This window comes from Rhea pennata, unplaced genomic scaffold, assembly GCF_028389875.1.
Source record: "Rhea pennata isolate bPtePen1 unplaced genomic scaffold, bPtePen1.pri scaffold_45, whole genome shotgun sequence".
Taxonomy (NCBI): Eukaryota; Metazoa; Chordata; class Aves; order Rheiformes; family Rheidae; genus Rhea; species Rhea pennata.
Window position 1 is genome coordinate 291,952 of NW_026907684.1, and position 72,089 is coordinate 364,040.

Consider the following 72,089-nt stretch of genomic DNA (forward strand, 5'->3'; position numbering starts at 1 on the left):
GGCCTCACGCAGCACTGACCTCACAGCTGCCAAGAGCAGCCAGGCAACCAGCACTGGCCTAGCACGCACTGCCTCACAAGTGACCTCACAACCACCACAGCCAACACCCTAGCACTGCCCGACAAGGCACAGAGGCACAAGTGACGTCACAATGCTGCCTCCAGCTCTGGCCTCGCACACCCTGGGCCACAAGGCACAGGCCACAGCACCAATGGCCACACCAAAAGGCACCTCCCAAGGACAAACAGCACCTTCCCACACTGACACATGCCTGCGACGGCCTCACGCAGCACTCACCTTACAGCTGCCAAGAGCAGCCAGGCAACCAGCACTGGCCTAGCACGCACTGCTTCACAAGTGACCTCACAACCACCACCACCAGCAGCCAACACCCTAGCACTGCCCGACAAGGCACAGAGGCACAAGTGACCTCACAATGCTGCCTCCAGCTCTGGCCTCCCACACCCTGGGCCACAAGGCACCAGCCACAGCACCAATGGCCACACCAAAAGGCACCTCCCAAGGACAAAAAGCACCTTCCCACACTCACACATGCCTGCGACGGCCTCACGCAGCACTCACCTCACAGCTGCCAAGAGCAGCCAGGCAACCAGCACTGGCCTAGCACGCACTGCTTCACAAGTCACCTCACCACCAAAACAGCCAACACCCTAGCACTGCCCGACAAGGCACAGAGGCACAAGTGACCTCACAATGCTGCCTCTAGCGCCGGCCTCTCACACCCCGGGCCAGAAGGCACCAGCCAAAGCACCAATGGCCACAACAAAAGGCACCTCCCAAGGACAAAAAGCACCTTCCCACACTCACACATGCCTGCGACGGCCTCACGCAGCACTCACCTCACAGCTGCCAAGAGCAGACAGGCAACCAGCACTGGCCTAGCACGCACTGCCTCACAAGTCACCTCACAACCACCACCACCAGCAGCCAACACCCTAGCACTGCCCGCCAAGGCACAGAGGCACAAGTGACCTCACAATGCTGCCTCCAGCTCTGGCCTCGCACACCCTGGGCCACAAGGCACCAGCCACAGCACCAATGGCCACACCAAAAGGCACCTCCCAAGGACAAACAGCACCTTCCCACACTGACACATGCCTGCGACGGCCTCACGCAGCACTCACCTCTCAGCTGCCAAGAGCAGCCAGGCAACCAGCACTGGCCTAGCACGCACTGCCTCAGAAGTGACCACACCACCAAAACCACCAGCAGGCAACACCCTAGCACTGCCCGCCAAGGCACAGGGGCACAAGTGACCTCACAATGCTGCCTCCAGCTCCGCCCTCTCACACCCTGGGCCACAAGGCACCAGCCACAGCACCAATGGCCACACCAAAAGGCACCTCCCAAGGACAAAAAGCACCTTCCCACACTGACACATGCCTGCGACGGCCTCACGCAGCACTCACCTCACAGCTGCCAAGAGCAGCCAGGCAACCAGCACTGGCCTAGCACGCACTGCTTCACAAGTCACATCACCACCACCACCACCACAGCCAACACCCTAGCACTGCCCGACAAGGCACAGAGGCACAAGTAACCTCACAATGCTGCCTCCAGCTCTGGCCTCGCACACCCTGGGCCACAAGGCACCAGCCACAGCACCAATGGCCACACCAAAAGGCACCTCCCAAGGACAAAAAGCACCTTCCCACACTCACACATGCCTGCAACGGCCTCACGCAGCACTCACCTCACAGCTGCCAAGAGCAGCCAGGCAACCAGCACTGGCCTAGCACGCACTGCCTCACAAGTGACCTCACAACCACCACCACCAGCAGCCAACACCCTAGCACTGCCCAACAAGGCACAGAGGCACAAGTGACCTCACAATGCTGCCTCCAGCTCTGGCCTCGCACACCCTGGGCCACAAGGCACCAGCCACAGCACCAATGGCCACACCAAAAGGCACCTCCCAAGGACAAACAGCACCTTCCCACACTCACACATGCCTGCGATGGCCTCACGCAGCACTCACCTCACAGCTGCCAAGAGCAGCCAGGCAACCAGCACTGGCCTAGCACGCACTGTTTCACAAGTCACCTCACAACCACCACCACCAGCAGCCAACACCCTAGCACTGCCTGCGAAGGCACAGAGGCACAAGTGACCTCACAATGCTGCCCTCAGCTCTGGTCTCGCACACCCTGGGCCACAAGGCACCAGCCACAGCACCAATGCACACACCAAAAGGCACCTCCCAAGGACAAACAGCACCTTCCCACACTCACACATGCCTGCAACGGCCTCACGCAGCACTCACCTCACAGCTGCCAAGAGCAGCCAGGCAACCAGCACTGGCCTAGCACGCACTGTTTCACAAGTCACCTCACAACCACCACCACCAGCAGCCAACACCCTAGCACTGCCTGCGAAGGCACAGAGGCACAAGTGACCTCACAATGCTGCCCTCAGCTCTGGTCTCGCACACCCTGGGCCACAAGGCACCAGCCACAGCACCAATGGCCACACCAAAAGGCACCTCCCAAGGACAAACAGCACCTTCCCACACTCACACATGCCTGCGACGGCCTCACGCAGCACTCACCTCACAGCTGCCAAGAGCAGCCAGGCAACCAGCACTGGCCTAGCACGCACTGCCTCACAAGTCACCTCAAAATCACCACCACCAGCAGCCAACACCCTAGCACTGCCTGCCAAGGCACAGAGGCACAAGTGACCTCACAATGCTGCCTCCAGCTCTGGCCTCGCACACCCTGGGCCACAAGGCACCAGCCACAGCACCAATGGCCACACCAAAAGGCACCTCCCAAGGACAAACAGCACCTTCCCACACTCACACATGCCTGCGATGGCCTCACGCAGCACTCACCTCACAGCTGCCAAGAGCAGACAGGCAACCAGCACTGGCCTAGCACGCACTGCTTCACAAGTCACCTCACCACCAAAACAGCCAACACCCTAGCACTGCCCGCCAAGGCAAAGAGGCACAAGTGACCTCACAATGCTGCCTCTAGCGCCGGCCTCTCACACCCCGGGCCAGAAGGCACCAGCCACAGCACCAATGGCCACAACAAAAGGCACCTTCCAAGGACAAACAGCACCTTCCCACACTCACACATGCCTGCGATGGCCTCACGCAGCACTCACCTCACAGCTGCCAAGAGCAGCCAGGCAACCAGCACTGGCCTAGCACGCACTGCCTCACAAGTGACCTCACCACCACCACCACCAGCAGCCAACACCCTAGCACTGCCCGCCAAGGCACAGGGGCGCAAGTGACCTGACAATGATGCCTCCAGCTCTGGCCTCGCATACCCTGGGACACAAGGCACCACCCACAGCACCAATGGCCACACCAAAAGGCACCTCCCAAGGACAAACAGCACCTTCCCACACTCACACATGCCTGCGACGGCCTCACGCAGCACTCACCTCACAGCTGCCAAGAGTAGCCAGGCAACCAGCACTGGCCTAGCACGCACTGCTTCACAAGTCACCTCACAACCACCACCACCAGCAGCCAACACCCTAGCACTGCCTGCCAAGGTACAGAGGCACAAGTGACCTCACAATGCTGCCTCCAGCTCCGCCCTCTCACACCCTGGGCCACAAGGCACCAGCCACAGCACCAATGCACACACCAAAAGGCACCTCCCAAGGACAAACAGCACCTTCCCACACTGACACATGCCTGCGACGGCCTCACGCAGCACTCACCTCACAGCTGCCAAGAGCAGCCAGGCAACCAGCACTGGCCTAGCATGCACTGCCTCACAAGTGACCTCACAACCACCACCACCAGCAGCCAACACCATAGCACTGCCCGCCAAGGCACAGAGGCACAAGTGACCTCACAATGCTGCCTCCTGCTCTGGCCTCGCACACCCTGGGCCACAAGGCACCACCCACAGCACCAATGCACACACCAAAAGGCACCTCCCAAGGACAAACAGCACCTTCCCACACTGACACATGCCTGCGACGGCCTCACGCAGCACTCACCTCACAGCTGCCAAGAGCAGCCAGGCAACCAGCACTGGCCTAGCACGCACTGTTTCACAAGTCACCTCACAACCACCACCACCAGCAGCCAACACCCTAGCACTGCCCAACAAGGCACAGAGGCACAAGTGACCTCACAATGCTGCCTCCAGCTCTGCCCTCGCACACCCTGGGCCACAAGGCACCAGCCACAGCACCAATGGCCACACCAAAAGGCACCTCCCAAGGACAAACAGCACCTTCCCACACTAACACATGCCTGCGACGGCCTCACGCAGCACTCACCTCACAGCTGCCAAGAGCAGCCAGGCAACCAGCACTGGCCTAGCACGCACTGCTTCACAAGTCACATCACCACCACCACCACCACAGCCAACACCCTAGCACTGCCCGACAAGGCACAGAGGCACAAGTAACCTCACAATGCTGCCTCCAGCTCTGGCCTCGCACACCCTGGGCCACAAGGCACCAGCCACAGCACCAATGGCCACACCAAAAGGCACCTCCCAAGGACAAACAGCACCTTCCCACACTCACACATGCCTGCAACGGCCTCACGCAGCACTCACCTCACAGCTGCCAAGAGCAGCCAGGCAACCAGCACTGGCCTAGCACGCACTGCTTCACAAGTGACCTCACAACCACCACCACCAGCAGCCAACACCCTAGCACTGCCCACCAAGGCACAGAGGAACAAGTGACCTCACAATGCTGCCCCCAGCTCTGGCCTCTCACACCCTGGGCCACAAGGCACCAGCCACAGCACCAATGGCCACACCAAAAGGCACCTCCCAAGGACAAAAAGCACCTTCCCACACTCACACATGCCTGCAACGGCCTCACGCAGCACTCACCTCACAGCTGCCAAGAGCAGCCAGGCAACCAGCACTGGCCTAGCACGCACTGCCTCACAAGTGACCTCACAACCACCACCAATAGCAGCCAACACCCTAGCACTGCCCAACAAGGCACAGAGGCACAAGTGACCTCACAATGCTGCCTCCAGCTCTGGCCTCGCACACCCTGGGACACAAGGCACCAGCCACAGCACCAATGGCCACACCAAAAGGCACCTCCCAAGGACAAACAGCACCTTCCCACACTCACACATGCCTGCGACGGCCTCACGCAGCACTCACCTCACAGCTGCCAAGAGCAGACAGGCAACCAGCACTGGCCTAGCACGCACTGCCTCACAAGTCACCTCAAAATCACCACCACCAGCAGCCAACACCCTAGCACTGCCCGCCAAGGCACAGGGGCACAAGTGACCTCACAATGCTGCCTCCAGCTCTGGCCTCACACACCATGGGACACAAGGCACCAGCCACAGCACCAATGGCCACACCAAAAGGCACCTCCCAAGGACAAACAGCACATTCCCACACTGACACATGCCTGCGAGGGCCTCAGGCAGCACTCACCTCACAGCTGCCAAGAGCAGCCAGGCAACCAGGACATGTCCAGCACGCACTGCCTCACAAGTGACCTCACAACCACCACCACCAGCAGCCAACACCCTAGCACTGCCCACCAAGGCACAGAGGCACAAGTGACCTCACAATGCTGCCTCCAGCTCTGGCCTCGCACACCCTGGGCCACAAGGCACCAGCCACAGCACCAATGGCCACACCAAAAGGCACCTCCCAAGGACAAACAGCACCTTCCCACACTGACACATGCCTGCGACGGCCTCAAGCAGCACTCACCTCACAGCTGCCAAGAGCAGCCAGGCAACCAGCACTGGCCTAGCACGCACTGTTTCACAAGTCACCTCACAACCACCACCACCAGCAGCCAACACCCTAGCACTGCCCAACAAGGCACAGAGGCACAAGTGACCTCACAATGCTGCCTCCAGCTCTGCCCTCGCACACCCTGGGCCACAAGGCACCAGCCACAGCACCAATGGCCACACCAAAAGGCACCTCCCAAGGACAAACAGCACCTTCCCACACTCACACATGCCTGCAACGGCCTCACGCAGCACTCACCTCACAGCTGCCAAGAGCAGACAGGCAACCAGCACTGGCCTAGCACGCACTGCTTCACAAGTGACCTCACAACCACCACCACCAGCAGCCAACACCCTAGCACTGCCCACCAAGGCACAGAGGAACAAGTGACCTCACAATGCTGCCCCCAGCTCTGGCCTATCACACCCTGGGCCACAAGGCACCAGCCACAGCACCAATGGCCACACCAAAAGGCACCTCCCAAGGACAAAAAGCACCTTCCCACACTCACACATGCCTGCAACGGCCTCACGCAGCACTCACCTCACAGCTGCCAAGAGCAGCCAGGCAACCAGCACTGGCCTAGCACGCACTGCCTCACAAGTGACCTCACAACCACCACCACCAGCAGCCAACACCCTAGCACTGCCCAACAAGGCACAGAGGCACAAGTGACCTCACAATGCTGCCTCCAGCTCTGCCCTCGCACACCCTGGGACACAAGGCACCAGCCACAGCACCAATGCCCACACCAAAAGGCACCTCCCAAGGACAAACAGCACCTTCCCACACTGACACATGCCTGCGACGGCCTCACGCAGCACTCACCTCACAGCTGCCAAGAGCAGACAGGCAACCAGCACTGGCCTAGCACGCACTGCTTCACAAGTGACCTCACAACCACCACCACCAGCAGCCAACACCCTAGCACTGCCCGACAAGGCAAAGAGGCACAAGTGACCTCACAATGCTGCCTCCAGCTCTGGCCTCGCACACCCTGGGCCACAAGGCACCAGCCACAGCACCAATGGCCACACCAAAAGGCACCTCCCAAGGACAAACAGCACCTTCCCACACTCACACATGCCTGCAACGGCCTCACGCAGCACTCACCTCACAGCTGCCAAGAGCAGCCAGGCAACCAGCACTGGCCTAGCACGCACTGCTTCACAACTCACCTCACCACCACCACCACCACAGCCAACACCCTAGCACTGCCCACCAAGGCACAGAGGCACAAGTAACCTCACAATGCTGCCTCCAGCTCTGGCCTCGCACACCCTGGGACACAAGGCACCAGCCACAGCACCAATGGCCACACCAAAAGGCACCTCCCAAGCACAAACAGCACCTTCCCACACTCACACATGCCTGCGACGGCCTCACGCAGCACTCACCTCACAGCTGCCAAGAGCAGCCAGGCAACCAGCACTGGCCTAGCACGCACTGTTTCACAAGTCACCTCACCACCACCACCACCACAGCCAACACCCTAGCACTGCCCGACAAGGCACAGAGGCACAAGTAACCTCACAATGCTGCCTCCAGCTCTGGCCTCGCACACCCTGGGCCACAAGGCACCAGCCACAGCACCAATGGCCACACCAAAAGGCACCTCCCAAGGACAAAAAGCACCTTCCCACACTCACACATGCCTGCAACGGACTCACGCAGCACTCACCTCACAGCTGCCAAGAGCAGCCAGGCAACCAGCACTGGCCTAGCACGCACTGCTTCACAAGTGACCTCACAACCACCACCAATAGCAGCCAACACCCTAGCACTGCCCACCAAGGCACAGAGGCACAAGTGACCTCACAATGCTGCCCCCAGCTCTGGCCTCTCACACCCTGGGCCACAAGGCACCAGCCACAGCACCAATGGCCACACCAAAAGGCACCTCCCAAGGACAAAAAGCACCTTCCCACACTCACACATGCCTGCAACGGCCTCACGCAGCACTCACCTCACAGCTGCCAAGAGCAGCCAGGCAACCAGCACTGGCCTAGCACGCACTGCTTCACAAGTCACCTCACAACCACCACCACCACAGCCAACACCCTAGCACTGCCCGCCAAGGCACAGAGGCACAAGTGACCTCACAATGCTGCCTCCAGCTCCGGCCTCTCACACCCCGGGCCAGAAGGCACCAGCCACAGCACCAATGGCCACACCAAAAGGCACCTCCCAAGGACAAACAGCACCTTCCCACACTGACACATGCCTGCGACGGCCTCACGCAGCACTCACCTCACAGCTGCCAAGAGCAGCCAGGCAACCAGCACTGGCCTAGCACGCACTGCTTCACAAGTCACCTCACAACCACCACCACCAGCAGCCAACACCCTAGCACTGCCCACCAAGGCACAGAGGCACAAGTAACCTCACAATGCTGCCTCCAGCTCTGGCCTCGCACACCCTGGGCCACAAGGCACCAGCCACAGCACCAATGGCCACACCAAAAGGCACCTCCCAAGGACAAACAGCACCTTCCCACACTGACACATGCCTGCGACGGCCTCAGGCAGCACTCACCTCACAGCTGCCAAGAGCAGCCAGGCAACCAGCACTGGCCTAGCACGCACTGCTTCACAAGTCACCTCACCACCACCACCACCAGCAGCCAACACCCTAGCACTGCCCGCCAAGGCACAGAGGCACAAGTGACCTCACAATGCTGCCTCCAGCTCTGCCCTCGCACACCCTGGGACACAAGGCACCAGCCACAGCACCAATGGCCACACCAAAAGGCACCTCCCAAGGACAAACAGCACCTTCTCACACTGACACATGTCTGTGACGGCCTCACGCAGCACTCACCTCACACCTGCCAAGAGCAGCCAGGCAACCAGCACTGGCCTAGCACGCACTGCTTCACAAGTGACCTCACAACCACCACCACCAGCAGCCAACACCCTAGCACTGCCCGACAAGGCACAGAGGCACAAGTGACCTCACAATGCTTCCTCCAGCTCTGGCCTCGCACACCCTGGGACACAAGGCACCAGCCACAGCACCAATGGCCACACCAAAAGGCACCTTCAAGGACAAACAGCACCTTCCCACACTCACACATGCCTGCGACGGCCTCACGCAGCACTCACCTCACAGCTGCCAAGAGCAGCCAGGCAACCAGCACTGGCCTAGCACGCACTGCCTCACAAGTGACCTCAAAATCACCACCACCAGCAGCCAACACCCTAGCACTGCCCGACAAGGCAAAGAGGCACAAGTGACCTCACAATGCTGCCTCCAGCTCCGCCCTTGCACACCCTGGGACACAAGGCACCAGCCACACCACCAATGGCCACAACAAAAGGCACCTCCCAAGCACAAACAGCACCTTCCCACACTCACACATGCCTGTGATGACCTCACGCAGCACTCACCTCACAGCTGCCAAGAGCAGCCAGGCAACCAGCACTGGCCTAGCACGCACTGCCTCACAAGTCACCTTACAATCACAACAACCAGCAGCCAACACCCTAGCACTGCCCACCAAGGCACAGAGGCACAAGTGACCTCACAATGCTGCCCCCAGCTCTGGCCTATCACACCCTGGGCCACAAGGCACCAGCCACAGCACCAATGGCCACACCAAAAGGCACCTCCCAAGGACAAAAAGCACCTTCCCACACTCACACATGCCTGCAACGGCCTCACGCAGCACTCACCTCACAGCTGCCAAGAGCAGCCAGGCAACCAGCACTGGCCTAGCACGCACTGCTTCACAAGTCACCTCACCACCACCACCACCACAGCCAACACCCTAGCACTGCCCGCCAAGGCACAGAGGCACAAGTGACCTCACAATGCTGCCTCCAGCTCCGGCCTCTCACACCCCGGGCCAGAAGGCACCAGCCACAGCACCAATGGCCACACCAAAAGGCACCTCCCAAGGACAAACAGCACCTTCCCACACTGACACATGCCTGCGACGGCCTCACGCAGCACTCACCTCACAGCTGCCAAGAGCAGCCAGGCAACCAGCACTGGCCTAGCACGCACTGCTTCACAAGTACCTCACAACCACCACCACCAGCAGCCAACACCCTAGCACTGCCCACCAAGGCACAGAGGCACAAGTAACCTCACAATGCTGCCTCCAGCTCTGCCCTCGCACACCCTGGGCCACAAGGCACCAGCCACAGCACCAATGGCCACACCAAAAGGCACCTCCCAAGGACAAACAGCACCTTCCCACACTGACACATGCCTGCGACGGCCTCAGGCAGCACTCACCTCACAGCTGCCAAGAGCAGCCAGGCAACCAGCACTGGCCTAGCACGCACTGCTTCACAAGTCACCTCACCACCACCACCACCAGCAGCCAACACCCTAGCACTGCCCGCCAAGGCACAGAGGCACAAGTGACCTCACAATGCTGCCTCCAGCTCTGCCCTCGCACACCCTGGGACACAAGGCACCAGCCACAGCACCAATGGCCACACCAAAAGGCACCTCCCAAGGACAAACAGCACCTTCTCACACTGACACATGTCTGTGACGGCCTCACGCAGCACTCACCTCACACCTGCCAAGAGCAGCCAGGCAACCAGCACTGGCCTAGCACGCACTGCTTCACAAGTGACCTCACAACCACCACCACCAGCAGCCAACACCCTAGCACTGCCCGACAAGGCACAGAGGCACAAGTGACCTCACAATGCTTCCTCCAGCTCTGGCCTCGCACACCCTGGGACACAAGGCACCAGCCACAGCACCAATGGCCACACCAAAAGGCACCTTCAAGGACAAACAGCACCTTCCCACACTGACACATGCCTGCGACGGCCTCACGCAGCACTCACCTCACAGCTGCCAAGAGCAGCCAGGCAACCAGCACTGGCCTAGCACGCACTGCCTCACAAGTGACCTCAAAATCACCACCACCAGCAGCCAACACCCTAGCACTGCCCGACAAGGCAAAGAGGCACAAGTGACCTCACAATGCTGCCTCCAGCTCCGCCCTTGCACACCCTGGGACACAAGGCACCAGCCACACCACCAATGGCCACAACAAAAGGCACCTCCCAAGGACAAACAGCACCTTCCAACACTCACACATGCCTGTGATGACCTCACGCAGCACTCACCTCACAGCTGCCAAGAGCAGCCAGGCAACCAGCACTGGCCTAGCACGCACTGCCTCACAAGTCACCTTACAATCACAACAACCAGCAGCCAACACCCTAGCAATGCCCACCAAGGCACAGAGGCACAAGTGACCTCACAATGCTGCCTCAAGCTCTGGCCTCTCACACCCTGGGCCACAAGGCACCAGCCACAGCACCAATGGCCACACCAAAAGGCACCTCCCAAGGACAAACAGCACCTTCCCACACTCACACATGCCTGCGACGGCCTCACGCAGCACTCACCTCACAGCTGCCAAGAGCAGCCAGGCAACCAGCACTGGCCTAGCACGCACTGCCTCACAAGTCACCTCACCACCACCACCACCAGCAGCCAACACCCTAGCACTGCCCGACAAGGCACAGAGGCACAAGTGACCTCACAATGCTGCCTCCAGCTCTGGCCTCGCACACCCTGGGACACAAGGCACCAGCCACAGCACCAATGGCCACACCAAAAGGCACCTCCCAAGGACAAACAGCACCTTCCCACACTCACACATGCCTGCGACGGCCTCACGCAGCACTCACCTCACAGCTGCCAAGAGCAGCCAGGCAACCAGCACTGGCCTAGCACGCACTGCTTCACAAGTGACCTCACAACCACCACCACCAGCAGCCAACACCCTAGCACTGCCCAACAAGGCACAGAGGAACAAGTGACCTCACAATGCTGCCTCCAGCTCTGGCCTCGCACACCCTGGGCCACAAGGCACCAGCCACAGCACCAATGGCCACACCAAAAGGCACCTCCCAAGGACAAACAGCACCTTCCCACACTGATACATGCCTGCGACGGCCTCACGCAGCACTCACCTCACAGCTGCCAAGAGCAGCCAGGCAACCAGCACTGGCCTAGCACGCACTGCCTCACAAGTCACCTCAAAATCACCACCACCAGCAGCAAACACCCTAGCACTGCCCACCAAGGCACAGAGGCACAAGTGACCTCACAATGCTGCCTCCAGCTCTGGCCTCGCACACCCTGGGACACAAGGCACCACCCACAGCACCAATGCCCACACCAAAAGGCACCTACCAAGGACAAACAGCACCTTCCCACACTCACACATGCCTGCGACGGCCTCACGCAGCACTCACCTCACAGCTGCCAAGAGCAGACAGGCAACCAGCACTGGCCTAGCACGCACTGCCTCACAAGTCACCTCAAAATCACCACCACCAGCAGCAAACACCCTAGCACTGCCCACCAAGGCACAGAGGCACAAGTGACCTCACAATGCTGCCTCCAGCTCTGGCCTCTCACACCCTGGGCCACAAGGCACCAGCCACAGCACCAATGGCCACACCAAAAGGCACCTCCCAAGGACAAACAGCACCTTCCCACACTGACACATGCCTGCGACGGCCTCACGCAGCACTCACCTCACAGCTGCCAAGAGCAGCCAGGCAACCAGCACTGGCCTAGCACGCACTGCCTCACAAGTGACCTCACCACCACCACCACCAGCAGCCAACACCCTAGCACTGCCCGACAAGGCACAGAGGCACAAGTGACCTCACAATGCTGCCTCCAGCTCTGGCCTCGCACACCCTGGGACACAAGGCACCAGCCACAGCACCAATGGCCACACCAAAAGGCACCTCCCAAGGACAAACAGCACCTTCCCACACTCACACATGCCTGCGACGGCCTCACGCAGCACTCACCTCACAGCTGCCAAGAGCAGCCAGGCAACCAGCACTGGCCTAGCACGCACTGCTTCACAAGTCACCTCACAACCACCACCACCAGCAGCCAACACCCTAGCACTGCCCGCCAAGGCACAGAGGCACAAGTGACCTCACAATGCTGCCTCCAGCTCTGGCCTCTCACACCCCGGGCCAGAAGGCACCAGCCACAGCACCAATGGCCACACCAAAAGGCAACTCCCAAGGACAAACAGCACCTTCCCACACTCACACATGCCTGCGACGGCCTCACGCAGCACTCACCTCACAGCTGCCAAGAGCAGCCAGGCAACCAGCACTGGCCTAGCACGCACTGCTTCACAAGTGACCTCACAACCACCACCACCAGCAGCCAACACCCTAGCACTGCCCGACAAGGCACAGAGGCACAAGTGACCTCACAATGCTGCCTCCAGAACTGGCCTCTCACACCCTGGGACACAAGGCACCAGCCACAGCACCAATGGCCACACCAAAAGGCACCTCCCAAGGACAAACAGCACCTTCCCACACTCACACATGCCTGCGACGGCCTCAGGCAGCACTCACCTCACAGCTGCCAAGAGCAGCCAGGCAACCAGCACTCTCCTAGCACGCACTGCTTCACAAGTCACCTCACAACCACCACCACCAGCAGCCAACACCCTAGCACTGCCCGCCAAGGCACAGAGGCACAAGTGACCTCACAATGCTGCCTCCAGCTCTGCCCTCGCACACCCTGGGACACAAGGCACCAGCCACAGCACCAATGGCCACACCAAAAGGCACCTCCCAAGGACAAACAGCACCTTCTCACACTGACACATGTCTGTGACGGCCTCACGCAGCACTCACCTCACAGCTGCCAAGAGCAGCCAGGCAACCAGCACTGGCCTAGCACGCACTGCTTCACAAGTGACCTCACAACCACCACCACCAGCAGCCAACACCCTAGCACTGCCCGACAAGGCACAGAGGCACAAGTGACCTCACAATGCTTCCTCCAGCTCTGGCCTCGCACACCCTGGGCCACAAGGCACCAGCCACAGCACCAATGGCCACACCAAAAGGCACCTCCCAAGGACAAACAGCACCTTCCCACACTAACACATGCCTGCGAGGGCCTCATGCAGCACTCACCTCAGCTGCCAAGAGCAGCCAGGCAACCAGCACTGGCCTAGCACGCACTGCCTCACAAGTGACCTCACAACCACTACCACCAGCAGCCAACACCCTAGCACTGCCCGCCAAGGCAAAGAGGCACAAGTGACCTCACAATGCTGCCTCCAGCTCTGCCCTCGCACACCCTGGGACACAAGGCACCAGCCACACCACCAATGGCCACACCAAAAGGCACCTTCAAGGACAAACAGCACCTTCCCACACTGACACATGCCTGCGACGGCCTCACGCAGCACTCACCTCACAGCTGCAAAGAGCAGCCAGGCAACCAGCACTGGCCTAGCACGCACTGCCTCACAAGTGACCTCAAAATCACCACCACCAGCAGCCAACACCCTAGCACTGCCCGACAAGGCACAGAGGCACAAGTGACCTCACAATGCTGCCTCCAGCTCCGCCCTTGCACACCCTGGGACACAAGGCACCAGCCACAGCACCAATGGCCACACCAAAAGGCACCTCCCAAGGACAAACAGCACCTTCCCACACTGACACATGCCTGTGATGACCTCACGCAGCACTCACCTCACAGCTGCCAAGAGCAGCCAGGCAACCAGCACTGGCCTAGCACGCACTGCCTCACAAGTCACCTTACAATCACAACCACCAGCAGCCAACACCCTAGCAATGCCCACCAAGGCACAGAGGCACAAGTGACCTCACAATGCTGCCTCCAGCTCTGGCCTCGCACACCCTGGGCCACAAGGCACCAGCCACAGCACCAATGGCCACACCAAAAGGCACCTCCCAAGGACAAACAGCACCTTCCAACACTGACACATGCCTGCGACGGCCTCACGCAGCACTCACCTCACAGCTGCCAAGAGCAGCCAGGCAACCAGCACTGGCCTAGCACGCACTGCCTCACAAGTCACCTCAAAATCACCACCACCAGCAGCCAACACCCTAGCACTGCCCACCAAGGCACAGAGGCACAAGTGACCTCACAATGCTGCCTCCAGCTCTGGCCTCGCACACCCTGGGCCACAAGGCACCAGCCACAGCACCAATGGCCACACCAAAAGGCACCTCCCAAGGACAAACAGCACCTTCCCACACTGACACATGCCTGCGACGGCCTCACGCAGCACTCACCTCACAGCTGCCAAGAGCAGCCAGGCAACCAGCACTGGCCTAGCACGCACTGCTTCACAAGTCACCTCACAACCACCACCACCAGCAGCCAACACCCTAGCACTGCCCGCCAAGGCACAGAGGCACAAGTGACCTCACAATGCTGCCTCCAGCTCCGCCCTCGCACACCCTGGGACACAAGGCACCAGCCACAGCACCAATGGCCACACCAAAAGGCACCTCCCAAGGACAAACAGCACCTTCTCACACTGACACATGTCTGTGACGGCCTCACGCAGCACTCACCTCACAGCTGCCAAGAGCAGCCAGGCAACCAGCACTGGCCTAGCACGCACTGCTTCACAAGTCACCTCACAACCACCACCACCAGCAGCCAACACCCTAGCACTGCCCGACAAGGCACAGAGCCACAAGTGACCTTACAATGCTTCCTCCAGCTCTGGCCTCGCACACCCTGGGCCACAAGGCACCAGCCACAGCACCAATGGCCACACCAAAAGGCACCTCCCAAGGACAAACAGCACCTTCCCACACTAACACATGCCTGCGAGGGCCTCATGCAGCACTCACCTCACAGCTGCCAAGAGCAGCCAGGCAACCAGCACTGGCCTAGCACGCACTGCCTCACAAGTGACCTCACAACCACCACCACCAGCAGCCAACACCCTAGCACTGCCCGCCAAGGCAAAGAGGCACAAGTGACCTCACAATGCTGCCTCCAGCTCTGCCCTCGCACACCCTGGGACACAAGGCACCAGCCACAGCACCAATGGCCACACCAAAAGGCACCTTCAAGGACAAACAGCACCTTCCCACACTGACACATGCCTGCGACGGCCTCACGCAGCACTCACCTCACAGCTGCAAAGAGCAGCCAGGCAACCAGCACTGGCCTAGCACGCACTGCCTCACAAGTGACCTCAAAATCACCACCACCAGCAGCCAACACCCTAGCACTGCCCGACAAGGCACAGAGGCACAAGTGACCTCACAATGCTGCCTCCAGCTCCGCCCTTGCACACCCTGGGACACAAGGCACCAGCCACACCACCAATGGCCACACCAAAAGGCACCTCCCAAGGACAAACAGCACCTTCCCACACTGACACATGCCTGTGATGACCTCACGCAGCACTCACCTCACAGCTGCCAAGAGCAGCCAGGCAACCAGCACTGGCCTAGCACGCACTGCCTCACAAGTCACCTTACAATCACAACCACCAGCAGCCAACACCCTAGCAATGCCCACCAAGGCACAGAGGCACAAGTGACCTCACAATGCTGCCTCCAGCTCTGCCCTCGCACACCCTGGGCCACAAGGCACCAGCCACAGCACCAATGGCCACACCAAAAGGCACCTCCCAAGGACAAAAAGCACCTTCCAACACTGATACATGCCTGCGACGGCCTCACGCAGCACTCACCTCACAGCTGCCAAGAGCAGCCAGGCAACCAGCACTGGCCTAGCATGCACTGCCTCACAAGTCACCTCAAAATCACCACCACCAGCAGCCAACACCCTAGCACTGCCCACCAAGGCACAGAGGCACAAGTGACCTCACAATGCTGCCTCCAGCTCTGGCCTCGCACACCCTGGGCCACAAGGCACCAGCCACAGCACCAATGGCCACACCAAAAGGCACCTCCCAAGGACAAAAAGCACCTTCCCACACTCACACATGCCTGCGACGGCCTCACGCAGCACTCACCTCACAGCTGCCAAGAGCAGACAGGCAACCAGCACTGGCCTAGCACGCACTGCTTCACAAGTCACCTCAAAATCACCACCACCAGCAGCACACACCCTAGCACTGCCCACCAAGGCACAGAGGCACAAGTGACCTCACAATGCTGCCTCCAGCTCTGGCCTCGCACACCCTGGGACACAAGGCACCACCCACAGCACCAATGCCCACACCAAAAGGCACCTCCCAAGGACAAACAGCACCTTCCCACACTGACACATGCCTGCGACGGCCTCACGCAGCACTCACCTCACAGCTGCCAAGAGCAGCCAGGCAACCAGCACTGGCCTAGCACGCACTGCTTCACAAGTCACCTCACAACCAACACCACCAGCAGCCAACACCCTAGCACTGCCCACCAATGCACAGAGGCACAAGTGACCTCACAATGCTGCCTCCAGCTCTGCCCTCGCACACCCTGGGCCACAAGGCACCAGCCACAGCACCAATGGCCACACCAAAAGGCACCTCCCAAGGACAAAAAGCACCTTCCCACACTCACACATGCCTGCGAGGGCCTCACGCAGCACTCACCTCACAGCTGCCAAGAGCAGCCAGGCAACCAGCACTGGCCTAGCACGCACTGCTTCACAAGTCACCTCACCAACACCACCACCACAGCCAACACCCTAGCACTGCCCGACAAGGCACAGAGGCACAAGTAACCTCACAATGCTGCCTCCAGCTCCGCCCTCGCACACCCTGGGCCACAAGGCACCAGCCACAGCACCAAAGGCCACACCAAAAGGCACCTCCCAAGGACAAAAAGCACCTTCCCACACTCACACATGCCTGCGACGGCCTCACGCAGCACTCACCTCACAGCTGCCAAGAGCAGCCAGGCAACCAGCACTGGCCTAGCACGCACTGCTTCACAAGTGACCTCACAACCACCACCACCAGCAGCCAACACCCTAGCACTGCCCACCAAGGCACAGAGGAACAAGTGACCTCACAATGCTGCCCCCAGCTCTGGCCTCTCACACCCTGGGACACAAGGCACCAGCCACAGCACCAATGGCCACACCAAAAGGCACCTCCCAAGGACAAAAAGCACCTTCCCACACTCACACATGCCTGCAACGGCCTCACGCAGCACTCACCTCACAGCTGCCAAGAGCAGACAGGCAACCAGCACTGGCCTAGCACGCACTGCCTCACAAGTCACCTCACAACCACCACCACCAGCAGCCAACACCCTAGCACTGCCCAACAAGGCACAGAGGCACAAGTGACCTCACAATGCTGCCTCCAGCTCTGCCCTCGCACACCCTGGGCCACAAGGCACCAGCAACAGCACCAATGGCCACACCAAAAGGCACCTCCCAAGGACAAAAAGCACCTTCCCACACTGACACATGCCTGCGACGGCCTCACGCAGCACTCACCTCACAGCTGCCAAGAGCAGACCGGCATCCAGCACTGGCCTAGCACGCACTGCTTCACAAGTCACCTCACCACCACCACCACCAGCAGCCAACACCCTAGCACTGCCCGCCAAGGCACAGAGGCACAAGTGACCTCACAATGCTGCCTCCAGCTCCGGCCTCTCACACCCTGGACCACTAGGTACCAGCCACAGCACCAATGGCCACACCAAAAGGCACCTCCCAAGGACAAACAGCACCTTCCCACACTCACACATGCCTGCGACGGCCTCACGCAGCACTCACCTCACAGCTGCCAAGAGCAGCCAGGCAACCAGCACTGGCCTAGCACGCACTGCTTCACAAGTCACCTCACAACCACCACCACCAGCAGCCAACACCCTAGCACTGCCTGCGAAGGCACAGAGGCACAAGTGACCTCACAATGCTGCCCTCAGCTCTGGTCTCGCACACCCTGGGCCACAAGGCACAAGCCACAGCACCAATGCACACACCAAAAGGCACCTCCCAAGGACAAACAGCACCTTCCCACACTGACACATGCCTGCGACGGCCTCACGCAGCACTCACCTCACAGCTGCCAAGAGCAGCCAGGCAACCAGCACTGGCCTAGCACGCACTGCCTCACAAGTGACCTCACAACCACCACCACCAGCAGCCAACACCCTAGCACTGCCCACCAAGGCACAGAGGCACAAGTGACCTCACAATGCTGCCTCCTGCTCTGGCCTCGCACACCCTGGGCCACAAGGCACCAGCCACAGCACCAATGGCCACACCAAAAGGCACCTCCCAAGGACAAACAGCACCTTCCCACACTCACACATGCCTGCGACGGCCTCACGCAGCACTCACCTCACAGCTGCCAAGAGCAGCCAGGCAACCAGCACTGGCCTAGCACGCACTGCTTCACAAGTAACCTCACAACCAACACCACCAGCAGCCAACACCCTAGCACTGCCCACCAATGCACAGAGGCACAAGTGACCTCACAATGCTGCCTCCAGCTCTGCCCTCGCACACCCTGGGCCACAAGGCACCAGCCACAGCACCAATGGCCACACCAAAAGGCACCTCCCAAGGACAAACAGCACCTTCCCACACTCACACATGCCTGCGAGGGCCTCACGCAGCACTCACCTCACAGCTGCCAAGAGCAGCCAGGCAACCAGCACTGGCCTAGCACGCACTGCTTCACAAGTCACCTCACCACCACCACCACCACAGCCAACACCCTAGCACTGCCCGACAAGGCACAGAGGCACAAGTAACCTCACAATGCTGCCTCCAGCTCCGCCCTCGCACACCCTGGGCCACAAGGCACCAGCCACAGCACCAAAGGCCACACCAAAAGGCACCTCCCAAGGACAAAAAGCACTTTCCCACACTCACACATGCCTGCGACGGCCTCACGCAGCACTCACCTCACAGCTGCAAAGAGCAGCCAGGCAACCAGCACTGGCCTAGCACGCACTGCTTCACAAGTGACCTCACAACCACCACCACCAGCAGCCAACACCCTAGCACTGCCCACCAAGGCACAGAGGAACAAGTGACCTCACAATGCTGCCCCCAGCTCTGGCCTCTCACACCCTGGGCCACAAGGCACCAGCCACAGCACCAATGGCCACACCAAAAGGCACCTCCCAAGGACAAAAAGCACCTTCCCACACTCACACATGCCTGCAACGGCCTCACGCAGCACTCACCTCACAGCTGCCAAGAGCAGCCAGGCAACCAGCACTGGCCTAGCACGCACTGCCTCACAAGTGACCTCACAACCACCACCACCAGCAGCCAACACCCTAGCACTGCCCAACAAGGCACAGAGGCACAAGTGACCTCACAATGCTGCCTCCAGCTCTGCCCTCGCACACCCTGGGCCACAAGGCACCAGCAACAGCACCAATGGCCACACCAAAAGGCACCTACCAAGGACAAAAAGCACCTTCCCACACTCACACATGCCTGCGACGGCCTCACGCAGCACTCACCTCACAGCTGCCAAGAGCAGACAGGCATCCAGCACTGGCCTAGCACGCACTGCTTCACAAGTCACCTCACCACCACCACCACCAGCAGCCAACACCCTAGCACTGCCTGCCAAGGCACAGAGGCACAAGTGACCTCACAATGCTGCCTCCAGCTCTGGCCTCTCACACCCTGGACCACTAGGTACCAGCCACAGCACCAATGGCCACGCCAAAAGGCACCTCCCAAGGACAAACAGCACCTTCCCACACTGACACATGCCTGCGACGGCCTCACGCAGCACTCATCTCACAGCTGCCAAGAGCAGACAGGCAACCAGCACTGGCCTAGCACGCACTGCCTCACAAGTCACCTTACAATCACAACCACCAGCAGCCAACACCCTAGCACTGCCCACCAAGGCACAGGGGCACAAGTGACCTCACAATGCTGCCTCCAGCTCTGGCCTCGCACACCCTGGGACACAAGGCACCAGCCACAGCACCAATGCCCACACCAAAAGGCACCTCCCAAGGACAAACAGCACCTTCCCACACTCACACATGCCTGCGAGGGGCTCAGGCAGCACTCACCTCACAGCTGCCAAGAGCAGCCAGGCAACCAGCACTGGCCTAGCACGCACTGCTTCACAAGTGACCTCACAACCACCACCACCAGCAGCCAACACCCTAGCACTGCCCGACAAGGCAAAGAGGCACAAGTGACCTCACAATGCTGCCTCCAGCTCTGGCCTCGCACACCCTGGGCCACAAGGCACCAGCCACAGCACCAATGGCCACACCAAAAGGCACCTCCCAAGGACAAAAAGCACCTTCCCACACTCACACATGCCTGCGACGGCCTCACGCAGCACTCACCTCACAGCTGCCAAGAGCAGCCAGGCAACCAGCACTGGCCTAGCACGCACTGCTTCACAAGTCACCTCACCACCACCACCACCACAGCCAACACCCTAGCACTGCCCGACAAGGCACAGAGGCACAAGTAACCTCACAATGCTGCCTCCAGCTCTGGCCTCGCACACCCTGGGCCACAAGGCACCAGCCACAGCACCAATGCCCACACCAAAAGGCACCTCCCAAGGACAAAAAGCACCTTCCCACACTCACACATGTCTGTGACGGACTCACGCAGCACTCACCTCACAGCTGCCAAGAGCAGCCAGGCAACCAGCACTGGCCTAGCACGCACTGCTTCACAAGTGACCTCACAATCACCACCACCAGCAGCCAACACCCTAGCACTGCCCACCAAGGCACAGAGGCACAAGTGACCTCACAATGCTGCCCCCAGCTCTGGCCTATCACACCCTGGGCCACAAGGCACCAGCCACAGCACCAATGGCCACACCAAAAGGCACCTCCCAAGGACAAAAAGCACCTTCCCACACTCACACATGCCTGCAACGGCCTCACGCAGCACTCACCTCACAGCTGCCAAGAGCAGCCAGGCAACCAGCACTGGCCTAGCACACACTGCTTCACAAGTCACCTCACCACCACCACCACCACAGCCAACACCCTAGCACTGCCCGCCAAGGCACAGAGGCACAAGTGACCTCACAATGCTGCCTCCAGCTCCGGCCTCTCACACCCTGGGCCACAAGGCACCAGCCACAGCACCAATGGCCACACCAAAAGGCACCTCCCAAGGACAAACAGCACCTTCCCACACTGACACATGCCTACGATGGCCTCACGCAGCACTCACCTCACAGCTGCCAAGAGCTGCCAGGCAACCAGCACTGGCCTAGCACGCACTGCCTCACAAGTGACCTCACAACCACCACCACCAGCAGCCAACACCCTAGCACTGCCCGACAAGGCACAGAGGCACAAGTGACCTCACAATGCTGCCTCCAGCTCTGGCCTCGCACACCCTGGGCCACAAGGCACCAGCCACAGCACCAATGCACACACCAAAAGGCACCTCCCAAGGACAAACAGCACCTTCCCACACTGACACATGCCTGCGACGGCCTCAGGCAGCACTCACCTCACACCTGCCAAGAGCAGCCAGGCAACCAGCACTGGCCTAGCACGCACTGCTTCACAAGTCACCTCACAACCACCACCACCAGCAGCCAACACCCTAGCACTGCCCGCCAAGGCACAGAGGCACAAGTGACCTCACAATGCTGCCTCCAGCTCTGCCCTCGCACACCCTGGGCCACAAGGCACCAGCCACAGCACCAATGGCCACACCAAAAGGCACCTCCCAAGGACAAACAGCACCTTCCCACACTCACACATGTCTGTGACGGCCTCACGCAGCACTCACCTCACAGCTGCCAAGAGCAGCCAGGCAACCAGCACTGGCCTAGCACGCACTGCTTCACAAGTGACCTCACAACCACCACCACCAGCAGCCAACACCCTAGCACTGCCCGACAAGGCACAGAGGCACAAGTGACCTTACAATGCTTCCTCCAGCTCTGGCCTCGCACACCCTGGGCCACAAGGCACCAGCCACAGCACCAATGCCCACACCAAAAGGCACCTCCCAAGGACAAACAGCACCTTCCCACACTAACACATGCCTGCGAGGGCCTCATGCAGCACTCACCTCACAGCTGCCAAGAGCAGCCAGGCAACCAGCACTGGCCTAGCACGCACTGCCTCACAAGTGACCTCACAACCACCACCACCAGCAGCCAACACCCTAGCACTGCCCGCCAAGGCAAAGAGGCACAAGTGACCTCACAATGCTGCCTCCAGCTCTGCCCTCGCACACCCTGGGCCACAAGGCACCAGCCACAGCACCAATGGCCACACCAAAAGGCACCTCCCAAGGACAAAAAGCACCTTCCCACACTGACACATGTCTGTGACGGACTCACGCAGCACTCACCTCACAGCTGCCAAGAGCAGCCAGGCAACCAGCACTGGCCTAGCACGCACTGCTTCACAAGTGACCTCACAATCACCACCACCAGCAGCCAACACCCTAGCACTGCCCACCAAGGCACAGAGGCACAAGTGACCTCACAATGCTGCCCCCAGCTCTGGCCTATCACACCCTGGGCCACAAGGCACCAGCCACAGCACCAATGGCCACACCAAAAGGCACCTCCCAAGGACAAAAAGCACCTTCCCACACTCACACATGCCTGCAACGGCCTCACGCAGCACTCACCTCACAGCTGCCAAGAGCAGCCAGGCAACCAGCACTGGCCTAGCACACACTGCTTCACAAGTCACCTCACCACCACCACCACCACAGCCAACACCCTAGCACTGCCCGCCAAGGCACAGAGGCACAAGTGACCTCACAATGCTGCCTCCAGCTCCGGCCTCTCACACCCCGGGCCACAAGGCACCAGCCACAGCACCAATGGCCACACCAAAAGGCACCTCCCAAGGACAAACAGCACCTTCCCACACTGACACATGCCTACGATGGCCTCACGCAGCACTCACCTCACAGCTTCCAAGAGCTGCCAGGCAACCAGCACTGGCCTAGCACGCACTGCTTCACAAGTGACCTCACAACCACCACCACCAGCAGCCAACACCCTAGCACTGCCCGACAAGGCACAGAGGCACAAGTGACCTCACAATGCTGCCTCCAGCTCTGGCCTCGCACACCCTGGGCCACAAGGCACCAGCCACAGCACCAATGCACACACCAAAAGGCACCTCCCAAGGACAAACAGCACCTTCCCACACTGACACATGCCTGCGACGGCCTCAGGCAGCACTCACCTCACAGCTGCCAAGAGCAGCCAGGCAACCAGCACTGGCCTAGCACGCACTGCTTCACAAGTCACCTCACAACCACCACCACCAGCAGCCAACACCCTAGCACTGCCCGCCAAGGCACAGAGGCACAAGTGACCTCACAATGCTGCCTCCAGCTCTGCCCTCGCACACCCTGGGCCACAAGGCACCAGCCACAGCACCAATGGCCACACCAAAAGGCACCTCCCAAGGACAAACAGCACCTTCTCACACTGACACATGTCTGTGACGGCCTCACGCAGCACTCACCTCACAGCTGCCAAGAGCAGCCAGGCAACCAGCACTGGCCTAGCACGCACTGCTTCACAAGTGACCTCACAACCACCACCACCAGCAGCCAACACCCTAGCACTGCCCGACAAGGCACAGAGGCACAAGTGACCTTACAATGCTTCCTCCAGCTCTGCCTTCGCGCGCCCTGGGCCACAAGGCACCAGCCACAGCACCAATGCCCACACCAAAAGGCACCTCCCAAGGACAAACAGCACCTTCCCACACTAACACATGCCTGCGAGGGCCTCATGCAGCACTCACCTCACAGCTGCCAAGAGCAGCCAGGCAACCAGCACTGGCCTAGCACGCACTGCCTCACAAGTGACCTCACAACCACCACCACCAGCAGCCAACACCCTAGCACTGCCCGACAAGGCAAAGAGGCACAAGTGACCTCACAATGCTGCCTCCAGCTCTGCCCTCGCACACCCTGGGACACAAGGCACCACCCACAGCACCAATGGCCACACCAAAAGGCACCTTCAAGGACAAACAGCACCTTCCCACACTGACACATGCCTGCGACGGCCTCACGCAGCACTCACCTCACAGCTGCCAAGAGCAGCCAGGCAACCAGCACTGGCCTAGCACGCACTGCCTCACAAGTGACCTCAAAATCACCACCACCAGCAGCCAACACCCTAGCACTGCCCGACAAGGCACAGAGGCACAAGTGACCTCACAATGCTGCCTCCAGCTCCGCCCTTGCACACCCTGGGACACAAGGCACCAGCCACACCACCAATGGCCACACCAAAAGGCACCTCCCAAGGACAAACAGCACCTTCCCACACTGACACATGCCTGCGATGACCTCACGCAGCACTCACCTCACAGCTGCCAAGAGCAGCCAGGCAACCAGCACTGGCCTAGCACGCACTGCCTCACAAGTCACCTTACAATCACAACCACCAGCAGCCAACACCCTAGCACTGCCCACCAAGGCACAGAGGCACAAGTGACCTCACAATGCTGCCTCCAGCTCTGGCCTCGCACACCCTGGGCCACAAGGCACCAGCCACAGCACCAATGCCCACACCAAAAGGCACCTCCCAAGGACAAACAGCACCTTCCCACACTGACACATGCCTGCGACGGCCTCACGCAGCACTCACCTCACAGCTGCCAAGAGCAGCCAGGCAACCAGCACTGGCCTAGCACGCACTGCCTCACAAGTGACCTCACCACCACCACCACCAGCAGCCAACACCCTAGCACTGCCCGCCAAGGCACAGGGGCACAAGTGACCTCACAATGCTGCCTCCAGCTCTGGCCTCGCACACCCTGGGACACAAGGCACCAGCCAAAGCACCAATGGCCACACCAAAAGGCACCTCCCAAGGACAAAAAGCACCTTCCCACACTCACACATGCCTGCGACGGCCTCACACAGCACTCACCTCACAGCTGCCAAGAGCAGCCAGGCAACCAGCACTGGCCTAGCACGCACTGCTTCACAAGTCACCTCACAACCCCCAAAACCAGCAGCCAACACCCTAGCACTGCCCGACAAGGCACAGAGGCACAAGTGACCTCACAATGCTGCCTCCAGATCCGCCCTCGCACACCCTGGGACACAAGGCACCAGCCACAGCACCAATGGCCACACCAAAAGGCACCTCCCAAGGACAAACAGCACCTTCCCACAATGACACATGCCTGCGATGACCTCACGCAGCACTCACCTCACAGCTGCCAAGAGCAGCCAGGCAACCAGCACTGGCCTAGCACGCACTGCCTCACAAGTCACCTCACAATCACCACCACCAGCAGCAAACACCCTAGCACTGCCAACCAAGACACAGAGCCACAAGTGACCTCACAATGCTGCCTCCAGCTCTGCCCTCGCACACCCTGGGACACAAGGCACCAGCCACAGCACCAATGCCCACACCAAAAGGCACCTCCCAAGGACAAACAGCACCTTCCCACACTCACACATGCCTGCGACGGCCTCACGCAGCACTCACCTCACAGCCGCCAAGAGCAGCCAGGCAACCAGCACTGGCCTAGCACGCACTGCTTCACAAGTCACCTCACAACCACCACCACCAGCAGCCAACACCCTAGCACTGTCCGACAAGGCACAGAGCCACAAGTGACCTCACAATGCTGCCTCCAGCTCTGGCCTCGCACACCCTAGGACACAAGATACCAGCCACAGCACCAATGCCCACACCAAAAGGCACCTACCAAGGACAAACAGCACCTTCCCACACTCACACATGCCTGCAACGGCCTCACGCAGCACTCACCTCACAGCTGCCAAGAGCAGCCAGGCAACCAGCACTGGCCTAGCACGCACTGCCTCACAAGTCACCTCACCACCACCACCATCAGCAGCCAACACCCTAGCACTGCCCGACAAGGCACAGAGGCACAAGTGACCTCACAATGCTGCCTCCAGCTCTGGCCTCGCACACCCTGGGCCACAAGGCACCATCCACAGCACCAATGGCCACACCAAAAGGCACCTCCCAAGGACAAACAGCACCTTCCCACACTCACACATGCCTGCGACGGCCTCACGCAGCACTCACCTCACAGCTGCCAAGAGCAGCCAGGCAACCAGCACTGGCCTAGCACGCACTGCTTCACAAGTCACCTCACAACCACCACCACCAGCAGCCAACACCCTAGCACTGCCCGACAAGGCACAGGGGCACAAGTGACCTCACAATGCTGCCTCCAGCTCTGGCCTCTCACACCCTGGGACACAAGGCACCAGCCACAGCACCAATGGCCACACCAAAAGGCACCTCCCAAGGACAAACAGCACCTTCCCACACTCACACATGCCTGCGACGGCCTCACACAGCACTCACCTCACAGCTGCCAAGAGCAGCCAGGCAACCAGCACTGGCCTAGCACGCACTGCTTCACAAGTGACCTCACAACCACCACCACCAGCAGCCAACACCCTAGCACTGCCCGACAAGGCACAGAGGCACAAGTGACCTTACAATGCTTCCTCCAGCTCTGCCTTCGCGCGCCCTGGGCCACAAGGCACCAGCCACAGCACCAATGCCCACACCAAAAGGCACCTCCCAAGGACAAACAGCACCTTCCCACACTGACACATGCCTGCGACGGCCTCAGGCAGCACTCACCTCACACCTGCCAAGAGCAGCCAGGCAACCAGCACTGGCCTAGCACGCACTGCTTCACAAGTCACCTCACAACCACCACCACCAGCAGCCAACACCCTAGCACTGCCCGCCAAGGCACAGAGGCACAAGTGACCTCACAATGCTGCCTCCAGCTCTGCCCTCGCACACCCTGGGCCACAAGGCACCAGCCACAGCACCAATGGCCACACCAAAAGGCACCTCCCAAGGACAAACAGCACCTTCCCACACTCACACATGTCTGTGACGGCCTCACACAGCACTCACCTCACAGCTGCCAAGAGCAGCCAGGCAACCAGCACTGGCCTAGCACGCACTGCTTCACAAGTGACCTCACAACCACCACCACCAGCAGCCAACACCCTAGCACTGCCCGACAAGGCACAGAGGCACAAGTGACCTTACAATGCTTCCTCCAGCTCTGGCCTCGCACACCCTGGGCCACAAGGCACCAGCCACAGCACCAATGCCCACACCAAAAGGCACCTCCCAAGGACAAACAGCACCTTCCCACACTAACACATGCCTGCGAGGGCCTCATGCAGCACTCACCTCACAGCTGCCAAGAGCAGCCAGGCAACCAGCACTGGCCTAGCACGCACTGCCTCACAAGTGACCTCACAACCACCACCACCAGCAGCCAACACCCTAGCACTGCCCGCCAAGGCAAAGAGGCACAAGTGACCTCACAATGCTGCCTCCAGCTCTGCCCTCGCACACCCTGGGCCACAAGGCACCAGCCACAGCACCAATGGCCACACCAAAAGGCACCTCCCAAGGACAAAAAGCACCTTCCCACACTCACACATGTCTGTGACGGACTCACGCAGCACTCACCTCACAGCTGCCAAGAGCAGCCAGGCAACCAGCACTGGCCTAGCACGCACTGCTTCACAAGTGACCTCACAATCACCACCACCAGCAGCCAACACCCTAGCACTGCCCACCAAGGCACAGAGGCACAAGTGACCTCACAATGCTGCCCCCAGCTCTGGCCTATCACACCCTGGGCCACAAGGCACCAGCCACAGCACCAATGGCCACACCAAAAGGCACCTCCCAAGGACAAACAGCACCTTCCCACACTCACACATGCCTGCAACGGCCTCACGCAGCACTCACCTCACAGCTGCCAAGAGCAGCCAGGCAACCAGCACTGGCCTAGCACACACTGCTTCACAAGTCACCTCACCACCACCACCACCACAGCCAACACCCTAGCACTGCCCGCCAAGGCACAGAGGCACAAGTGACCTCACAATGCTGCCTCCAGCTCCGGCCTCTCACACCCCGGGCCACAAGGCACCAGCCACAGCACCAATGGCCACACCAAAAGGCACCTCCCAAGGACAAACAGCACCTTCCCACACTGACACATGCCTACGATGGCCTCACGCAGCACTCACCTCACAGCTTCCAAGAGCTGCCAGGCAACCAGCACTGGCCTAGCACGCACTGCCTCACAAGTGACCTCACAACCACCACCACCAGCAGCCAACACCCTAGCACTGCCCGACAAGGCACAGAGGCACAAGTGACCTCACAATGCTGCCTCCAGCTCTGGCCTCGCACACCCTGGGCCACAAGGCACCAGCCACAGCACCAATGCACACACCAAAAGGCACCTCCCAAGGACAAACAGCACCTTCCCACACTGACACATGCCTGCGACGGCCTCAGGCAGCACTCACCTCACAGCTGCCAAGAGCAGCCAGGCAACCAGCACTGGCCTAGCACGCACTGCTTCACAAGTCACCTCACAACCACCACCACCAGCAGCCAACACCCTAGCACTGCCCGCCAAGGCACAGAGGCACAAGTGACCTCACAATGCTGCCTCCAGCTCTGCCCTCGCACACCCTGGGCCACAAGGCACCAGCCACAGCACCAATGGCCACACCAAAAGGCACCTCCCAAGGACAAACAGCACCTTCTCACACTGACACATGTCTGTGACGGCCTCACGCAGCACTCACCTCACAGCTGCCAAGAGCAGCCAGGCAACCAGCACTGGCCTAGCACGCACTGCTTCACAAGTGACCTCACAACCACCACCACCAGCAGCCAACACCCTAGCACTGCCCGACAAGGCACAGAGGCACAAGTGACCTTACAATGCTTCCTCCAGCTCTGCCTTCGCGCGCCCTGGGCCACAAGGCACCAGCCACAGCACCAATGCCCACACCAAAAGGCACCTCCCAAGGACAAACAGCACCTTCCCACACTAACACATGCCTGCGAGGGCCTCATGCAGCACTCACCTCACAGCTGCCAAGAGCAGCCAGGCAACCAGCACTGGCCTAGCACGCACTGCCTCACAAGTGACCTCACAACCACCACCACCAGCAGCCAACACCCTAGCACTGCCCGACAAGGCAAAGAGGCACAAGTGACCTCACAATGCTGCCTCCAGCTCTGCCCTCGCACACCCTGGGACACAAGGCACCAGCCACAGCACCAATGGCCACACCAAAAGGCACCTTCAAGGACAAACAGCACCTTCCCACACTGACACATGCCTGCGACGGCCTCACGCAGCACTCACCTCACAGCTGCCAAGAGCAGCCAGGCAACCAGCACTGGCCTAGCACGCACTGCCTCACAAGTGACCTCAAAATCACCACCACCAGCAGCCAACACCCTAGCACTGCCCGACAACGCAAAGAGGCACAAGTGACCTCACAATGCTGCCTCCAGCTCCGCCCTTGCACACCCTGGGACACAAGGCACCAGCCACACCACCAATGGCCACACCAAAAGGCACCTCCCAAGGACAAACAGCACCTTCCCACACTGACACATGCCTGCGATGACCTCACGCAGCACTCACCTCACAGCTGCCAAGAGCAGCCAGGCAACCAGCACTGGCCTAGCACGCACTGCCTCACAAGTCACCTTACAATCACAACCACCAGCAGCCAACACCCTAGCACTGCCCACCAAGGCACAGAGGCACAAGTGACCTCACAATGCTGCCTCCAGCTCTGGCCTCGCACACCCTGGGCCACAAGGCACCAGCCACAGCACCAATGCCCACACCAAAAGGCACCTCCCAAGGACAAACAGCACCTTCCCACACTGACACATGCCTGCGACGGCCTCACGCAGCACTCACCTCACAGCTGCCAAGAGCAGCCAGGCAACCAGCACTGGCCTAGCACGCACTGCCTCACAAGTGACCTCACCACCACCACCACCAGCAGCCAACACCCTAGCACTGCCCGCCAAGGCACAGGGGCACAAGTGACCTCACAATGCTGCCTCCAGCTCTGGCCTCGCACACCCTGGGACACAAGGCACCAGCCAAAGCACCAATGGCCACACCAAAAGGCACCTCCCAAGGACAAAAAGCACCTTCCCACACTCACACATGCCTGCGACGGCCTCACACAGCACTCACCTCACAGCTGCCAAGAGCAGCCAGGCAACCAGCACTGGCCTAGCACGCACTGCTTCACAAGTCACCTCACAACCCCCAAAACCAGCAGCCAACACCCTAGCACTGCCCGACAAGGCACAGAGGCACAAGTGACCTCACAATGCTGCCTCCAGATCCGCCCTCGCACACCCTGGGACACAAGGCACCAGCCACAGCACCAATGGCCACACCAAAAGGCACCTCCCAAGGACAAACAGCACCTTCCCACAATGACACATGCCTGCGATGACCTCACGCAGCACTCACCTCACAGCTGCCAAGAGCAGCCAGGCAACCAGCACTGGCCTAGCACGCACTGCCTCACAAGTCACCTCACAATCACCACCACCAGCAGCAAACACCCTAGCACTGCCAACCAAGACACAGAGCCACAAGTGACCTCACAATGCTGCCTCCAGCTCTGCCCTCGCACACCCTGGGACACAAGGCACCAGCCACAGCACCAATGCCCACACCAAAAGGCACCTCCCAAGGACAAACAGCACCTTCCCACACTCACACATGCCTGCGACGGCCTCACGCAGCACTCACCTCACAGCCGCCAAGAGCAGCCAGGCAACCAGCACTGGCCTAGCACGCACTGCTTCACAAGTCACCTCACAACCACCACCACCAGCAGCCAACACCCTAGCACTGTCCGACAAGGCACAGAGCCACAAGTGACCTCACAATGCTGCCTCCAGCTCTGGCCTCGCACACCCTAGGACACAAGATACCAGCCACAGCACCAATGCCCACACCAAAAGGCACCTACCAAGGACAAACAGCACCTTCCCACACTCACACATGCCTGCGACGGCCTCACGCAGCACTCACCTCACAGCTGCCAAGAGCAGCCAGGCAACCAGCACTGGCCTAGCACGCACTGCCTCACAAGTCACCTCACCACCACCACCATCAGCAGCCAACACCCTAGCACTGCCCGACAAGGCACAGAGGCACAAGTGACCTCACAATGCTGCCTCCAGCTCTGGCCTCGCACACCCTGGGCCACAAGGCACCATCCACAGCACCAATGGCCACACCAAAAGGCACCTCCCAAGGACAAACAGCACCTTCCCACACTCACACATGCCTGCGACGGCCTCACGCAGCACTCACCTCACAGCTGCCAAGAGCAGCCAGGCAACCAGCACTGGCCTAGCACGCACTGCTTCACAAGTCACCTCACAACCACCACCACCAGCAGCCAACACCCTAGCACTGCCCGACAAGGCACAGGGGCACAAGTGACCTCACAATGCTGCCTCCAGCTCTGGCCTCTCACACCCTGGGACACAAGGCACCAGCCACAGCACCAATGGCCACACCAAAAGGCACCTCCCAAGGACAAACAGCACCTTCCCACACTCACACATGCCTGCGACGGCCTCACACAGCACTCACCTCACAGCTGCCAAGAGCAGCCAGGCAACCAGCACTGGCCTAGCACGCACTGCTTCACAAGTGACCTCACAACCACCACCACCAGCAGCCAACACCCTAGCACTGCCCGACAAGGCACAGAGGCACAAGTGACCTTACAATGCTTCCTCCAGCTCTGCCTTCGCGCGCCCTGGGCCACAAGGCACCAGCCACAGCACCAATGCCCACACCAAAAGGCACCTCCCAAGGACAAACAGCACCTTCCCACACTAACACATGCCTGCGAGGGCCTCATGTAGCACTCACCTCACAGCTGCCAAGAGCAGCCAGGCAACCAGCACTGGCCTAGCACGCACTGCCTCACAAGTGACCTCACAACCACCACCACCAGCAGCCAACACCCTAGCACTGCCCGACAAGGCAAAGAGGCACAAGTGACCTCACAATGCTGCCTCCAGCTCTGCCCTCGCACACCCTGGGACACAAGGCACCAGCCACAGCACCAATGGCCACACCAAAAGGCACCTTCAAGGACAAACAGCACCTTCCCACACTGACACATGCCTGCGACGGCCTCACGCAGCACTCACCTCACAGCTGCCAAGAGCAGCCAGGCAACCAGCACTGGCCTAGCACGCACTGCCTCACAAGTGACCTCAAAATCACCACCACCAGCAGCCAACACCCTAGCACTGCCCGACAACGCAAAGAGGCACAAGTGACCTCACAATGCTGCCTCCAGCTCCGCCCTTGCACACCCTGGGACACAAGGCACCAGCCACACCACCAATGGCCACACCAAAAGGCACCTCCCAAGGACAAACAGCACCTTCCCACACTGACACATGCCTGCGATGACCTCACGCAGCACTCACCTCACAGCTGCCAAGAGCAGCCAGGCAACCAGCACTGGCCTAGCACGCACTGCCTCACAAGTCACCTTACAATCACAACCACCAGCAGCCAACACCCTAGCACTGCCCAACAAGGCACAGAGGCACAAGTGACCTCACAATGCTGCCTCCAGCTCTGGCCTCGCACAGCCTGGGCCACAAGGCACCAGCCACAGCACCAATGCCCACACCAAAAGGCACCTCCCAAGGACAAACAGCACCTTCCCACACTCACACATGCCTGCGACGGCCTCACGCAGCACTCACCTCACAGCTGCCAAGAGCAGCCAGGCAACCAGCACTGGCCTAGCACGCACTGCCTCACAAGTGACCTCACCACCACCACCACCACCAGCCAACACCCTAGCACTGCCCGACAAGGCACAGGGGCACAAGTGACCTCACAATGCTGCCTCCAGCTCTGGCCTCGCACACCCTGGGACACAAGGCACCAGCCAAAGCACCAATGGCCACACCAAAAGGCACCTCCCAAGGACAAAAAGCACCTTCCCACACTCACACATGCCTGCGACGGCCTCACACAGCACTCACCTCACAGCTGCCAAGAGCAGCCAGGCAACCAGCACTGGCCTAGCACACACTGCTTCACAAGTCACCTCACAACCACCACCACCAGCAGCCAACACCCTAGCACTGCCCGACAAGGCACAGAGGCACAAGTGACCTCACAATGCTGCCTCCAGATCCGCCCTCGCACACCCTGGGACACAAGGCACCAGCCACAGCACCAATGGCCACACCAAAAGGCACCTCCCAAGGACAAACAGCACCTTCCCACAATGACACATGCCTGCGATGACCTCACGCAGCACTCACCTCACAGCTGCCAAGAGCAGCCAGGCAACCAGCACTGGCCTAGCACGCACTGCCTCACAAGTCACCTCACAATCACCACCACCACCAGCAAACACCCTAGCACTGCCCACCAAGACACAGAGCCACAAGTGACCTCACAATGCTGCCTCCAGCTCTGCCCTCGCACACCCTGGGACACAAGGCACCAGCCACAGCACCAATGGCCACACCAAAAGGCACCTCCCAAGGACAAACAGCACCTTCCCACACTCACACATGCCTGCGACGGCCTCACGCAGCACTCACCTCATAGCCGCCAAGAGCAGCCAGGCAACCAGCACTGGCCTAGCACGCACTGCTTCACAAGTCACCTCACAACCACCACCACCAGCAGCCAACACCCTAGCACTGCCCGACAAGGCACAGAGGCACAAGTGACCTCACAATGCTGTCTCCGGCTCTGGCCTCGCACACCCTGGGACACAAGATACCAGCCACAGCACCAATGGCCACACCAAAAGGCACCTCCCAAGGACAAAAAGCACCTTCCCACACTCACACATGCCTGCGATGGCCTCACGCAGCACTCACCTCACAGCTGCCAAGAGCAGCCAGGCAACCAGCACTGGCCTAGCACGCACTGCCTCACAAGTCACCTCACAATCACCACCACCAGCAGCAAACACCCTAGCACTGCCCACCAAGACACAGAGCCACAAGTGACCTCACAATGCTGCCTCCAGCTCTGGCTTCGCACACCCTAGGACACAAGATACCAGCCACAGCACCAATGCCCACACCAAAAGGCACCTACCAAGGACAAACAGCACCTTCCCACACTCACACATGCCTGCGACGGCCTCACGCAGCACTCACCTCACAGCTGCCAAGAGCAGCCAGGCAACCAGCACTGGCCTAGCACGCACTGCCTCACAAGTCACCTCAAAATCACCACCACCAGCAGCAAACACCCTAGCACTGCCCACCAAGGCACAGAGGCACAAGTGACCTCACAATGCTGCCTCCAGCTCCGCCCTCTCACACCCTGGGCCACAAGGCACCAGCCACAGCACCAATGGCCACACCAAAAGGCACCTCCCAAGGACAAACAGCACCTTCCCACACTGACACATGCCTGCGACGGCCTCACGCAGCACTCACCTCACAGCTGCCAAGAGCAGCCAGGCAACCAGCACTGGCCTAGCACGCACTGCCTCACAAGTCACCTAACCACCACCACCACCAGCAGCCAACACCCTAGCACTGCCCGACAAGGCACAGAGGCACAAGTGACCTCACAATGCTGCCTCCAGCTCTGGCCTCGCACACCCTGGGCCACAAGGCACCACCCACAGCACCAATGGCCACACCAAAAGGCACCTCCCAAGGACAAACAGCACCTTCCCACACTCACACATGCCTGCGACGGCCTCACGCAGCACTCACCTCACAGCTGCCAAGAGCAGCCAGGCAACCAGCACTGGCCTAGCACGCACTGCTTCACAAGTCACCTCACAACCACCACCACCAGCAGCCAACACCCTAGCACTGCCCGACAAGGCACAGGGGCACAAGTGACCTCACAATGCTGCCTCCAGCTCTGGCCTCTCACACCCTGGGACACAAGGCACCAGCCACAGCACCAATGGCCACACCAAAAGGCACCTTCAAGGACAAACAGCACCTTCCCACACTCACACATGCCTGCGACGGCCTCACGCAGCACTCACCTCACAGCTGCCAAGAGCAGCCAGGCAACCAGCACTGGCCTAGCACGCACTGCTTCACAAGTCACCTCACAACCACCACCACCAGCAGCCAACACCCTAGCACTGCCCACCAAGGCACAGAGGCACAAGTGACCTCACAATGCTGCCTCCAGCTCTGGACTCTCACACCCTGGGCCACAAGGCACCACCCACAGCACCAATGCCCACACCAAAAGGCACCTCCCAAGGACAAAAAGCACCTTCCCACACTCACACATGCCTGCGACGGCCTCACGCAGCACTCACCTCACAGCTGCCAAGAGCAGCCAGGCAACCAGCACTGGCCTAGCACGCACTGCTTCACAAGTGACCTCACAACCACCACCACCAGCAGCCAACACCCTAGCACTGCCCGACAAGGCACAGAGGCACAAGTGACCTCACAATGCTGCCTCCGGCTCTAGCCTCGCACACCCTGGGACACAAGATACCAGCCACAGCACCAATGCCCACACCAAAAGGCACCTTCAAGGACAAACAGCACCTTCCCACACTCACACATGCCTGCGACGGCCTCACGCAGCACTCACCTCACAGCTGCCAAGAGCAGCCAGGCAACCAGCACTGGCCTAGCACACACTGCCTCACAAGTCACCTCAAAATCACCACCACCAGCAGCAAACACCCTAGCACTGCCCACCAAGGCACAGAGGCACAAGTGACCTCACAATGCTGCCTCCAGCTCTGGCCTCGCACACCCTAGGACACAAGATACCAGCCACAGCACCAATGCCCACACCAAAAGGCACCTACCAAGGACAAACAGCACCTTCCCACACTCACACATGCCTGCGACGGCCTCACGCAGCACTCACCTCACAGCTGCCAAGAGAGCCAGGCAACCAGCACTGGCCTAGCACGCACTGCCTCACAAGTCACCTCAAAATCACCACCACCAGCAGCAAACACCCTAGCACTGCCCGACAAGGCACAGGGGCACAAGTGACCTCACAATGCTGCCTCCAGCTCCGCCCTCTCACACCCTGGGCCACAAGGCACCAGCCACAGCACCAATGGCCACACCAAAAGGCACCTCCCAAGGACAAACAGAACCTTCCCACACTGACACATGCCTGCGAGGGCCTCACGCAGCACTCACCTCACAGCTGCCAAGAGCAGCCAGGCAACCAGCACTGGCCTAGCACGCACTGCCTCACAAGTGACCTCACCACCACCACCACCAGCAGCCAACACCCTAGCACTGCACACCAAGGCACAGAGGCACAAGTGACCTCACAATGCTGCCTCCAGCTCTGGCCTCGCACACCCTGGGCCACAAGGCACCAGCCACAGCACCAATGGCCACACCAAAAGGCACCTCCCAAGGACAAACAGCACCTTCCCACACTCACACATGCCTGCGACGGCCTCACGCAGCACTCACCTCACAGCTGCCAAGAGCAGCCAGGCAACCAGCACTGGCCTAGCACGCACTGCCTCACAAGTCACCTCACAACCACCACCACCAGCAGCCAACACCCTAGCACTGCCCGACAAGGCACAGAGGCACAAGTGACCTCACAATGCTGCCTCCAGCTCTGGCCTCTCACACCCTGGGACACAAGGCACCAGCCACAGCACCAATGCCCACACCAAAAGGCACCTCCCAAGGACAAACAGCACCTTCCCACACTCACACATGCCTGCGACGGCCTCACGCAGCACTCACCTCACAGCTGCCAAGAGCAGCCAGGCATCCAGCACTGGCCTAGCACGCACTGCCTCACAAGTGACCTCACAACCACCACCACCAGCAGCCAACACCCTAGCACTGCCCACCAAGGCACAGAGGCACAAGTGACCTCACAATGCTGCCTCCAGCTCTGGCCTCGCACACCCTGGGCCACAAGGCACCAGCCACAGCACCAATGCCCACACCAAAAGGCAACTCCCAAGGACAAACAGCACCTTCCCACACTGACACATGCCTGCGACGGCCTCACGCAGCACTCACCTCACAGCTGCCAAGAGCAGCCAGGCAACCAGCACTGGCCTAGCACGCACTGCTTCACAAGTCACCTCACAACCACCACCACCAGCAGCCAACACCCTAGCACTGCCCACCAATGCACAGAGGCACAAGTGACCTCACAATGCTGCCTCCAGCTCTGGCCTCTCACACCCTGGGCCACAAGGCACCAGCCACAGCACCAATGGCCACACCAAAAGGCACCTCCCAAGGACAAACAGCACCTTCCCACACTGACACATGCCTGCGACGGCCTCACGCAGCACTCACCTCACAGCTGCCAAGAGCAGCCAGGCAACCAGCACTGGCCTAGCACGCACTGCCTCACAAGTCACCTCAAAATCACCACCACCAGCAGCAAACACCCTAGCACTGCCCGACAAGGCACAGGGGCACAAGTGACCTCACAATGCTGCCTCCAGCTCCGCCCTCTCACACCCTGGGCCACAAGGCACCAGCCACAGCACCAATGGCCACACCAAAAGGCACCTCCCAAGGACAAAAAGCACCTTCCCACACTCACACATGCCTGCAACGGCCTCACGCAGCACTCACCTCACAGCTGCCAAGAGCAGCCAGGCAACCAGCACTGGCCTAGCACGCACTGCCTCACAAGTGACCTCACAACCACCACCACCAGCAGCCAACACCCTAGCACTGCCCACCAAGGCACAGAGGCACAAGTGACCTCACAATGCTGCCTCCAGCTCTGGCCTCGCACACCCTGGGCCACAAGGCACCAGCCACAGCACCAATGGCCACACCAAAAGGCACCTCCCAAGGACAAACAGCACCTTCCCACACTCACACATGCCTGCGACGGCCTCACGCAGCACTCACCTCACAGCTGCCAAGAGCAGCCAGGCAACCAGCACTGGCCTAGCACGCACTGCTTCACAAGTCACCTCACAACCACCACCACCAGCAGCCAACACCCTAGCACTGCCCGACAAGGCACAGGGGCACAAGTGACCTCACAATGCTGCCTCCAGCTCTGGCCTCTCACACCCTGGGCCACAAGGCACCAGCCACAGCACCAATGGCCACACCAAAAGGCACCTCCCAAGGACAAACAGAACCTTCCCACACTCACACATGCCTGCGACGGCCTCACGCAGCACTCACCTCACAGCTGCCAAGAGCAGCCAGGCAACCAGCACTGGCCTAGCACACACTGCCTCACAAGTGACCTCACAACCACCACCACCAGCAGCCAACACCCTAGCACTGCCCACCAAGGCACAGAGGCACAAGTGACCTCACAATGCTGCCTCCAGCTCTGGCCTCGCACACCCTGGGCCACAAGGCACCAGCCACAGCACCAATGCCCACACCAAAAGGCACCTCCCAAGGACAAACAGCACCTTCCCACACTGACACATGCCTGCGACGGCCTCACGCAGCACTCACCTCACAGCTGCCAAGAGCAGCCAGGCAACCAGCACTGGCCTAGCACGCACTGCTTCACAAGTCACCTCACCACCACCACCACCAGCAGCCAACACCCTAGCACTGCCCACCAATGCACAGAGGCACAAGTGACCTCAAAATGCTGCCTCCAGCTCTGGCCTCTCACACCGTGGGACACAAGGCACCAGCCACAGCACCAATGGCCACACCAAAAGGCACCTCCCAAGGACAAACAGCACCTTCCCACACTGACACATGCCTGCGACGGCCTCACGCAGCACTCACCTCACAGCTGCCAAGAGCAGCCAGGCAACCAGCACTGGCCTAGCACGCACTGCCTCACAAGTGACCTCACAACCACCACCACCAGCAGCCAACACCCTAGCACTGCCCACCAAGGCACAGAGGCACAAGTGACCTCACAATGCTGCCTCCAGCTCTGGCCTCGCACACCCTGGGCCACAAGGCACCAGCCACAGCACCAATGGCCACACCAAAAGGCACCTCCCAAGGACAAACAGCACCTTCCCACACTGACACATGCCTGCGACGGCCTCACGCAGCACTCACCTCACAGCTGCCAAGAGCAGCCAGGCAACCAGCACTGGCCTAGCACGCACTGCTTCACAAGTCACCTCACAACCACCACCACCAGCAGCCAACACCCTAGCACTGCCCACCAATGCACAGAGGCACAAGTGACCTCAAAATGCTGCCTCCAGCTCTGGCCTCTCACACCGTGGGACACAAGGCACCAGCCACAGCACCAATGGCCACACCAAAAGGCACCTCCCAAGGACAAACAGCACCTTCCCACACTCACACATGCCTGCAACGGCCTCACGCAGCACTCACCTCACAGCTGCCAAGAGCAGCCAGGCAACCAGCACTGGCCTAGCACGCACTGCTTCACAAGTCACCTCACAACCACCACCACCAGCAGCCAACACCCTAGCACTGCCCGACAAGGCACAGAGGCACAAGTGACCTCACAATGCTGCCTCCAGCTCTGGCCTCGCACACCCTGGGACACAAGGCACCAGCCACAGCACCAATGGCCACACCAAAAGGCACCTCCCAAGGACAAACAGCACCTTCCCACACTGACACATGCCTGCGACGGCCTCACGCAGCACTCACCTCACAGCTGCCAAGAGCAGCCAGGCAACCAGCACTGGCCTAGCACATACTGCTTCACAAGTGACCTCACAACCACCACCACCAGCAGCCAACACCCTAGCACTGCCCGACAAGGCACAGAGGCACAAGTGACCTCACAATGCTGCCTCCAGCTCTGGCCTCGCACACCCTGGGCCACAAGGCACCAGCCACAGCACCAATGGCCACACCAAAAGGCACCTCCCAAGGACAAACAGCACCTTCCCACACTGACACATGCCTGCGACGGCCTCACGCAGCACTCACCTCACAGCTGCCAAGAGCAGCCAGGCAACCAGCACTGGCCTAGCACGCACTGCTTCACAAGTCACCTCACAACCACCACCACCAGCAGCCAACACCCTAGCACTGCCCACCAATGCACAGAGGCACAAGTGACCTCAAAATGCTGCCTCCAGCTCTGGCCTCTCACACCGTGGGACACAAGGCACCAGCCACAGCACCAATGGCCACACCAAAAGGCACCTCCCAAGGACAAACAGCACCTTCCCACACTCACACATGCCTGCAACGGCCTCACGCAGCACTCACCTCACAGCTGCCAAGAGCAGCCAGGCAACCAGCACTGGCCTAGCACGCACTGCTTCACAAGTCACCTCACAACCACCACCACCAGCAGCCAACACCCTAGCACTGCCCGACAAGGCACAGAGGCACAAGTGACCTCACAATGCTGCCTCCAGCTCTGGCCTCGCACACCCTGGGACACAAGGCACCAGCCACAGCACCAATGGCCACACCAAAAGGCACCTCCCAAGGACAAACAGCACCTTCCCACACTGACACATGCCTGCGACGGCCTCACGCAGCACTCACCTCACAGCTGCCAAGAGCAGCCAGGCAACCAGCACTGGCCTAGCACGCACTGCTTCACAAGTCACCTCACAACCACCACCACCAGCAGCCAACACCCTAGCACTGCCCGACAAGCCACAGAGGCACAAGTGACCTCACAATGCTGCCTCCAGCTCTTGCCTCTCACACCGTGGGCCACAAGGCACCAGCCAAAGCACCAATGGCCACACCAAAAGGCACCTCCCAAGGACAAACAGCACCTTCCCACACTGACACATGCCTGCGACGGCCTCACGCAGCACTCACCTCACAGCTGCCAAGAGCAGCCAGGCAACCAGCACTGGCCTAGCACGCACTGCCTCACAAGTGACCTCACAACCACCACCACCAGCAGCCAACACCCTAGCACTGCCCGACAAGGCACAGAGGCACAAGTGACCTCACAATGCTGCCTCCAGCTCTGGCCTCGCACACCCTGGGACACAAGGCACCACCCACAGCACCAATGGCCACACCAAAAGGCACCTCCCAAGGACAAACAGCACCTTCCCACACTGACACATGCCTGCGACGGCCTCACGCAGCACTCACCTCACAGCTGCCAAGAGCAGCCAGGCAACCAGCACTGGCCTAGCACGCACTGCTTCACAAGTCACCTCACAACCACCACCACCAGCAGCCAACACCCTAGCACTGCCCACCAATGCACAGAGGCACAAGTGACCTCAAAATGCTGCCTCCAGCTCTGGCCTCGCACACCCTGGGACACAAGGCACCAGCCACAGCACCAATGGCCACACCAAAAGGCACCTCCCAAGGACAAACAGCACCTTCCCACACTCACACATGCCTGCAACGGCCTCACGCAGCACTCACCTCACAGCTGCCAAGAGCAGCCAGGCAACCAGCACTGGCCTAGCACGCACTGCTTCACAAGTCACCTCACAACCACCACCACCAGCAGCCAACACCCTAGCACTGCCCGACAAGGCACAGAGGCACAAGTGACCTCACAATGCTGCCTCCAGCTCTGGCCTCGCACACCCTGGGACACAAGGCACCACCCACAGCACCAATGGCCACACCAAAAGGCACCTCCCAAGGACAAACAGCACCTTCCCACACTGACACATGCCTGCGACGGCCTCACGCAGCACTCACCTCACAGCTGCCAAGAGCAGCCAGGCAACCAGCACTGGCCTAGCACATACTGCTTCACAAGTGACCTCACAACCACCACCACCAGCAGCCAACACCCTAGCACTGCCCGACAAGGCACAGAGGCACAAGTGACCTCACAATGCTGCCTCCAGCTCTGGCCTCGCACACCCTGGGACACAAGGCACCAGCCACAGCACCAATGGCCACACCAAAAGGCACCTCCCAAGGACAAACAGCACCTTCCCACACTGACACATGCCTGCGACGGCCTCACGCAGCACTCACCTCACAGCTGCCAAGAGCAGCCAGGCAACCAGCACTGGCCTAGCACGCACTGCTTCACAAGTCACCTCACAACCACCACCACCAGCAGCCAACACCCTAGCACTGCCCGACAAGCCACAGAGGCACAAGTGACCTCACAATGCTGCCTCCAGCTCTTGCCTCTCACACCGTGGGCCACAAGGCACCAGCCAAAGCACCAATGGCCACACCAAAAGGCACCTCCCAAGGACAAACAGCACCTTCCCACACTGACACATGCCTGCGACGGCCTCACGCAGCACTCACCTCACAGCTGCCAAGAGCAGCCAGGCAACCAGCACTGGCCTAGCACGCACTGCCTCACAAGTGACCTCACAACCACCACCACCAGCAGCCAACACCCTAGCACTGCCCACCAAGGCACAGAGGCACAAGTGACCTCACAATGCTGCCTCCAGCTCTTGCCTCTCACACCGTGGGCCACAAGGCACCAGCCAAAGCACCAATGGCCACACCAAAAGGCACCTCCCAAGGACAAACAGCACCTTCCCACACTGACACATGCCTGCGACGGACTCACGCAGCACTCACCTCACAGCTGCCAAGAGCAGCCAGGCAACCAGCACTGGCCTAGCACGCAATGCCTCACAAGTGGCAATGCCGGAGGATCGGAATCGGTGCAGCTGTACACCCTACTGACCGTGTCCCACCAATGTAGGTGGCGAGGCCTCAGTACAGCTGTGCACCCAACTCACCGAGTCCCACCAATGCAGGTGGTTTGGCCTCAGTACAGCTGTGCACCCCACTGACCGAGTCCCAACAATGCCGGTGGCTCACTTCGGTACAGCTGTGCACCCCACTGACCGAGTCCTACCAATGCACATGACTCAGCCTCGGTGCACCTGTGCACCCCACTGACCGAGTCCCACCAAAGCAGGTGGCGCAGCCTCTGTACATCTGTTCAACACACTGACCAAGTCTGACCAATGCAGGTGCTAAGGCCTCAGTACAGCTCTGCACCCCACAGACCAAGTCAAACCAATGCAAGTAGTGAGGCTTCGTTACAGCTCTGCTCCCCACTGACCGAGTCCCACCAATGTACATGGCACGGCCTCAGTACAGCTGTGCACCCCACTGACCGAGTCCCACCAATGCAGGTGGCTCACTTCAGTTCAGCTGTTCAACCCACTGACCAACTCCAACCAATGTAGTTGGCGCAGCCTTGTTACAGCTGTGAACCCCACGGACTGAGTCCCACCAATGCAGGTGGCTCGCCCTCTGTACAGCTGTGCACCGTACTGACCGATTCCCACCAATGCAGGTGGTGCAGACTCGGTACAACGGTGCACCCCACTGACCGAGTCCAACGAATGCAGGTGGCAAGTACTCAGTACAGCTCTGCACCGCACTCACCGAGTCCCACCAATGCACGTGGCGCAGCCTCGGTACACCTGTGCACCCCACTTACCGAGTACCACCAAAGCAGGTCTTGCGGCCTCAGTACAGCTGTGTACTGCACTGACCGACTCCCACGAATGCAGGTGGCTCGGCCTCGGTACAGCTGTGCACATCACTTACCGAGTCCCACCAATGTAGGTAGCGAGGACTCGGTAGAGCTATGCAACCCACTGGCCAAGTCCCACCAATGCAGGTGGCTCGCCTCGGTACAGCTGTGCACCCCACTGACCGAGTCCCACCAATGCAGGTGGCTCGGCCTAAGTACAGCTGTGCACCCCACTGACCGAGTCCCACCAATGCAGGTGGATCACTTCGTTACAGCTGTGCACCCCATTGACCGAGTCCCACAAATGCAGGTGACTCGGCCTTGGTACAGCTGTGCACACCACTGACCGAGTCCCATCAGTGCAGGTGACTCGGCCTTGGTACAGCACTGCACCCCACTGACCAAAACACACCAAAGCAGGTCTTGCGGCCTTCAGTACAGTTGTGTACCGCACTGACCGAGTCCCACTAATGCAGGTGGCTCGGACTCAGTAGAGGTGTGCACCGCACTGACCGAGTCTCACCAACGCAGGGGGCAAGGCCTCAGTACATCTGTGTACCCCACTGACCGAGTCCCACCAATGCAGGTGCCTCGGCCTCAGTACAGCTCTGCATCCCACTGAAAAACTCCAACCAATGCAGGTGGTGCAGCCTTATTACAGCTCTGCACCCCACTCATCCAGTTCCACCAACACAATGGGCGAAGCCTCGCTACAGCTGTGACACCACTGACCGAGTCCCAACAATGCAGGTGGCGCAGTTTAATTAGCGCTCTGCACCCCACTGACCAAGTCCCACCAATGCACATGGCAAGACCTCGGTGAAGCTGTGCGCACCCCACTGACCGAGTCCCACCAATGCAGATGGTAAGGCCTCGGTACAGCTGTAACCCCACTGACCGGGTCCCACCAATGCAGGAGGCACAGCCTCGGTACAGCTGTGCACCATACTGACCGAATCCCACCAATGCAGGTGGTGCAGACTCGGTACAACGGTGCACCCCACTGACAGAGTCCCACGAATGGAGATGGCTCACCTCGGTACAGCTGTGCACCCCACTTACCGAGTCACACCAAAGCAGGTCTTGCGGCCTCAGTACAGCTGTGTACTGCACTCACCGAGTCCCACCAATGTAGGTAGCGAGGACTCGGTAGAGCTATACAACCCACTGACCGAGTCCCACCAATGCAGGTGGCTCGCCTCGGTACAGCTGTGCACCCCACTGACCGAGTCCCACCAATGCAGGTGGCTCGGCCTAAGTACACCTGTGCACCCCATTTACCGAGTCCCACAAATGCAGGTGGCTCACCGCGGTACAGCTGTGTACCCCACTGACCGAGTCCCACCAATGCAGGTGGTTCAGCCTCATTACAGCTGTGCACCCCACTGACCAAAACACACCAAAGCAGGTCTTGCGGCCTCAGTACAGTTGTGTACCGCATTGACTGAGTGCCACCAATGCAGGTGGCTCGGCCTCAGTACAGCTGTGCACCCCACTGACCGAGTCTACCAATGCAGCTGGTGCGGCCTCGGTACAGCTGTGCACCCCACTGACAGAGTCACACTAATGCACGTGGGTGGGCCTCGGTGCAGCTGTGCACCCCACTGACCTAGTCCCAGAAATGCAGGTAGCGAGGCCTCGATACAGCTGTGCACACCACTGACCGAGTCCCACCAATGCCGGAGGCTCGGAATCGGTGCAGCTGTACACCCTACTGACCGAGTCCCACCAATGTAGGTGGCGAAGCCTGAGTACAGCTGTGCACCCCACTAACCGAGTCCCACCAATGTACATGGCTCGGCCTCAGTACAGCTGTGCACCCCACTGACCGAGTCCCACCAATGCAGCTCGCGCAGCCTTGGTACAGCTGTGCACCCCACTGACAGAGTCACACTAATGCACGTGGCTGTGCCTCGGTGCAGCTGTGCACCCCACTAACCGAGTCCCAGAAATGCAGGTAGCGAGGCCTTGGTACAGCTGTGCACACCACTGACCAAGTCCCACCAATGCCAGAGGCTCAGACTCGGTGCAGCTGTGCACCCCACTGACTGAGTACCACCAATGCAGGTGGCTCGACCACGGTACAGCTGTGCACCCCACTGACCGAGTCCCAGCAATGCCGGAGGCTCGGAATCGGTGCAGCTGTACACCCTACTGACCGAGTCCCACCAATGTAGGTGGCGAAGCCTGAGTACAGCTGTGCACCCCACTGACCAAGTCCCACCAATGCAGGTGGTTTGGCCTCAGTACAGCTGTGCACCCCACTGACCGAGTCCCACCAATGCACATGACTCGGCCTCGGTGCAGCTGTGCACCCAACTCACCGAGTCCCACCAATGCAGGTGGCGCAGCCTCCGTACATCTGTTAAACACACTGACCAAGTCCAACCAATGCAGGTGCTAAGGCCTCAGTACAGCTCTGCACCCCACAGACCAAGTCAAACCAATGCAGGTAGTGAGGCTTCGTTACAGCTCTGCTCCCCACTGACCGAGTCCCACCAATGTACATGGCTCGGCCTCAGTACAGCTGTGCACCCCACTGACCGAGTCCCACCAATGCAGGTGGCTCACTTCAGTACAGCTGTTCAACCCACTGACCAACTCCGACCAACGTAGGTGGCGCAGCCTTGTTACAGCTGTGAACCCCACGGACTGAGTCCCACCAATGCAGGTGGCAAGGCGTCGGTACAACGGTGCACCCCACTGACAGAGTCCACCAATGCAGGTAGCGAGGACTCGGTAGAGCTATGCAACTCACTAACCGAGTCCCACCAATGCAGGTAGCGCGGTCTCAGTGCAGTTGTCCATCCCACTGACCAAGTCCCCCCAGCGCAGGTGGAGCAGCCTCGGTACAGCTGTGCAATGCCTTGACCAAGTTCCACAAATGTAGCTGGTGCAGCCTCGGTACAGCTGTGCACCCCACTGACCGAGTCCCACCAATGCAAGTGGCTCAGACTAAGAACAGCTGTGCACCGCACTGACCGAGGCCCACTAATGCATGTGCCTCGGCCTAAGTACAGCAGCGCATCCAACTGACCGAGTCCCACAAATGCTGGTGGCTCAGCCTCAGTACAGCTGTGCACCCCACTGACCGAGTACCACCAATGCAGCTGTCTCGGCCTCGGTACAGCTGTGCACCCCACTGACCGAGTCCCACCAATGCAAGTGGCTCAGACTAAGAACAGCTGTGCACCGCACTGACCGAGGCCCACTAATGCATGTGCCTCGGCCTAAGTACAGCAGCGCATCCAACTGACCGAGTCCCACAAATGCTGGTGGCTCAGCCTCAGTACAGCTGTGCACCCCAATGACCGAGTCCCACCAATGCAGGTGGTGCAGACTCGGTTCAATGGTGCAACCCACTGACCGAGTCCCAGCAATGCAGGTAGCAAGGCCTCGGTGTAGCTGTGCACCCCACTGACCAAGTCCCACCAATGCAGGTGGCGAAGCCTCGGTACAGCTGTACACCCCACTTACCGAGTTGCACCAATGCAGTTGGCTCGCCTCCGTACAGCTGTGCACCTCACTGACCAAGTCCAACCAATGCAGGTAGCGCGATCTCAGCGGAGTTATCCATCCCACTGACCAAGTTCCCCCAGTGCAGGTGGAGAAGCCTCTGTGCAGCTGTGCAATGCCTTGACAGAGTCCCACAAATGCAGCTGGTGCTGCCTCGGTGTAGCTGTGCACCCCACTGACCGAGTCCCACCAATGCAAGTGGCTCAGACTAAGAACAGCTGTGCACCGCACTGACCGAGTACCACCAATGCAGGTGGTGTAGCCTCGGTACAGCTGTGTACCCCACTTACCGAGTCCCACCAATGCAGATGGCTCGGCCTCGATGCAGCTGTGTACACCACTGACCGAGTCCCACCAATGCACGTGGCTCGCATCGGTACAACTTTTCACCCCACTGACCACGTCCCACCAATGCACGTGGCAAGTACTCCGTACAGCTCTGCAACCCACTGACCGAGTCCCAACAATGCAGGTGGTGAAGCCTCGGTACAGCTGTGCACCCCACTGACTGAGTCCCAACAATGCACGTGGCTCGCATCGGTACAGCTTTGCACCCCACTGACCGCGAACCACCAATTCAGGTCGCAAGTCCTCGGTGCAGCTGTGCACCCCACTGACTGAGTTCCACCAATGCACGTAGCAAGTACTCAGCACAGCTGTGCAATCCACTGACCGAGTCCCACCAATGCAGGTTGCACAGCCTCAGGTACAGCTGTACACCCACTGACCGAGTACCACCAATGTAAGTGGTGTAGCCATGGTGCAGCTCTGTACCCCACTGACCGTGTCCCACCAATGCAGATGGCTCGGCCTCGATGCAGCTGTGCACCCCACTGACCGAGTACCACCAATGGAGGTTGCGAGGCCTCAGTACAGCTTTGCACACCACTCACCGAGTCCCACCAATGCAGCTGGCTCGGCCTCGGTGCAGCTGTGCACCCCACTGACCGAGTACCACCAATGCAGGTGGCTCGGCCTGAGTACAGCTGTGCACCCCAATGACCGAGTAACACCAAAGCAGGTGGCTCAGACTAAGAACAGCTTTGCACCGCACTGACCGAGTACCACCAATGCAGGTGGTGTAGCCTCGGTACAGCTGTGTACCCCACTTACCGAGTCCCACCAATGCAGATGGCTCGGCCTTGATGCAGCTGTGTACGCCACTGACCGAGTCCCACCAATGCACGTGGCTCGCATCGGTACAACTTTTCACCCCACTGACCGCGTCCCACCAATGCACGTGGCAAGTACTCCGTACAGCTCTGCAACCCACTGACCGAGTCCCAACAATGCAGGTGGTGAAGCCTCGGTACAGCTGTGCACCCCACTGACCGAGTCCCAACAATGCAGGTAGTGGAGCCTCGGTAGTACGGTGCAACCCACTGACCGAGTCCCAACAATGCAGGTGGCTCGGCCTTGGTACAGCTGTGCACTCCACTGACCGAGTCCCACCAATGCAGGTGGTGCAGCCTCGGTAGAGCTATGCACCCTACTGACCGAGTCCTACCAATGCTGGTAGTGCAGCCTCGGTACAACGATGCACCCCACTGACCGAGTCAAACCAATGCACGTGGCTCGCATCGGTACAGCTTTGCACCCCACTGACCGCGAACCACCAATTCAGGTCGCAAGTCCTCGGTGCAGCTGTGCACCCCACTGACTGAGTTCCACCAATGCACGTAGCAAGTACTCAGCACAGCTGTGCAATCCACTGACCGAGTCCCACCAATGCAGGTTGCACAGCCTCAGGTACAGCTGTACACCCACTGACCGAGTACCACCAATGTAAGTGGTGTAGCCATGGTGCAGCTCTGTACCCCACTGACCGTGTCCCACCAATGCAGATGGCTCGGCCTCGATGCAGCTGTGCACCCCACTGACCGAGTACCACCAATGGAGGTTGCGAGGCCTCAGTACAGCTTTGCACACCACTCACCGAGTCCCACCAATGCAGCTGGCTCGGCCTCGGTGCAGCTGTGCACCCCACTGACCGAGTACCACCAATGCAGGTGGCTCGGCCTGAGTACAGCTGTGCACCCCAATGACCGAGTAACACCAAAGCAGGTGGCTCAGACTAAGAACAGCTTTGCACCGCACTGACCGAGTACCACCAATGCAGGTGGTGTAGCCTCGGTACAGCTGTGTACCCCACTTACCGAGTCCCACCAATGCAGATGGCTCGGCCTTGATGCAGCTGTGTACGCCACTGACCGAGTCCCACCAATGCACGTGGCTCGCATCGGTACAACTTTTCACCCCACTGACCGCGTCCCACCAATGCACGTGGCAAGTACTCCGTACAGCTCTGCAACCCACTGACCGAGTCCCAACAATGCAGGTGGTGAAGCCTCGGTACAGCTGTGCACCCCACTGACCGAGTCCCAACAATGCAGGTAGTGGAGCCTCGGTAGAACGGTGCAACCCACTGACCGAGTCCCAACAATGCAGGTGGCTCGGCCTTGGTACAGCTGTGCACTCCACTGACCGAGTCCCACCAATGCAGGTGGTGCAGCCTCGGTAGAGCTATGCACCCTACTGACCGAGTCCTACCAATGCTGGTAGTGCAGCCTCGGTACAACGATGCACCCCACTGACCGAGTCAAACCAATGCACGTGGCTCGCATCGGTACAGCTTTGCACCCCACTGACCGCGAACCACCAATTCAGGTCGCAAGTCCTCGGTGCAGCTGTGCACCCCACTGACTGAGTTCCACCAATGCACGTAGCAAGTACTCAGCACAGCTGTGCAATCCACTGACCGAGTCCCACCAATGCAGGTTGCACAGCCTCAGGTACAGCTGTACACCCACTGACCGAGTACCACCAATGGAAGTGGTGTAGCCACGGTGCAGCTCTGTACCCCACTGACTGTGTCCAACCAATGCAGGTGGCTCGGCCTAAGTACAGCTGTGCACCCCACTGACCGAGTACCACCAATGGAGGTTGCGAGGCCTCAGTACAGCTTTGCACACCACTCACCGAGTCCCACCAATGCAGCTGGCTCGGCCTCGGTGCAGCTGTGCACCCCACTGACCGAGTACCACCAATGCAGGAGGCTCGGCCTGAGTACAGCTGTGCACCCCAATGACCGAGTCCCACCAAGGCAGGTGGCTCGGCCTCGGTACAGCTGTGCACACCACTGAAAGAGTCCCACCAATGCAGTTAGTGCAGCCTCGGTACAACGGTTCAACTCACTGACCGAGTCCCACCAATGCAGGTAGCTGGGCCTCAGTGCGTTTGTACATCCCACTGTACAAGTCCCACCAATGCAGGTGGAGCAGACTCGTTACAGCTGTGTACCCCACTGAACGAGTCCCACCAATGCAGGTGGCTCACCTCAGTACAGCTGTGCAACCTACTGACTGAGTGCCACCAATGCAGATGGCAAGGCCTCGGTACAGCTCTGCACCACACTGACTGAGTCACACAAAAAGAGGTCTTGCGGCCTCAGTACAGCTGTGCAACCCACTGACCGAGTCCCAACAATGCTGGTGGCTCAGCCTCAGTACAGCTGTGCACCCCACTGACCGAGTCCCACCAATGCAGGTCACTAGGCCTCGGTACAGCTGTGCAGCTCACTGATCAAGTCCCACCAATGCTGGTGGTGCAGCCTCCATACAACTGTGCAACCCACTGATCGAGTCCCACTAATGCAGGTGGCTAAGCCTGAGTACAGGAGTGCACCCCACTTACCGAGTCCCACAAATGCAGGTGGAGCAGCCTCATTACAGCTTTGCACCCCACTGACCGATTCCCACTAATGCACGTGATTCGGCCTCAGTGGAGCTGTGCACCCCACAGACCGAGTCAAACCAATGGAGGTGGCTCGGGCTTGGTACAGCTGTACACCCCACTGATGGAGTCCCACCAATGCAGGTAGCGGGGCCTCAGTGCGTTTGTCCATCCCACTGATCAAGTACCACCAATGCAGGTGGAACAGCCTCGGTACAGGTATGCACACCACTGACCGAGTCCCACCAATGCATGTGGCTCTCCTCGGTACATCTGTGCACCCCACGGACAGAGTCCCACCAATGCAGGTTGTGCGGCCTCAGTACAGCTGTGTAGCGCACTGACCAATTCCAACTAATACAGATGGCTCGGCCTCAGTACAGCTGTGCAACCCACTGACCGAGTCCCACTAATGCAGGTGGTCGGCCTCAGTATACCTCTGTCCCCCACTGACCGAGTCCCACCAAAGAAGGTCGTGCGGCCTCGGTACAGCTGTGCACCACACTGATCGAGTCCCACCAACGCAGGTGGTACAGCCTCGGTACAGCTGTGCACCCCACTGACCGATTCCCACTTATGCAGCTGGCTCGGCCTCGGTACAGCTGTGCACCCCACTGACCGAGTCCCACCAATGCTGGTGATGCAGCCTCGGTACAACGGTGCACCCCACTGACAGACTCCCACGAATGCAGGTCGTTCGGCCTCGGTACAGCTGTGCACACCACTGACCGAGGCCCACCAATGTAGGTAGCGAGGACTTGGTAGAGCTATGCAACCCACTGATCGAGTCCCACCAATGCAGGTGGCGAGGCCTCAGTGCAGCTGTGCACCCCACTGAACGAGAACCACCAATGCAGGTGGCAAGGCCTCGGTGTACCTGTGCACCCCACTGACGGAGTCCACCACTGCAGGTGGTGCAACCTCAGTAAAGCTGTGCACCCCACTGACTGAGTCCCACCAATGCAGGCGGCTCAGCGTCCGTACAATTGTTCGCTTCACGAATCTCACTATGCTGCAAACCCCATTCTCATTCTCATCACCAATTTATGTTCTAGTTAGATTCCTGTGGGCAAACATCTCGTATGGCAAGCCAGTGCAAACACACACACACACACACACACACATACAAACACTCTTCAGTAGCAAGCTGTTTATTAGGAGATACTTACAACAGACCCACCCGATGGTAATCTCGACAAGGACCACTCCAATGCTTGTCCCGATCGTCTGCATGGTGAGAGAGAGAGTCGGCAGGCACAATCTTTGCGGGCGTCCCCGAGGAGGCAAAGTGGTCCTCTGTTGTGTAGCAGCCTCTCTCTCCTTCGGAAAAAATCAGGTATTCATGATTATTTGTGGTAGGCTGGAGTCCTGGCACATGGGGCCATCAAATGCAGGGAGTCTAGCCCAACTCCGCCCCAGTCGCATAACCGGGCTATCATACTGCACGCATTTGCAGACTTATTTCGGGCGCTACACTTGACTTTGGGGGTCGCTACTTCATTACTCTTCAACTTCTGACCTTCATGTTAACTGCTTCTCATGGTTATTCTGTGGCTGGAAGCCACACAATCCATATGTAACCAACTGCTGTTCTTCCTCGCAGATTTCCAAGACCTTGTTAGTTACGTATTTGTATGCCGCTTAACACAGCGATATTGTTCTAGGCACTAAAAAGTTACAACACAGACCATTCCCATCAAGTCTCACGTAGTATGGATACAAGCACCTACAAGTTGACAGCAGGATGCCACTTCCATTTCTAGGGCCAACGTTGAGAGATCAGCCCAGGGAGCAGCTGCACTGGAAAGGCTGTCTGACACTGACAGAGCAACTCAGCACGGCAACAGCCCTCCACAGAACACCAGACCTGTGCTGTGCCAGCTGTGCCAACGTCTCTGCCCCACGCAGCTGCCTTGTCTACTACATGCAACCAAGTGCCAGCAAGAAGATAGGCATGCAGGGCACTCCGCACTTGCACACGCCCCAGGCACTGCTCTCCTCACTGCCTTCCCTTGACTCCAAAACCCAGGCACTCAGGGAACCTCTTGCACTAACACCAAAGGTGGCCAAGGCACTCCAGGCTCACAAGGCACGTGCAAATGATCAGGCACAGAGCTGGCTCCTGGCATGATGCGGTTCTTTACACTGGGCAGGATCCTGCTCTCTTTGGGTAGAGCAGGCTGCTGCTTTCCATCCCCAATCTGCTCAAGAATCTCCACCTAAGTATGGAGGGAACTCTGCAAAGATGCAGAGGTTTTTAAATGAGGCCCTAGCAAGGAGACAGCCCCAGGCTGCAGGGCTGCTGAAATGCCAGCTCTCCTGGCTGCGCGGCCTCTGCAGCAGTAGTCCAGGCTCCACAGCTGGGTTCACACAGCACTGAGGGTTGAGTGCCACGAGCAGCCTGGCCCTGGGCACATCTTCAGCCCTCGCAGAGCCAGGAGCCCAACAGCTCTGAGACCTCCGTTCAAGCTACCAAGGATTTCGGGCACTCACACAAAGGCACTCGACAGATGCTGGCTTTCATTATAAGGGTCTTTCACTCATCCTACAGGGCACCACAACCTTCTAGGAAAAGCAAGGGGCACAATCTCATTTCCTGAGTGTGCTGGCAGTAACAGCATCTGTATGATGTGGGACGTGCAGCTCAGCAGAGGTACCAGGAGGTGAACCCTCACCCATGGAAGATGGGCGCATTCATGGAAGCCTTCACATCCACGCATAGCCTCATCTCATTCACTTGCAGCCGCTTTCACAGAGGGCTCACAATGGTGGCAAAGATGCTGACAGCTACAGGGACACACCCTGGCATCCTGCCTCCATCCTCAGTGGCTCGAGGATTGCACGGGGAACCTACACAACTGGAGCAACCTAGAAAGAAAGAAAGACAGAATCGATTAGGATGCAGTATGGTCTGAGATGGGAAGATGCAAGGAGGGTCCAGATTCCACAGAAAGCCTTGAAGGAATGAGCAGACCACATTCTCCAGCAGAGTCCGTAAAACCCAGAAGACTCAGGAAGCATCAAGACCTTCAGAAACTGCAAGCCTGGACCTCAGCTGACAGAAAACAACTAACTGCAAGCATCCCTTGCTCACACCAGGATGCTCCAAGCAGGGAGCACAGTCAGCACCAGTGCTCACCCAGGGCTCCCACAAGGACACTGGGATGGCAGGCTGGCCTCTGGGAGCAGAGCACTGCTCTCCCCACACACCTACTCCCATGCTGAGCAGCACAACACTGAGCCAACATGTGCCTGTGCATCAGTGGTGCACAGGGCACAGCACCACACATGGCAGCACACAGGACACCCCCAAGGGCCCCACAACACAGAAAGCACAACTCTCCAGCCCTTCCAGTCCCTTCTAGGCCTCCAACGCCTTGGAAACAGTGCTTCCTCGGAACATCCACTCACAGCCCTGACATGGTCACTTCCCATCTCCAGGAAGCAGAGAGCAAGCGCTCTCACAGCTGCTGATCAGGCCAGCTCTTGCTGCTCACTTTTGCCTCACATGCCCTCAAGGCACTCACCCAAAGGGGCCTCCCTACTGACAGGCCCCTAGAGCCTTCAAAGGGAAGCCCATCCTCACGCCTTCTCTTCCCGACAGCTCGGAGGCAGGACAAACACTTTCTTCTGAAATGGCAAAAGGCAGCTTCACTTGAACAAAAAAGAAGGACAGATCCACAGGCTCATTCTCCACATGCAGATGAGAGCTGCCTCTGACAGCCCACAAGGTACCCAGAGATGACTGGCTGGGGGCAGGCTTCAGCACCAAGGGAAATGCAGTGGCCTCAGAGACTGCTGGAGCTCATGGCAGCTTTGTGAATCTCTGAAATAAATGCAAGGCTTCTTGGGCATCGCCTGCTGCCAGAGGGATGCTTTGGGCAAGAAAGGGTCAAAGATGGTGCTCCATGTCTTCAGTACACCAGGAAGCATGACCCACCATGCCTGACAGGAGCAGAAGGACTTGACTGTCCCATTCACAGGCCACTCCACAACACTCGACAGCTGAGGTTGGCACTGAAACTCAGTTAGGGAGCACACAGACCTGGGCCCTGGCCTTGATGACCTGCCATTTGCCATCGATCATCCTCAGAGAATCCAGGGAGTGATGCCAGAGGACAAAGCGTGGTGCTGAGCCATCTCCAGAGCAGTACCTGACATGACACAGCTCCTGAGCTTAGGCCTTCCCACAACGTAGCCAGCAGTAAAAGGCTTCAAGAACAGAGGGGACATAATGCACGCCAAACAGCTGGGAGGCTAGCAGTCAGATGTATGTGCTCACCACCACTGCCTTGACTCCAGCTACTCCGAGAAATGCAGCTAGAGCTAAGTGGGGCTCCTCACCACCACCACCCAAAGCACAGGCAAAATCCAGTCCCTTGCCAGGGTCAGCAGGGTCAGCACCTAACCACACCACACTTAGCACACTGATGGCTACACGTGGCTGCTTTCTTATTTCCCCGCTGCAGCACAGAAAGGTCACACTACAGCACGATGGTGGGGTAAATTGCAGAGACTGCACCTGGAAGGAAGAGAGACCTGGGCTGTGCATCCCTTGCAGGGCACTTTTGCCTTGCTGCTCCCATCCAAAGGCACTCCTCCAAAGAAATATGGTACAGGAAGGATTCCGCCCCTTGACAGTCAGCTCCCAAGAACTCACCTGCCTTTCTCCAAAGACCACCACACCACAAGGCCTTCACTCCTTCAAAGGGATTCCAGCAGGCTAAGGCCCAGACAGAAAAGCTCATCTCCCATAACGTCCGCTCCTCTCAGCACACACTGCTGCAGACCAAAGCTCTTATGAGCAAGAGGAAATGAGAGGAAAGGAGGGAAAATGCAGGCTTGGTTCGCATCCGGGAGCAAGGAGAAACACTCCCTGGCCTTCAGGAAAAATCCATGCTGTAGGTGCTGGCAAGCGCTTGGCAACCCCAAGGCCTGAACCTCAGTGCATCAAAGGCAGCAGGCTGCCAGCAACTCTGGCCCATGACACCAGGGCAGCCTAGGCCCAGCCAGCATATTTACACCCCCACCTTGCAGTGCTCCCCAGCTCCACACTCTGGTACCACTGCCCACACACAGCACCGCCCTCGCCAGCTATCTCCTCCCATGATGAGCACCAAAACACTGGGACCACCAACCGGACCCACCACCCGGCACCCCTGCACTGTGACACCCTGCCCACACCACTGCTCGCCTCACAGACGGGGGCCAGCAAATGTGCACCTCTGCATCAGCAACACAGAGGGCACCCCAAGTGCCCCACAACACAGAAAGCCCAGCTCTCCAACTCTGCAGTTCCCTTCTAGTCCTCCAAGGCTTTGCAACAATCACTGCCTCTCAGCATCCACTCACAGTCCTATACACAGTTACTTCCCTTCTCCAGGAAGCAGAGGAGTGCTCTCACAAGCCCTGATCGGGCCACTTCTTGCCACTCATTTGTGCCTCAACTTCACTGAAAAGAACATCTCTTTCAAAATGTGGCCGGTACCTGTTTGGGGGTGACATTCCTTCTGTCTCCTCCAACAGATTTGGCACCCATTCTCCACTGGCTGCACACTTGGACAGAAAATCACCAACCTCTAATGTATTACAGTTCCAAATGTGTCATAAAAGCTGGTGGACACCTGAAAGACAGACACAGCATTTAGACCTTGCAGGAACATCTCATAAGCTCCTTGCTGTTTCCACAGGGGGAATTTCTAAAGCACACACAGACAATGGGGAGAAGAGATTACTAACACCACTGCTTACACCAGCATAAGATTGATTTAGCAGCCTCAAAACTCTGTCTGGACTCCCTAGCTGACCGGGAGCAGCCTGCAAGCTTCTACTTAGCAACAAGTGTAAAGTCAAACTCCATGTCCATATTCACCAGAGAACAACACCCACATTTTTCATTTAGTAGTACTGACACAGGATGACAGACTGGAACAGAATTTGTGTCAGACGATGTGGAACATCTGCTTGACTGAATAGTTACATTTACATATTGCTGTAGAGCTCTGCAGCAGTCAGTCCCTCCTCTGGGCACACACAACAAACCCAGAAGTCACCTCACCACCACCATCCAGGCTGCGTGTCTTCTCCTGATCTACCACCTGCTCAGAGAAGTGACCTCACAAGGGCAAACCCCCAACACACGCCTACAGCTGCTACGGACTGCAGAGATACACATTTCCTCAAAATAACTTCCCCCGCCATGAACCACTGCTGCCTGAGAAGCTACTCAGACAAAAGAGACCTCACACTCCACGCCCATGCCTAACACACACTTTGGGAAGAAGAGATTATTAGCACCACTGCGTACACCAGCACTAGATTTATTCAGTAGTTTAAAAGATCTAGTTGGACTCCCATGATGACCAGGAGTAGGCTGCAAGCTTCTACTTAGGAACTCAACAAAGTCAAGCTCCATGTCCATGTTCACCAGAGAACATCATCCACATTTGAAACGTAGCAGTACTAACGCAGGATGACAGAGTAGACTAGAATTTGTGTTAGATGATGGGGGACATCTACTTCTGCTTGATTAATTTGTTGCCTTTCTCTGCTGCTGTAGAGCTCTGCAGGGGTCAATCTCTCCTCTGGGCACACACAACAAACCCAGGAGTCACCTCACCACCACCATCCAGGCCATGTGGCTTCTCCTGACCTGTCAGCTGCTCACAAGGGCAAACCCCCAACACATGCCTGCTGATGGCCTACGGGCTTCAGAGACACTAGCTGCCTCAAAAATAACTTCCCCAGCCATAAGCCACTGCTGTCCTAGCAGGTACTCGGACAAAAGAGACCTCACTCTCAACGCCCACGACTAACTGCCTGCTGCGGGTCTATCAGGGACTCAGACAGATGGGACCTCGCAGTCACCTCAACAACCAGGTCTCTGTCACTGGCCAGGAAGCCCCCAAGGCAGGAATTACCTCACTAGAACTTCCCCAGCCAGCAGACAAATCCTGGCTGATCCGCTGCTCAGGCAGAAACCATCTCAAAAACACACCCCAGTGCGGACCTGCTGCTGCCCTATCCACTGCTCCGTGGGAAGTGACATCACAAGCAACAGCCACGCCTTCTCCCTCCAGCCGGCCTATCAGGGACTCGCGCAGAACTGACCTCACCATCAACAGCTGAGCCATGGGCCTCCTCCAGCCCCACCAGCTACCTACAAACACTTGATGGGACACAGGGCATTTTCTCATACAGCCCTTTTAAACACTAGGGACCTCACTGCCCACCCTGCTGCTGCCTGCAGCTTCCCCTGCCCTTTCCCACGTCTGAGCCACCTCCTGATTCACTTCCTGGCTTCACAATGCTCACAGTGCAGCAAAGCACCCATTACGTAGCAGTTGCAACCCCCCAAAAATACATTAGCTTTCACCTAGACAGTCTATGTATGTAGCAAGAGAGCAGGGCCTCATGTCCCAGTCAGAGGGAGAAGCCTTCCCACAGCTCACAGTCTACTTCCTTCCCCATTGCTGAACAAGCACAGCAAATCCTCTCCACAACGAGCACAACAAGCATTCTCCTATTTTACACACTGACAATTTGAGATATGGCAACGGACTCCGTCCAGGACATTTCAATTGCTGAAACCAGCAGAGCCAGAATTCAGCAATTCTTCATCCTCATCTAGGATTATGGGAATAACAACGGCGAGTGTGAAAATGGCCTTTCGTCAACTTCCAAGGCCCCTGAAAAGCAAAACACTTCACACTTAACAGAGCTCTTCTGCAAACACCCTTCAGGCTGCTCCCAGGGTCACAGGTCCTGGAGCACACCAAGAACTATGGAGCAAGCACAACGACTTGGGCACGACACCTTGCGAGGACACCAGCAACCTGCTCACACTTTGCCCAGCAGATCCCAAACACAGCTCTGAGCAGCACCTGGGGGCTGCGGGGGCAGCAGCAACTCAGGGAAACCCTTGAAAATGCATCTCAGACCCACAAAAGGTTCAAAGCTTCCTGCACCCAAACCCCACCAAGCCGCCCAGGCCCAGCTGCTCAGCGCAGGCTCGCAGGTCAGTTCCCCTCGGTGACAGGGCGCTGGGTCCCCTGCTCACAGCCCAAACAGCCCCTTCGGGAGCTCCTGCAGGGAAGCAGCCCCCTCGCCAGCACCGCTGCCCCTGCTGCAGCGAGAGGGCACCCGCCGGCATTTGAATGCACCCGCAGCCCCCACCAGCCCCACTCGCACCCGCTCTCACTCCCGCTCCCTTCTCACCTGCTTCGCTCCCTCCACTCTTGCACCTCTCTCTTCTCTTGGCCTTTTCCCACTCTGAACTACGATTGGCTGACACAGCCGTCATTCCAATCCATCCCCGCCCTCCTCCTCAGGACAGCCAATAGGAGGGCCACACTCAGGCGATGCCATGGCAACGCTGTGCCCTCCTGCCCTGGCAGCCAGCTCTGCCCCCTCCCCCCACGTGACGGCGCCATCTTGTGGGCGGCAGCGCAGGGCACGGTGGGGCCTCGGGGCAGACCAGCGCCGGGTGCCCGGGCAGTGCGGGGCCCCAGGACCGGCTGCTCTGCCGCAGGGTCCCCGTGGGGCTCCTCGCTGCCCTGTGCCCTGGGGGCCGTGCTGGGCTTGGAGGGCAGCCCTGGGGCCTGTGCTGGTGCCAGCCCTGGTGCCGGCGGTGGGGCCCTGGGAATGGCCGGGGCACCGGAGCCTGCAGGCGACGTGCTGCTGCCGCCAGGACAGGGCAGTGTCCTCTCGGCCCTCCTGCCCCGGCCCCTTCCCCAGGGTAGCCCCAGGGCTTGGCAGCCCTCCTGCTGCGCCTGGCAGGGCTGGGCCATGGCCCAGAAGGGGCTGCTCTGTGTGGGGCCACTCCAGAGGGCTGAGGAGCCCCATGGGGGCACAAGGCAGCGAGGTGGAGACCAGCTCTGGGCCTGCTGGTGCCAGGGAGTGGAGGTGTGGGGTCAGGATGGGGCTGGGGGAGATGGCCATGTTGGGCTCACCCCAGCAGTGCACCCCACAGAGAAAAGTCCTTGGGGTAGGCAGGTCTTACAGGGTGATAGTGGTGCCTCCACCTGTTCACAAAGTGCTTGCCCAAACAGGCTGTCTTTTGGGTGCAGAGGTTGGAGCCTGTTTTGCAGGAGGACAGAGGCTGTGGCCATCTCAAGATGGAATCTCAGAGCCCCAAATCTGCTCTGCCAAGTTAGAATCATAAAAGGATACGAACGGTGTCAATCCTCCCTGGAGAGCTACAGAAGGACTGGAAACAAGCAAGTGCATTCCTGGCTGATGGTGTCCCTGCAGCAGTCCTCCATCTCGCTTGTCCATTGCCCTCAGCTCACCTCTCAAGCCCAGGACGAGGGACGCTCTTCCCATCTCATCACCCAATACTCCTTGCCAACATGCTGCTGCTCCTCCACATGTCGACAAGGGCTCCCAGTGCAGCCCCATTGCCTCCTGTCCCCCGTCATTGCCACGGAGCCACTACGAAGGACAGTGGTGGGGACTGCGTGAGCAGTGCCCAGCAGCGCCTGGGCCTCGCAGGGCAGTGAGGGCCCCCACCCACGGCACCATGGAGACCTCCCTGTGATGCAGCACATCCTGCTGTGACCTCAGCTCGTGTCATCTGGGGGCTCACTATGCTGTCGCCATGGAGATGGCCCAGCCAGGGAGCAGAGAGATTTCCTCCCACATCCTGGAAAGCCATCCCCTCCCTTCCCCCAGTTATTTCCCAAACATTTCTGATAAATTCCTTCATCTCCAGAGGGGCCTTGGGCATCAGGGCAGCCCCAGCCCCAGCACCCAGGAGTCCTGGCTGCCACATGGTCTCCCGAGCCACACAAGCTTCTCAGGCAGGATTTTGCCCGGGATCCACAGCAGGTTTTTCAGTTCAGAGTTTCTGTGTGCCTCCTCAAACAGGAGCCCCTGAAAGCTCCCAGGGAGCTGCAGGAGCATTGGGAACAAGCAACTGTTGCCTGGGCTGATGGTATTGGTCCAGCAGTCCTCCCTCTCACTTGCTGCTTGTCCTTGGCTCACCTCTGTAGCTGAGGAGGAGGGATGCTCTTCCTGTTTTGGCACCCAAAACTCCTTTACAATGAGCCCCTGCCCCACTGCCTGCTGGCGAGGGGCCCCAATGTGGCCCCATTGCATCCTGTCCCCACTTCTTTCCATAGAGCTGCTATGCAAATCAAAAGTTTCTTTTCTCTTCATTTCCTGCTTTTGCCCATAGCAAGACAGCAGAAAAATCTCACTCTTTCAGCAGAGTCCCCTACTTTTACAAACCTGCTTTCTGCACTTTTTCAACACCCTCTGTATTCCCTGCCTACCGCTACTACACACCCCAGTTCCTGTCCTTTGCATCAGCAGCATGCTAAGATTGAGAAAGTCAAAGTGGGGTGTGTATGTGAGGGAAATAAAATAAGTAACAAGATGCCAGCATGAACAGCAGTGGGATGGTAAAGCAGGTGGTGTACGGAAATGCCATGTCAGACACCCCAAAGAAGTCATGTCCTTCCAAAATTTGCCAAGTGGAAATGACGTACAAAGCTAAACAATTCTGAATGCTTATGGAATTTGGTGCCTCTGGTTGTGCATGATGCCAGGGACATAGGGCTGTAAGAAGCACTTGGGAGAGGGCCAAGCCTTGCAGGAGGCAGCCTCGGCTGGAGCTGAGCCCTGGCAGGAGCAGGAGAGAGCAAGGCAGGGGTCTTGCGGGTGCTCTGCTTCTCCTGCTAGCCAGGCTGTCTGGGCAGAGGCTTTGTCAGTGTGGGGCAAGAGATGGGAAATGGCAGCTGCCTTGGGCACCCCCAGGTATGCCCTTGCAGGCTGCCAGGCAGAGCATGCAGTCAGCCTGCAGGCAGGCAGAGACCTCCTGCTCCTTGCCAGCACTTCCCACCTGCTCCTCGGCAGCTCTGGGGAGTCAGGCAGAGGCTTTCAAAGCCATCATCATGGTCATCTCTGCACCTTTGCGAGGACACGTGCAGAAGCCTGTGAGCCCTGTGCGTTGGGCAGCCGAGGCAGCCTGTGCCTTTGGTGGGAGCAAGCTGGGCTCCGGCTGTGCTGCACTGCTGCATGCAGCTGCTGCTGACCACCTGTGGGCAGAAGGACTCACAGGGTGGAGGCGGTTGACTTGGTCCAAGTGGCTGGTGAAGAGCAGGAAACCTGAGGGCCATGTGCAAGGGAAGCTCTGGCTGCACGCGGCCTGGCTGAGCTGGGCCCAGAGATGCTCTCTGCCCCTCAGCACAGAGCTCACAGGCTCTGTGGGGGCCTTGGAGCATGCAGGTTGCTGTGCTTTGTCCCAGGGAAAGTCCCGAGAACTGGCAAGAAATTCCCCCCTGGCCGCAGCAGCTCCTGCCTGCCTCTTTCACCCCAGCTCCTTTGCCAAACCAGCTGCCTGCTCTCCGGGCAGCTCCCATGCCTGCTGCCTGCCCCTGCCTCCAGCCCCATGGCTCACCTCGCCCCTGCGCTCCGGCGTGCCTGGCAGTGCGTGTGCAGCCTGGCAGCAGACGTTTGCTGCCGCTCCTCGTCCCTCTGCAGGATCCTCTGCTGGGGTCCTGCTGCTCTGGCCCCAAGGGCAGCTGCTGCCTCCTCAGGGAGCGGCTCTCCTCAGAGGGAGGACCCTGGGGGCTCTGTTCACAGCAGGGACACAGTCCCCATGGAGACAGCCCCATCACCAGGGCCTTGGAGGCACCATGCCACCACCACCACCAAGGCCTGCTGCTCACCATGGCAACACCCCTCACCAAGCCCCGGGGATCGCTGAGGGCACCCCCAGCACAACGCCTTGGCAGTCCCCATGGGCACACCCATCCCCATGGCCTTGCCTCCAAGCCTCTGCTTTCAGCTTTGGAGCCTGCCTGGCAGCTGAGAGCTGGGCAGCACCACCAAGTTGCCTCTCTCCACCCCTGCACTCCATGCCCCTTGCACAGGCTGCCCTTCTTCAGGCACTCCAGAGCACACAGCCACTCCAAGGACACCCCTCGCTCTGCCTGCTAATCCTAGGATAGGATAACTAGGATAACTAGGGATAACTACAAATAGGCTGAACACGGGCTGGGGAAGCTCTAGGGTGAAGGAGTGGCCCATGCAGGGCAGGGTCATTCCCCCACAGAGAGGGGTCTGCATGGGGCAGGGCTCCTCACAGCTCCTGCTCACCCCCAGGACACTTCCCAGGGGCTTCTCAAAAGGTAGCTGCAGGCAGGGATGACACCAAAGGCAAGGAGCTTCCCCACATCTCTGCTTTCAGGTCCCAGCTGCTGGGGTGGGGGGAAGGGAGAGGAGCTGCCAAGCCTGGACAAGAGCCCGAGACTGCAAAGCTGATGGAGAGACCAGCAGGTCTGAAGGAAGCTCACAAAGTTCCTTCCCCGACATGCACAGCACCAGCAGCACCTTTGCTGGCCTCAGCAGGATCTGTCCCCACTGCCCCTGAGCACCTGCCAACACGCAGATGCCCCTCAACACTGCCTCGCTGCCAGGAGGTGTCTGTGGGGCAGAGCTGAGCACACAGGGCTGTGATGGGCCTGTGGGTCATTGCTCTCCTGAGGAAATGTCACCTTCAGACCCTCGACTGTCTTTGGGGAGGTGTCCCGAGGGGCTGTGAGTGCCCTCCAGAAGGGCACAGCTCTTCCACAGCCGCTTTGCCGCGATACCTGAGAGCCTGGCTCTGGCCACAGCCATCAGGAGCCTCCACACATCCTGCTCCTCACAGTGCCCACAGCCGGGCTGGGCTCAGAGAGGAGCTGGGGACCTGCCCCGGGGAAAAGCGGGGCTGTCAGCAGGGGCACCGGGGCGCTGGCTGCCTCCTGCCTCCAGCCTGGAGACACGCCAAGCACCGCTGTACCTGCACCCTCTCCTCACAGCTGGGATGGTGCTGAGGAACCGGCACCACAGCATCCGGCACCGAGCCATGGGGCCACAAGCAGAAGGGACGCAAGAGCCGGGGACTCCCGGGGGCCGGAGGTGGCCCAGGCCAGGCCGGGCCTTCCCCACTGCTGCCACTGTTCGCTGCTGCCACACAGTCGGGCCACAGGGGCTCCGGCTCCCGCCACGCGCACGGCCGCTCACTCTGCCCAGCCCGCGGCCCTCGGCCCCAGCGCGGTAGCTCCCAGTGCTGTGGCTAAAGGCTCTGGGCGGCCCCAGGCCGGGAGACGCTGCTCCGCAGCAGCAGCTGCCTCTCGCCCCCTCCCAGCCCGCAGGGCCCAGCCAGCCCCACACCCGCCCCCACCCCGCCCCTCACCGCCCTCCTCTGGGCCACTGCGCATGCTCTGCCCTGACTGGCCACGCCCCCAACTCTTTGCCACGCCCCTCTTGGTCCCTCCCCTCGGCTCCCCTGTCCCCCTCCCACCCGGCCCCTGAACAGCGCACGTGCACTGCTGCCTCCCTCCCGCCCCTCCCTGGGGTCCCGCCCCGTGAGGTCACGTCCAACCGGAGCCAATTGGAGGAGTGAGGGGTGGGAGGGTCTGTGGTGCAGGGGGCGTCACTTCCGGCTGTGGGGGCGGGGCCTGTGTGTCCCTGGCTGCTGGTGCTGGTGCGTGGGGAAACGCTGCTGCCGGGCGCTGCTGCCGCAGGGCCCCGCTCTGCCCTGGGGCCTGGGCGAGTCTGCGGGAGGGGAGGGGAGGGGAGGGATGGGAGAGAAACCTCTGCGCTGCGCTGGGGGCAGCTGCTGCCCGCGAGCATCCCTGGGACACAGTGGTGGTTTTCAGCCCACGCTGCGGCCTGGCGGGTGTCGAGAAGCTCTGAGCTGTGAGAGCTGCAGCACTAGTGACTGCGCAGGCAGCAGGGCAGGAGGGAGAGGAACAGAGCAGCTGCTTCCTGTGCTGCTTCTGCCCTGGGATGTTCTCCCCTCCTGGAATGCTGAAACACCCTGGGTGTGTGTGGGGGGAAACTTGGTGAAAGCAGATAGGCATGAGTTGCTGTCGTAGTGTGCGGGGGCAGTGCAGTATTCAGTTTTCTCGATCAACCTGTGAAAATGTGACTTCTTTCTTCAGCTTTCAATTAGGAACAGTCGCAAGGTGTCATGTCCAGGAGTGAGGAGAAAAGAGGGCTGTGAAAAGAGAAGAGCCTGAGCCCTGAGGTAACTATATGTAGCACTCTAGAGCATTGTTGAAAGCTTCCTCTCTTCCTGCAGTTGCTAAGGAAGAAAGCAACAGGATGGCCGCAAACGGGCACTGTCCTTGCTAGACCAAGGAGAAGGACTTGAACACACCCTTGTGTGGAGAGCATTTTCCTTCCAGTACCTTCGAGCTGGGAAGTTTGGTCCATACCATCCCTATTGGTCCTTTTGGTTACTGGGGAAGGATTGACTTAATTCCAAAGAGTTCCAGACTTGGCAGGTATAAACAAAGAGTTACTGAAAAACCTGCAAGGATAGCAGACCTCATTCTTTTTGTCCGCGAGGGTGTGGTGTAGGTGTTTGCTCTCGCTGTAGCCTAATGGTGCTGCCCGCAGCCTACGACAGGCCTCAGCAGGAGCCAGGTGTTAGGCGCAAAGGCTGAGCCAGAGTGAACAGTCCCATCTCTGGTGACAGTGAAATTACTCCTTTGGGGGGCAGTAGAGGTGTATACAGGGAATGTCTGTGTATGTGCTTGGTGTTCAGAGTCTATGTGGTTTAATGGTACTCCTTTCCAGGTGGAGAAAGTCACTCTGCTGACTGGCCTCTAAAATGCAAGTGAGCATTTTGGAGACGTCCAGTTGTAACTCGGTGTGCTGGTCTTTACTTGGAGTGAGCTAACTGTGCTTGGAGGCAAGTATGCTTGGAAATGTTCCTGTTTTCCCTGGCAGGATAACATGCAGCTTGCAGTCTTCCTCCCCAGTAGATCACCAAGGGCTTTACAGAGGAGGTGCTGGTGGCTTCCCCCTTTTCCAATGAGTGAAAGTGACACAGCAAAAGAGAAAGGCTCCTGCTATGCGTTGAGAGAAGACAGTGGGAAAGCACGTGAGCTCTTCTTTCTCTTTTCTCTTTTTTTCTCTTGCTGCTCAGAAAGAATAGTGCTGGAAGCTGATGTGATGTTTTCCCTTGTCCATTTGTGCAATGGAGGATGTAGCCAGACTGAGCACTGCAAAAAGGGCACCTCCTAACCCTGAGGTGGATTCATCAGCACTGGAGGTGATGGCATTGAAACAACTCGTTGCTGTCTTTCTCTGCTTCTCTCAGGCATTACAGACCAGCAGAAAATGCTTGTGACAAGGGCAAACCAGTGAAGCAAGCCAGTGCAGAGGTAAGCTAGTGTTCCTTATCATTTCATTTTTAGGGAATGATGATTGAGTGTATTCAGCCATTGCACTCTTTGTATGCTGTAAAGAATGCTCTGCTGCCTTATTTTTTCCCCAGGGGAGAGGAGAGCATCCTTCTGCAAATGACACTTTCCCAGAGGTTGCCGGCTGTCACTTATTTTGTTTCCGTGCCATTCTGAGCACAGAAACAGTAGTACACAGTGGGGTAGTTTGAAAGCAACCATCCCAAAGAAGGACCTTTGGAGTTTGGAAAGGGAGGAATGTGCTGGTTGGTTGGGTGCTTTTGTGTGCAAAAGTATCCTTCTCTCTGTTTTATGCATGAGGAAGACTCTTTGCACTGTCTGCTAGTCAGATGGTCTGTCCTTGTTTGCTAGCACTTGGCTTTCGGAGGGCTAGGAAAACAAGGGCCTGCAGAGTCATGCTACAGCCTGAGGAAAAAGGGATATTTTTTCTTTATTTATTTTTTTTGTTGTTGTTTTTTGTGAACCCAGCCCTATTGCAGATCCAGGTATTTTATCCTAACAGGCCCAGGGGTTGTTTGCCTTCCTTAAGCACACTTGGATGCCAACAGCCGTGTTGCAGCCAGTCTAATGCACACCGTGGTGTCTTTATTGCCTGACTCCAGTGTTGTTGTCTGTTCCCCTTTGGTTGTCAGCTCAGCTCCCTTTGGAGCTCACCTGCCTCCAGTTCTTCCAGACTCCTGTCTTTGGTGCCTTGGTCTGGAGAACGCCTGCTGTGGTTGTCTGAAACCTCAGTGTTGGGAGGGCTACAGCCTCATGTGGCACAAGCGGCCTTTGCTGTTCTCGTGTTCATTCCTGAGCTGCTTTCTTGTGTAGCCCTCCTGTTTTCAGTGCTAGTGCCAGTCCTCCTGTGCTAGTCCTCCTGTTTTCTGTCAGCTTCCTCTCTTTCCCCTGTTACTGCTGAAGTGAGAACAGCCTGAAACAACTGTGCCCTTCCAAGCGAGGAGTGTGAAACAAAGAACCCGGCTGCTGTTGCTACCTGAGCAGCAAGCTGAGGAAGCCTGTGATCCTCTGCTCTGAAACACTGTGACAGTTTCCAAGGTCTAACTTGACCGGCTCTTTGATGGACCTTTTTTCAGGCGACTGCTCCATCCCGGTTCGTGCGCTCAGTGAGCCCTTTGCGCTTTCACTGTGTTTTTTCAGGCCACTGTGAGAAAGCTCACTGCTGCATCGGAGGAAGGCAAGCCAGAGGAGATCAGGAGTAGTGCTTTCGACCTCACTGCCACCCCTGAGGATATCCATAGACTAAGGAACCTTTGCTAGTTCAAGGATGAGGTAATGTCTGCTGCCGTGTAGTCATGTTCTCATACCTCTTGACTGTGTATGTGAAGTTTCTTTTCAAATTCTTTGCTTTTCTTTCACTGCACTCAGCAGGAGGGAAAATGGAATCTAAGTGCAGCATGTAATTGCAAGTTCTCAAATGCTTGTTCTTAATGATGTCTCCAAAGGGACCATTTCCTTCTTTTTTTTCCTCTTTTTTATGGTTTTATGTACCTGTCTCAATTTCTCAGAGTGACACAGTCTCTCACACTCTCTCAGAGTGTCACAGTCCGAGAGAACTTTTATTATCCCTGTCTCATTATAACTTACAAATTGATAAGTATGGCCATACTAGAGGTATCCTCTAATCAGGGAGGACCTATCTTCTTCCTTAGAAAAACTGAAGGCACAGTGAGAAGTTGGCATATACACTTCATGCTCCTTTTTTTTTCCACTCTAAAACTTATCCAAGCGATGGCTGGGGTTGAAAGAGGCAAGAAGACTGCCTGATGCCTTCCATCGCATAGGCACAAGCAGCTTTTAATTTGTTGTGGTTTGCTCCTCAGTTACTAAGTTGTCTTATTCCTTATACACAGAGGAACGCTGTGTGCTTGGGCAGTGGGGTTAGCCTAGAGGCTAAAGGGGCACTGATTAGCTTCCTGTGCCTGTCCCTGTGACTCAGGTTTGGGTCCCTATTTGCCTGTTTTTTCTTGACATCTCATCCCCTCCCAAAGAATCTCCTGGGTCCTGGAGTTCAGTCACCTGCTCCAGGCAAATCTATCGCAGAATCGATTTTATAGATAGACTTAAGTTCCCTTGTGAGATATTTCCTCGATTGAGAGCCACATGCAGAATTTCCTTTTCAGGAATTTGAAGTCTTTTCAAATCCAAGTGGCATTTCCTGATGGCAACTTTATGGGTATTGCTCCTTGTGGCAGCATTGCTTGTGAGGGTAACTGATTCTCTCTCCATAGAGCAACTTCTCCTGTACGGAACAATCCTGTTTCCTCTGTCTTAGTTTGGCTATGTCAAACTGAATTCTCCGAGTGTACTTCCGTGTGATTGGCACTTCACTTCTGGGGCATTTGCATAGCCTGCCTTTGTTGCTTTTTGTTGCAGTCTCAGTTTCTTTTTCTCCAAGGAAACCAGAATTACTCACAGTACGTCATATGCTATCCCTCAAGTGCCATTAGGAATGCTTGTGTATCTGCTGGGAAACTATTCCTTTCTTCGAGATTCTACTTGTAGATTATTAATCTGTAACTAGCTGATACACTCAGCTTTGTGCCTGCATAAGAACTCGCAGCAACCTCCACATTTCCTGAATCCTGCTTTAGAGCAGAAATTCTTGTCGCAGCACGGCAGCCTGAGAGGTGCAGAGAAGCCCTGAGCTGTGAGAGCTCCATCACTAGTGAAACCTAAGGCAGCAGGTGAAGAGTGAAAAGAAGAGAGAAGCCACTTTCTTTGCCACTTCTACTGCTTGATGTTCCCTCCTAATGGAAAGCTGAAACACTCTGGGTGGGTGGTGAAACTGGTGGGGAAAGTAGAGAGGCATGAGCTGCTGCTCTGCTGAATGGTGGAGGTGCAGGCGTAAGGAGTCAGTTTGTATTTGCTGCCAGGGATAAGATTTTTTTAAACAAACATTTTTTTTTCCCTGCTGTAATCTGGACGGTAGCTCAAAAGATGTCTGTCACGACAGAGAAGCAAAACAAATCTCTACAAGATTGTGCCGTCCTGCGGGGGTGTGTGTGTGGGGGGAGGGATTTGGGGGCTCTTGGAGCAAGCTATCTTTCTGTACAAAAGTCTGGAAAACATTGATGCAAGCCCCCAGAGAAGAGAAATTTTCTGGGCACTCAGAGCAACACAGGCAGGACCCTGCAATGTCGAGGGAAACCCATCGCAGCCATACCAAACCAACCACTCTCTCCAGAGGACTTTCTTAACCCTCGGGCTGGGAGTAGGAGAGGAGATGGGGGAACAGTCATCCCAGACTTGCTTCCATCAGGCCCTCAGCTCCACAACGTGTCGTAGGTTCAGCTGAGTTCTCTCAGGCAACACTTCCCATGCCTCTGGTGCATGGAGAAGACTGGCTAGGCACACAGGAGACAAGGGAGAGAAAGGGCAGAGATGCCAGCAGGTAGAGTTGGGCTCCCTGCGTCACAGATGACTAGAGGCTGACTAAGCAAACTAACTCCTGTAGGGATTTGGAAAGGCACATCTCGGACAGTATTTAAGGGGGGTGGAGTCTCCCTCCTGCAAGACTTGCCCCAGCACTCTGCAGAGACTAGGAAGAGCAGGAAGGTTGGCTGTAGGGACGCTCGCAAGCTTTAGCAGCTGCAGAGCGGGGAGGTGCCCTTACAAACTTCTGAATGCAGGCCCTGAGGCATTGCAGTGCCTCGTAGGCTCTGCACCAGAGCCCAGAGAGCAGCACTGCAGTATGAGGGATGTCCTGAGAAGCCTTGAATCCTCAAATGTGGGAGATCCAGGGTGCCAGAGCTGTACAGATCGTGGGAGAGCAAGGGTGCCAGTGTGGATCCAGGGTGCCTGGGCTGCACAGATCCCTGGAGGAGCCAGGGTGCTGGTGTGGGGAAGGGCAGGGGGCTGAGGAGCGTACCCAGGGGAGAAGCAGAGCCCCAAAGTGACACTGAAAAGCCCAAGGACCATCTGAAGCCCAGAGTTGAGACCTGGCTTTCCTCAGGCTCACACAGAAGGAAAGGTGGCCTAAGTTCATGGGAAATGGGAAAACTTCCTCCAATTGGCTACGTGGCCTGACCCATGGCTTTGTAATCTGGCAGGGACGAGTCTCCTAGGCAAAGCCCTCTAGATGTTGTGTGTTTGCTCTTTTCTGGCATATCATCTCTATCTTAAGCACCACAGACCGAGAAACCTTGCTGAAGGCTTCTCAAATCAAAGAGCCTGCTTTGGTGCCTAAAGGAGGAAGGTTATGTCCTGTCCCTTATTCTCCTATACCCTACTTCAAATAAAAGAGTGATCCACAGTTTGGAGGCTCACCTAAGCATCTCAGCCTGTGGCCACCCTTTGTGCTTTTTCATCCCACCGGACTTTGATCCTGTAAAAATGCCAAACCCCAATCCAACCCCCAAACCCCAGATTCCTGCACAGAATCCTGTTGCCTAGTGCAGCAGCCAAGGAGTGCAGGAGCACAGCAGTGACCTCTCCAGGTCCCCACTTCAGATGTTTCCCTGACTTTGACACCACTTGGAGACATTCTTGAAGGATTTATCAGAAAGTTTGGGAAAATAACTGGGGGAAGGGAGATGCCTGCTTTCCAGGAGGGGAGAGGAAATCTCTCTGCTCTCTCCCTGGTGGTGCCATCTCCATGGCACTGACCTGCTGTGCCCCCAGATGACACAAGCTGAGGTCACAGCGGGATGTGCTGCATCACAGGGAGGTCTCCATGGTGTCCTGGGTGAGGGCCCTCACTTCCCTCCGAGACCTAGGCACTGCTGGGCACTGCTCATGCCCTCACTGCCGCTGCCTTTGTAGTGGCTCCATGGGAAGACTGGAGACAGGAGTTAATGGGGGCTGTGCTGGGATCCGTCGCTGACATGCAGAGGAACAGGAGCACGATGAAAAGGAGTGTTGGGTGAAGGGAAGAACATCCCTCCTCCTGGGCTGCAGAGGTGAGCCGAGGGCAAAGAGGCGAGATGGAGGACTGCTGGATGGACACCATCAGCCGAGACCACAGTTCCTTGTTCCCAAGGCTCCTGCAGCTCTCCACTGAGGGTAAGGGCTTCGGGTACTTCTTCCCGAGATGTTGCACAAAGATTGGTAACTGCAAAAACTGCTGTGAATCCAGGGCTGTGGCGGTGGCTGGACAGGCTGAGTGCTGCCACCAGAGCCATCTCTGGGGGTCCCATCTGTCTTAGTGGACAGCCAGGACTCCTGGGTCATGGGGCAGGAGATGCGCTGAGCCTCAAGGCTTCTGTGGGGCCAGCTCCATTGCCTTTTGGGGTCTGTGGGGGGCATGGGAATGCATGGCAGGTTTTCCACGGATCGTGTCCCCCTTTGCAATCTGGCTCTGAGAAGAGTTGGGGTCCTGCATCCCAGAGGCTGGGGCAGCCTGCTGCTCTCATGGGGCTCTCAAGAACCTGCTGAAATGTCCATGTACAATAAGGAAACCACCTTGTAATGACCCCAGGTCCCCTGCCTGTTTGAGAGGACCTCTGTTCCTTTCATGCTTGGTACAAGTTGGTACAGCATGTTTTGGGCTCAGAGAAGCCATCTCGAGATGGTCATAGCCTGTGTCCTTGCGCAGGTTCGACTCAAAAACATCTGCATGCAAAAGAAAGCCTATTTGGGAGAGCATCTTGGAAACAGGTGGAGGCACGGTGCCCACTGCCAAGTCCTGACTGACCCAAGGATTTTTCTCTGAGCTATGGGGTGCAGTGCTGCAGTAAGCCCAAAAGAGCCATCTCCTCAAGTCCCTTCACGACCCCACACCTCCACTCCCTGGCACCAGCAGGCTCAGAGCTGGTCCCTCCTCTCACTGCCCTGTGCCCCCATGGGGCTCCTCAGCCCTCTGGAGTGACCCCTCGGGGCACAGCCCGGCCCCACACAGAGCAGCCCCTGCTTGGCCATGGCCCAGCCCTGCCAGGCGCAGCGGGAGGGCTGCCAAGCCCTGGCGCTACCCTGGGGAAGGGGCCTGGGCAGGAGGGCCGAGAGGACACTGCCCTGCCCTGGCGGCAGCAGCATGTCGCCCACAGGCTCCGGCACCCCGGCTA